The following is a 69,008-nucleotide window of genomic DNA, read 5'->3' on the forward strand; positions in this document are numbered from 1 at the left end:
CTGACCCTAAACAGAGAGTACACAGTGACAGAATACCTGACCACTGTGACTGACCCAAATTTAAGGAAAGCTTTGACTATGTACAGACACAAGAGAAGAGAAGACAGGCTATGTGCTCACTGCCCACAAAATGAGGTGGAAACTGAGCTGCTCTTCCTAACCTCCTGTCAAATGTATGACCATATTAGAGACACATTTTTCCCTCAGATTACACAGATCCACAAAGATTTCGAAAACAAATCCAATTTTGATAAACTCCCATATCTACTGGGTGAAATACCGCAGTGTGACATCACAGCAGCAAGATTTGTGACCTGTTGCCACGAGAAAAGGACAAACAGTGAAGAACAAACACCATTGTAAATACAACCCATATTTATGTTTACTTATTTTCCCTTTTGTACTTTAACTATTTGCACATCATTACAACACTGTATATAGACATAATATGACATTTGAAATGTCTTTTGGAATTTTTGTGAATGTAATGTTTACTGTTCTTAAAAAAATAATAATACTTGCTTTGGCAATGAAAACATATGTTTCCCATGCCAATAAAGCCCCTTAACTTGAAATTGAGAAAATTGAGAGCAGATAGAAGAGAGAGAACAGAGAGAGAGAACAGAGAGAGAGAACATAGAGAGAGAACAGAGAGAGAGAACATAGAAAGAGAACAGAGGGAGAACAGAGAGAGAGAACAGAGAACAGAGATAACAGAGAGAGAGAACATAGAGAGAGAACAGAGAGAGAGAACAGAAAGAGAACATAGAGAGAGTACATAGAGAGAGAACAGAGAGAGAGAACATAGAGAGAGTACATAGAGAGAGAACAGAGAGAGAAAACATAGAGAGAGTACATAGAGAGAGAACAGAGAGAGAGAACATAGAGAGAGAACAGAGAGCAGTGATCGTATGTGTATACTTCTTTGATTGAAAGGTTGTCACAGTAACACAGGTCACTACGGTAACATGTGATGGGTGGAGAGGTCTCAATACACATGGTTGATGGTTGACGCAGTAGGATTACAGAGGAGAGGTCAGCATATGGACATATTTGAGGGTCTGTCTGGTGTGAATTTGAGATTGTTTAGCATGGGAGAGACGAAGACCTGCCCGATGACCCCATCCCCTCCTCCCTCCTCCACCTCCTCCATCCCCTCCTCCATCTCCTCCATCCTCTCCTCCATCCCCATCCTCTCCTCCCTCCTCCATCCCCTCCTCCCTCCTCCCTCCTCAATCCCTTCATCCCTCCTCCATCCCCTCCTCCATCCTCCATCCTCTCCTCCATCCCCTCCTCCCTCCTCCATCCTCTCCTCCCTCCTCCATCCTCTCCTCCTTCCTCCATCCAGTTTTCTCCTCCCTCATCCATCCCCTCCTCCTCCATCCCCTCCTCCCTCCTCCATCCCCTCCTCCCTCCTCCATCCTCTCCTCCCTCCTCCATCCCCTCCTCCATCCTCTCCAAGTCCTCTCATGTCACCTCACTCCTCCGCATACTCCACTGGCTTCCAGTCGAAGCTCGTATCCACTACAAGACCATGGTGCTTACCTATGGAACAGCAAGAGGAACTGTCACTCCCTACCTAGGATATGATCAAACCCTACACCCCAAGCCAAGCATTACTTTCTGCCACCTCTGGTCTTCCCATCTTCCCCCTGAATCTAGGACAGCAGAATCCCTTCCCATCTTCCCCCTGATGCTAGGACAGCAGAGTTCCTTCCCATCTTCCCCCTGAAGCTAGGACAGCAGAGTCCCTGCCCATCTTCCCCCTGAAGCTAGGACAGCAGAGTCCCTGCCCATCTTCCCCCTGAAGCTAGAACAGCAGAGTCCCTGCCCATCTTCCCCCTGAAGCTAGGACAGCAGAGTCCCTGTCCATCTTCCCCCTGATGCTAGGACAGCAGAGTCCCTGCCCATCTTCCCCCTGAAGCTAGGACAGCAGAGTTCCTTCCCATCTTCCCCCTGAAGCTAGGACAGCAGAGCCCCTTCCCAACTTCCAAAGCATCTGAAGCCATACCTCTTTGAAGAGTATCTTAAATAATCCCACTACACCCCCCACACCCCTCCTAATACCACAGCACTCGTCACACACCCTCCTAATCCCACAGAACCCCCACACCTAACTCCTAATCCCACACCACCCTAATCCCACACCCCACCCCACACCCCCTCCTAATCCCACAGCACCCCCACACCCCACTCCTAATCCCACACCACCTCCCACACCACCCTAATCCCACACCACACCCCACACCCCCTCCTAATCCCACAGCACCCCCACACCCCCGTCCTAATCCCACATCACCCCCCAAACACCCATCCTAATCCCACAGCACCCCCACACCACCCTCCTAATCCCACAGCACCCCCACACCCCACTCCTAATCCCACACCACCCTCCCACACCCCCTAATCCCACAACACCCCCACACCCCCCCTAATCCCACAGCACCCCCACACCCCGTCCTAATCCCACAGCACCCACCACACCCTCCTCCTAATCCCACACCACCACCCCACAACCCCTCCTAATCCAACAACACCCCCACACCCCCTCCTAATCCCACAGCACCCCACACCTCCTCCTAATCCCACACCACCCCCACACCCCTCCTAATCCCACAGCACCCACCACACCCTCCTCCTAATCCCACACCACCACCCCCACAACCCCTCCTAATCCAACAACACCCCCACACCCCCTCCTAATCCCACAGCACCCCACACCTCCTCCTAATCCCACACCACCCCCACACCCCCTCCTAATCCCACAGCACCCCCCACACCACCCTCCTAATCCCACAGCACCTCCACACCCACTCCTAATCCCACAATACCCCCACCCCCTCCTAATCCCACAGCACCCCCACACCCCACTCCTAATCCCACACCACCTCCCACACCCCCTAATCCCACAACACCCCCACACCCTCCCCTAATCCCACAGCACCCCCACACCCCCTCCCTAATCCCACAGCACCCACCACACCCTCCTCCTAATCCCACACCACCACCCCACAACCCCTCCCTAATCCAACAACACCCCCACACCCCCTCCTAATCCCACAGCACCCCCACCTCCTCCTAATCCCACACCAGGTTGAACACCCCCTCCTAATCCCACACCACCCCCACAACCCCTCCCTAATCCCACAGCACCCCCACACCACCCTCCTAATCCCACAGCACCTCCACACCCACTCCTAATCCCACAATACCCCCACCCCCTCCTAATCCCACAGCACCCCCACACCCCACTCCTAATCCCACACCACCTCCCACACCCCTAATCCCACAACACCCCATGTGAATGACAGAGCCACACGAGAATAGGAGAGGGCCTAGAACAGAGCCCTGGGGGACCTCCCCCTAATCCCACCAGCACCCCCACACCCCCTCCTAATCCCACAGCACCCACCACACCCTCCTCCTAATCCCACACCACCACCCCACAACCCCTCCTAATCCAACAACACCCCCCTTGAAGACACCCCGGTCTCCTAATCCCACAGCACCCCACACCTCCTCCTAATCCCACACCACCCCCCACACCCCCTCCTAATCCCACACCACCCCCACAACCCCTCCTAATCCCACAGCACCCCCCACCACCCTCCTAATCCCACAGTCACCTCCACACCCACTCCTAATCCCAGAAAGGGAAGACAAGGGTTGAGGACCCCCCACCCCCTCCTAATCCCACAGCACCCCCACACCATTGCCCCACACCCCCATCCTAATCCCACAGCACCCCCCACACCACCCTCCTAATCCCACACCGAGGGAACCCCACACCCTCCTCCTAATCCCACAGCACCCCCCACACTCCCTCCTCACGCCCGTCCCCCCCAAAAAACTTTTGTGAACCAACACTCAAACTTCACCCCCCCCCCCCCCAACTGGCTGACTCTGCTGATAGGTAGAAGAGCACCTTCTAAATGACTAAAATGTCAAATATAAAAAATGAAGACCACACAGCATAGCACGCTGGATCCAGTCAGTGATTTTTCACAAGGTAATGTGACAACCTTAAGCAAACAAAAATAAAACAAAAGATGTAAAGCGAGGTTCTGATTCAAAATGATCTGAGACTGTAACTTTTTTTTTTAATTATATTTATTTCACCTTTATTTAACTAGGTAGGCTAGTTGAGAACAAGTTCTCATTTACAACTGCGACCTGGCCAAGATAAAGCAAAGCAGTGTGACAAAAACAACAACACATAGTTACACATAAACAAACATACAGTCAATATCACAATAGAAAATCTGTATACAGTGTGTGCAAATGAAGTAAGGAGGTAAGGCAATAAATAGGCCAATAGTGGTGAAGTAATTACAATTTAACAATTTACACTGGAGTGATCGATGTGCAGATGAGGATGTGCAAGTAGAAATACTGGTGTGCAAAAGAGCAGAAAAACAAAAACGAGTATGGGAATGAGGTTGGAGTTTGGTTGGATGGGCTATTTACAGATGGGCTGTGTACAGCTGCAGCGATCGGTAAACTGCTCCGACAGCCGACACTTGAAGTTGGTGAGAGAGATATAAGATATACGTCCCTCTTCTCAACCTGTGGGATGTTTACATGATGAATGGAAAAGTGTGTCTGTTCAAATCATTGGTGTAAATGTGTATCTCAGTCAGTGGCACTGTTTGTGTTCGATTGTAGGGGAGATACTTGGCGGTGCTAACACACATCCATAAATGACAGATCAGTCAGAAGTGTAACACAGTGGAATCAGATTGTATGGAGAAATCCTGGCCCGTCACTGGGACTCCTCGTGTGTTGAGCCTCTGTTGCTGAGTCCTCCTTCATGGTGTTAAAGGTTAAAAAAAAAACATGTTTTAAATGGCTCCACTCTGACTCCTGGTCTGTAGGGGAACGGTGGGGGTGTGGGGGTAGGGGGGTCTCAACATATTGTCTGTGAGTCTGTCTGTGAGAGGGAGCCCAATGCAACATGTGTTACTGATCTTAAATGAACGTGGGCTCAACGACCCGGAACGAAGGGGACAATTAAAGCTTCCCGTCCACCTGTCCTCCTCCTCCTCCTCCTCTTCCTCTTCCTCTTCCTCCAGTGGTCCGCTGAGGCCTAATGGCCAATAAAAACATCTCAGACTATTAGAACCATTAAGGGACAACAAGGACCTGCTGTTAGGAGTGCTGATTCCTCTCCTCTCCCTCTCTCACCATCCACTGGGCAGATTCAAAGTCTATTCCACATTGGTTCAACTTAATTTTATTGAAAGGACTTGGAAAAAATGTTGATTCAACCAGTGTGTGGCCAGCGGGAACTCTCTTAGTAATTCCCTTTTGCCTTCTCTCTCTCTCTCTCTCTCTCTCTCTCTCTTTTTCCCTCTCTCTCTCTCTCTCTCTCTCTCTCTCTCTCTCTCTCTCTCCTTGTAGTTACATTTCTCTACCTTTTTATACCTCGTTAATCTATACCTCATTAATCTATACCTCATTAATCTATACCTCGTTAATCTATACCTCGTTAATATACCTCGTTAATCTATACCTCATGAATCTATACCTCATTAATCTATACCTCATTAATCTATTCTATACCTCATTAATCTATACCTCGTTAATCTATACATCATTAGCTAATCTATACATCTGTTATTTAATCTATATCCCATAATCTATACCTAAGTTAATCTATACATCTAGCCATTAAATCTTTATACCTCATTAATCTATACCTGTGTTTCTTAATATACACCTTTAAAGACTGTGTTTCAATCTATACCTCATTCATCTATACCTCATTAATCTATACCTCATTAATCTATACCTATACCTCATTAATCTATACCTCGTTAATCTATACATCATTAGCTCATTATGGCTTTCAAACATCTGTTATTTAATTATTGTCCACATAACCACTCAGTAAGATGTCTAAGAAACATCTGTTCACCCCATCTAGCCATTAAAGTCTCTTTCTGAACTCTACGTTCCACCCAGCCTTTAAAGACTGTGTTTCTGACCTCTATGTTCCACCCAGCCTTTAAAGACAGTGTTTCTGACCTCTACGTTCCACCCAGCCTTTAAAGACAGTGTTTCTGACCTCTACGTTCCACCCAGCCTTTAAAGACAGTTTTTCTGACCTCTACATTCCACCCAGCCTTTAAAGACAGTGTTTCTGACCTCTACATTCCACCCAGCCTTTAAAGACAGTGTTTCTGACCTCTTCATTAGAGCTACAACCTGAGGTAAACGTCTAAAGCCGTTACCATGTCTCTAAAGTGATACAGCAGGTAAGGTTGGTGCTTTCCCCATGAAAGAGGCCATTTTGAAAACATTCCCAAGGATGTAAAACTCAGGTGTTGACTTTATGGCCCTTTATGATGCAAATGGAGAAACATATCCATATCCAGGAAGTGCTGAGAGAGGAATTTGGGCTCTCTCCCACAACACCCTCTCCGGCCCTCCAACCAGCCAATGAGATTAGGTTGTTTTACTTTCAGTCAAATGAATAAATCGTTCACATACACATGGTTAACAGATGTTAATGCGAGTGTAGCGAAATGCTTGTGCTTCTAGTTCCCGACAGTACAGTAATATCTAACAAGTAATCTAACAATTCCACAACAACCACCTAATACACACAAATCTAAGTAAAAGAATGGAATAAGAATATATACATATAAATATATGGATGAGTGATGACCGAGCGGCATAGGCAAGATGCAATAGATGGTATAAAATTCAATACATACATATGAGATGAGTAATGCAAGATATGTAAACATAACAGGTTTGTTTAGTTTGTGTGTTTGCAATGCCTTAGCCATGTCCTACCTACTTATTATTGTGTAAACCTCTGGTGTTGGTGACCTTAGCTGGGCTGTTCCTCGGAGGCAGACGTATACACTCATTGTTAAGGGGAATCATGGTGAGAAATAGAGCTTGTCTGGATAAACAGACCACTCTGTAGACAATCAGTGTGACATCCCATGAGGTTTATTAATGCTGTGTGTCTTGAACTTAAGAGGAAAAACAAGTGAATGCTTCAATGTACTATTTTTTAATATTAGATGTTTACAACTGATATTTTTCTGATTTCTCCAAAGTGTATGCTTATTTTGTAACATCAAACGACCTGAAAATAATATTCACGAAAATAAAATAAAATTCCCGTTTCACAACAAGGAATTTGGAGAAGAGAGCTGTTTTCTTTCACAAGCATAAAAGCATTGCCTTTACAAGTGGGGTTTACTACAAAATAAAGTAATCTACACCTTATTGCAACACTGTCTCAACTGTCTCCCTGCTGATGACCGTAGACCAAAATACCCTAGACTTGGTTTTCTACCTCAATGACCTCAGCCTCCCCAGAAAGTGTTTTGTATTTCACCACAACCCATTGTTGGCCCTTGGTATCATCACAGGACAAGCCTTGAGTGCATTACAAGGCTCAGCCTGCTATAACACCAGAAATCTCAGTCTTGGCCCTCGAAAACAGACCAGAAGAGACGGTTCTCTTTCACTGTCTTTGGTCCAGCCTTTACTCTGGGAGGCTATAAAAACTGACATGAATGTGTGTTTGGAGGCCGACTCTCAGTTCATCCAACCCAGAGAGAGGGTCTGTATGTCTGCTCACAAGGGGGGTTTCAGGTGATGAAAACAAATACCCAGTGTCTCCTTGGAGATGTAGATAATGTAAATTAGGAGTTGTATTCTCTTCAGAGATGTCTTTGTTCATAAAAACTGGAAGATGTCCATCCACATGAGTTGAGCTTTGTAACATGGTCTGAATTCATCACTAGAATAAGAGACTGGTTTTAGAGATTTGTAATATGGTCTGAATTCATCATTAGAATAAGAGACTGGTTTTTAGAGATTTGTAATATGGTCTGAATTTATCACTAGTATGAGACTGGTTTTTAGAGCTTTGTAACATGGTCTGAATTCATCATTAGAATAAGAGACTGGTTTTTAGAGCTTTGTAACATGGTCTGAATTCATTATTTTTTTTAGAGTGTCTGGTTCTTTGGTTTCACTGTTGGAAAGCTGTCACAAACACAACGCTGCTCCAAGCATGACATGATAACAAAGCCAGGAGCAGCTGGGGAGAGTGTCTATATTTCCACAACCTCCAGCTCCAGAGGACAGAGCCTCTATTTTACTAACTATTGTGAAATAGATCTGAGAGTGATTTATGGATGATGGAAAGTGATGGCGATATGCTTGACCATCAACATCTATATTACAGTGGAAAACTAAACTAAACAAAATCCCCCAGATGTGTCTATAAAGGAGACTGTAAAGGGGAATGTAAAGGAGATGCTAAAGGGGGATGTAAAGGGGACCGTAAAGGAGACTGGAAAGGGGACTATAAATTAGACTGTAAATGAGCCTGTAAAGGGTATGTAAAGGAGATTGTAAAGGAGATGCTAAAGGGGGATGTATAGGAGACTCTAAAGGGGTTATCTGTAAAGGAGAATCTAAAGGAGGCTGTTAAGGGGTTATCTGTAAAGGAGTTATCTGTAAAGGAGTTATCTGTAAAGGAGTTATCTGTTAAGGGGTTATCTGTAAAGGAGTTATCTGTAAAGGAGTTATCTGTAAAGGAGTTATCTGTAAAGGAGTTATCTGTTAAGGGGTTATCTGTAAAGGAGTTATCTGTTAAGGAGTTATCTGTAAAGGAGTTATCTGTTAAGGGGTTATCTGTAAAGGAGTTATCTGTTAAGGGGTTATCTGTAAAGGAGTTATCTGTAAAGGAGTTATCTGTTAAGGGGTTATCTGTAAAGGAGTTATCTGTAAAGGAGTTATCTGTAAAGGAGTTATCTGTTAAGGGGTTATCTGTAAAGGAGTTATCTGTAAAGGAGTTATCTGTAAAGGAGTTATCTGTTAAGGGGTTATCTGTAAAGGAGTTATCTGTAAAGGAGTTATCTGTAAAGGAGTTATCTGTTAAGGGGTTATCTGTAAAGGAGTTATCTGTAAAGGAGTTATCTGTAAAGGAGTTATCTGTAAAGGAGTTATCTGTAAAGGGGTTATCTGTAAAGGAGTTATCTGTAAAGGGACTGTTATCTGTACTGTAAAGGAGTTATCTGTTAAGGGGTTATCTGTAAAGGAGTTATCTGTAAAGGAGTTATCTATAAAGGGTTATCTGTAAAGGGTTATCTGTTGAGTTATCTGTAAAGGAGTTATCTGTAAAGGAGTTATCTGTAAAGGAGTTATCTGTAAAGGAGTTATCTGTTAAGGGGTTATCTGTAAAGGAGTTATCTGTAAAGGAGTTATCTATAAAGGAGTTATCTGTAAAGGAGTTATCTGTTAAGGGGTTATCTGTTAAGGGGTTATCTATAAAGGAGTTATCTGTAAAGGAGTTATCTGTAAAGGAGTTATCTCTAAAGGGTTATCTGTAAAGGGGGTTATCTGTAAAGGAGTTATCTGTTAAGGAGTTATCTGTAAAGGAGTTATCTGTAAAGGAGTTATCTGTTAATGGGTTGTTATCTGTAAAGGAGTTATCTGTTAAGGGGTTATCTGTAAAGGAGTTATCTGTAAAGGGGTTATCTGTAAAGGAGTTATCTGTAAAGGAGTTATCTGTTAAGGGGTTATCTGTAAAGGAGTTATCTGTAAAGGAGTTATCTGTAAAGGGAGTTATCTGTAAAGGGGTTATCTGTAAAGGGGTTATCTGTAAAGGATTATCTGTAAAGGGGTTATCTGTAAAGGAGTTATCTGTTAAGGGGTTATCTGTAAAGGAGTTATCTGTTAAGGGGTTATCTGTAAAGGAGTTATCTGTAAAGGAGTTATCTGTAAGGGTTATCTGTAAAGGGGTTATCTGTAAAGGAGTTATCTGTAAAGGAGTTATCTGTAAAGGAGTTATCTGTAAAGGAGTTATTATCTGTAAAGGGGTTATCTGTAAAGGAGTTATCTGTAAAGGAGTTATCTGTAAAGGAGTTATCTGTAAAGGAGTTATCTGTAAAGGGTTATCTGTAAAGGAGTTATCTGTAAAGGAGTTATCTGTAAAGGGGTTATCTGTTAAAATCTGTAAAGGAGTTATCTGTAAAGGAGTTATCTGTAAAGGGGTTATCTGTAAAGGAGTGTGTAAAGGGGTTATCTGTAAAGGAGTTATCTGTAAAGGAGTTATCTGTAAAGGGGTTATCTGTAAAGGAGTTATCTGTAAAGGAGTTATCTGTAAAAGAGTTATCTGTAAAGGGGTTATCTGTAAAAGAGTTATCTGTAAAGGAGTTATCTGTAAAGGAGTTATCTGTAAAGGAGTTATCTGTAAAGGCGTTATCTGTAAAGGAGTTATCTGTAAAGGGACTGTACATGAGACTGGGTTATCTGTAAAGGAGTTATCTGTAAAGGAGACTGTAAAGGGGTTATCTGTAAAGGAGTTATCTGTAAAGGAGACTGTAAAGGGGTTATCTGTAAAGGAGACTGTAAAGGGGTTATCTATCTGTAAAGGAGACTGTAAAGGGGTTATCTATCTGTAAAGGAGACTGTAAAGGGGTTATTTATCTGTAAAGGAGTTACTGTAAAGGGGTTATCTGTAAAGGAGTTATCTGTAAAGGAGTTATCTGTAAAGGGGTTATCTGTAAAGGAGTTACTGTAAAGGAGTTATCTGTAAAGGAGACTGTAAAGGGGTTATCTATAAACGAGACTGTAAAGGAGTTATCTGTAAAGGAGTTATCTGTAAAGGAGTTATCTGTAAAGGAGTTATCTGTAAAGGCGTTATCTGTAAAGGAGTTATCTGTAAAGGCGTTATCTGTAAAGGAGTTATCTGTAAAGGCGACTGTAAAGGGGTTATCTGTAAAGGAGACTGTAAAGGAGACTGTAAAGGGGTTATCTATCTGTAAAGGAGACTGTAAAGGGGTTATCTATCTGTAAAGGAGACTGTAAAGGGGTTATCTATCTGTAAAGGAGACTGTAAAGGGGTTATCTGTAAAGGAGACTGTAAAGGGGATATCTGTAAAGGAGACTGTAAAGGGGTTATCTGTAAAGGAGACTGTAAAGGGGTTATCTGTAAAGGAGACTGTAAAGGGGTTATCTGTAAAGGAGACTGTAAAGGGGTTATCTGTAAAGGAGACTGTACATGAGACTGTAAAGGGGTTATCTGTAAAGGAGACTGTAAAGGGGTTATCTGTAAAGGAGACTGTAAAGGGGTTATCTGTAAAGGAGACTGTAAATGGGTTATCTGTAAAGGAGACTGTAAAGGGGTTATCTGTAAAGGAGACTGTAAAGGGGTTATCTGTAAAGGAGACTGTAAAGGGGTTATCTGTAAAGTGGACTGTAAAGGGGTTATCTGTAAAGGAGACTGTAAAGGGGTTATCTGTAAAGGAGACTGTAAAGGGGTTATCTGTAAAGGAGACTGTAAAGGGGTTATCTGTAAAGGAGACTGTAAAGGGGTTATCTATAAAGGAGACTGTAAAGGGGTTATCTATAAAGGAGACTGTAAAGGGGTTATCTATAAAGGAGACTGTAAAGGGGTTATCTGTAAAGGAGACTGTAAAGGGGTTATCTGTAAAGGAGACTGTAAAGGCGTTATCTATAAAGGAGACTGTAAAGGGGTTATCTATAAACGAGACTGTAAATGGGTTATCTGTAAAGGAGACTGTAAAGGGGTTATCTATAAAGGAGACTGTAAAGGGGTTATCTATAAAGGAGACTGTAAAGGGTTATCTATAAAGGAGACTGTAAAGGGGTTATCTATAAAGGAGACTGTAAAGGGGTTATCTGTAAAGGGGTTATCTGTAAAGAAGACTGTAAAGGGGACTGTACATGAGACTGTAAAGGGGTTATCTGTAAAGGAGACTGTAAAGGGGTTATCTATAAAGGAGACTGTAAAGGGGTTATCTATAAAGGAGACTGTAAAGGGGTTATCTGTAAAGGGGTTATCTATAAAGGGGTTATCTATAAAGGGGACTGTACATGAGACTGTAAAGGGTTATTTGTAAAGGAGACTGTAAAGGGGTTATCTGTAAAGGAGACTGTAAAGGGGTTATCTATAAAGGAGACTGTAAAGGGGTTATCTATAAAGGGGACTGTACATGAGACTGTAAAGGGTTATTTGTAAAGGAGACTGTAAAGGGGTTATCTGTAAAGGAGACTGTAAATGGGTTATCTGTAAAGGAGCTGTAAAGGGGACTGTACATGAGACTGTAAAGGGGTTATCTATAAAGGAGACTGTAAAGGGGTTATCTATAAAGGAGACTGTAAAGGGGTTATTTGTAAAGGGGACTGTAAAGGGGACTGTACATGAGACTGTAAAGGAGATGTAGGGGTTATCATAAGGGGTCACCAGGGGTCATCAGACCTTCTTCGATGGCCTCTCTAGAACCCCCCCGGCCTGCTGTAAGGTTTATGTTCCATCGTGTAATGGAGATAGATTTCCCTGCTGGCTCTGTTGTGCGGGAGACATGCTGCTGTGGAGTTCAGAGTTGAGACTCCATCTGTAGGAATACAAGACACTGGTGGAATTGACTCAATGAACTAAAACAAATAATCTTCCCTCAATTGTTCTTTTTGAAAGCCGAACATGGATATTATTCCATTGTTTAAGATTGTTTTTTAATACTAGCCAAAGGGAGGGTAAGTTTCAACGTAATCCACAACAAACATGTTGGGAATCACTTTCTGCGTGTTCTGATGGAAGAGTCATTCACACATGTTAACCATCGAAGGGAGTCAAATGGAAACAGGAATGATGAACGACGGTTTCATGCCTGTCACTTGATAGAAATCTCATATCACATCGGCCCAAGCTCATACCAACACATGATCCCATCATCCAAAATGGTCTCATGGACTAGACGTAACATAGTAAAAGCATGAAAATCAAAACTTGTACGATATGTTACCCTTGGTATGGTTACATAAGACAGATGGTTACTTAAGGAAAAAATGAAAGTCGGGTGGTGGATGGGTCCTGAGGAGTATTCATCCTGCACCCTGCCAATACTCCAAGTAAGTCCTATCTGTCAATGTGATGACTCAGAGGAGATGATATCATCCTGCACCCTGCCAAGGTGAATCTCCAATGTGATTAATCAGACTGGACACGTGATGATATCAATGTGATTAATCAGACTGGACACGTGATGATATCAATGTGATTAATCGAACTGGACACGTGATGATATCAATGTGATGACTCAGACTGGACACGTGATGATATCAATGTGATTAATCAGACTGGACACGTGATGATATCAATGTGATGACTCAGACTGGACACGTGATGATATCAATGTGATTAATCAGACTGGACACGTGATGATATCAATGTGATGACTCAGACTGGACACTGGACACGTGATGATATCAATGTGATGGTATCTGATTAATCACTGGATATCAATGTGATTAATCAGACTGGACACGTGATGATATCAATGTGATTAATCAGACTGGACACGTGATGATATCAATGTGATTAATCAGACTGGACACGTGATGATATCAATGTGATTAATCAGACTGGACACGTGATGATATCAATGTGATTAATCAGACTGGACACATGATGATATCAATGTGATGACTCAGACTGGACACGTGATGATATCAATGTGATTAATCAGACTGGACACGTGATGATATCAATGTGATTAATCAACTGGTGATGATATCAATGTGATGACTCAGACTGGACACGTGATGATATCAATGTGATGACTCAGACTGGACACGTGATGATATCAATGTGATGACTCAGACTGGACACGTGATGATATCAATTCACAGTAGTCATAAAGTTAAAGAGCACTGTACAGTAATGTCATTATTGATGTCGCCATAAAGAAAACATTCCTTACTATATATATGTGCGTCCTGAACCAAACTGTTGACAGTGAATGAACTTCAACACAACAACGACAACATTGTGGTTGAAACATGCTGTAGCAGTAGTAGTAGCCGTGTGTTTTACAGAGTTGATATGATATGTGCGGTGACTCTGTTGAATGTGTTCTGATTGGTTAGAGCTCTCAAAGTACCACGATTCCCTCTGGTTTTTCCCGTTGACGTTAGTCATTCCGAAACCTCAGCATGAGTAGCTGACTGTGGTCAAGCGAAAAGAGAATGTTTAGCCGTGTGAGTGGGGAAGCATGGATGTAAGGAGAGAGGGAAACACCTGTTTATTAGTGTTACTCCTGGTTTCTTAAATCGCTGTTTCTCAGTGTTGGTTCAATGGTGGTGTGAGCCTTCTCCTTTAAATGGACCGCGCCACATCTGTTTTCCACAGGGAGGTTTATTAAAAGGTTTAAATCGGGACCGATTCATGATGAGCTTCTTATGGGTTTATTTTGTCTCAGATGTGTCCTGTCGTGTCCCTGCCGACTCCCCTCTTCTCTCAGGAGGAGTGCTCCTAAAAGTCCTGAGGTAATATGGACTACAGTAAAGAAGCCTAACCCGTCTCAAGCTCCTCTTTTTGGGTGGTAAATCTGCTTTATGTCTGTGGAAATTAATTGAACATGGCCATAAAGGGCTTGTTCTATTGTGAATTAGTTTGGATGGTAAAAAAGTGCAAACATGTCCTGGACTATTTTTGGCATGACAGCTTTAGTCAAGTGGAAGATGACTCAGCTTTCGTCAAGTGGAACATGACTCGGCTTTAGTCAAGTGGAACATGACTCAGCTTTAGTCAAGTGGAACATGGCTCAGCTTTAATCAAGTGGAACATGGCTCAGCTTTAGTCAAGTGGAACTTCACTCAGCTTTAGTCAAGTGGAACATGTTTTAGAATGATTCAGTTTTAGTTAAGTGGAACATGGCTCAGCTTTAGTCAAGTGGAACATGGCTCAGCTTTAGTCAAGTGGAATATGTTTTAGATATGACTCAGTTTTAGACAAGTGGAATATGTTTTAGATATGCCTCAGCTTTAGTCAAGTGGAACGTGTTTTAGATTACTATGTGTGCTTTATGTTACGTCATTCATCAATGTCAATCTGTTGGAAAATATGTTTTACTTCTCTCACTGAAGCTTTAGAGTCTTTCAGAATCATTTTAGGAGAGTCTTTTAGAGTCCTTTTAGCAGTCTTTTAGAGTCTTTTTGGGGAGTTCTTTAGAGTCCTTTAGGGAGAGTTCTTCAGAGTCCTTTAGGGAGAGTTCTTTAAAGTCCTTTAGGGAGAGTTCTTTAGAATCCTTTAGGGATAGTTCTAGAGTCCTTTAGGGAGTGTTCTTTAAAGTCCTTTAGGGGGAGTTCTTTAGAGTGCTTTAGGGAGAGTTCTTTAGAGTCCTTTAGGGAGAGTTCTTTAGAGTCCTTTAGGGAGAGTTCTTTAAAGTCCTTTAGGGAGAGTTCTTTAAAGTCCTTTTTTTTGCACAAAATGTGCTTTATTGAGAGGTTCTCCCATGAGGGGCAAGGAGTGTTATTAGTATCAGGTGACATAAAAAAATAATACAAATCTCATACTCCAAAATTATCTTGTCATACTCTCTTGTGGGTTGGGGAATACCTCAGAGATGTTAACTCAATGTGTCAGTCTTGTTAAGCGTTTCAGTATGGTGAGAAGGAAACTAGACAGTACGTCTCCCAAAGCATCGCCCTACACCATTAAACAGAAACATGCTCCACACAGGGAGTCAGTATTTGTACACGATGCCATTTTCCGTCATGGCTACAGTTATTTTTTCCTCTGTAAATGAGTTCTCGGACGTCCATTATCTTTTGCGAGACCAACTACACTTCTTGGCCCCTGTAATATATAATATGTTCTCTACCCCCTATCAGTCTCCAAACCAGGTTGACTGTGCTCCACGGGACAACAGATTCTCACAATGTATTCAGAAAGAGAGAGATAAAAAGAGGATTATAAAGAAAGAGAGATTCCCTGGTTTTGACCCTGATGTATTCCATGTAAAGGGGCATGGGTAGGCAGTCAAATCCAAGAGGTGACCTCTCACCTCTCACCGTTTTGAGGGTCAGGAAGAGGTTGCAGGAATTAGGGGTCAGATGTGACATCCAGGTTGTGTTCATACAAAGATAAGTGTCTGTGATCTCAACTCTCATCTTATGACTACAGACAGTTGAATTAAACTGTGTTTAATAAATGTCAACTGTAATAATAAAATAATAATAAATAACAACAATAATAATAAATAATAATAATAAATAATAATAATAATAATAATAATAATAATAAATAATAATAATATTAATAATATATAATAAATAATAATAATAATATAATAATGATAAATAATAATAATAATAATAATATAATAAATAATGATAATAATAATAATAAATAATAATAATATAATAAATAATAATAATAATAATAATATAATAATAATAATAATGATAATAATAATACTAATAAATCATAATAATAATAATAATAATATAAGTATAATTATAATAATAATATAATAATAAATAATAATAAGAATAATATAAGAATAAATAAGAATAATATAACAATAAATAATAATAATAATAATAATAATATAATAATAATATAATAATAATGATAATAATAAATAATAATAATAATACATGCACTTTAGCAGACACATTTATCAAAAACATAACAGTCATGTGTACATGTACATTGTACATATGGGTGGCTCTGGGAATCGAACCCACAACCCTGGTGTTGCAGCGCCATGCTCTACCAACTGAGCTTTACATAGACTCAGGCTGTTGTCAGACTGTTGTCAGGCTGTTGTCATACTGTTGTCAGGCTGTTGTCAGACTGTTGTCAGGCTGTTGTCAGGCTGTTGTCAGGCTGTTGTCAGGCTGTTGTCAGGCTGTTGTCATACTGTTGTCAGGCTGTTGTCATACTGTTGTCAGGCTGTTGTCAGACTGTTGTCAGGCTGTTGTCAGGCTGTTGTCAGGCTGTTGTCAGGCTGTTGTCAGACTGTTGTCAGGCTGTTGTCAGACTGTTGTCAGACTGTTGTCAGGCTGTTGTCAGACTGTTGTCAGGCTGTTGTCAGGCTGTTGTCAGACTGTTGTCAGGCTGTTGTCAGACTGTTGTCAGACTGTTGTCAGGCTGTTGTCAGGCTGTTGTCAGGCTGTTGTCACTGTTGTCACTGTTGTCAGGCTGTTGTCAGACTGTTGTCAGGCTGTTGTCAGGCTGTTGTCAGGCTGTTGTCAGGCTGTTGTCAGGCTGTTGTCAGACTGTTGTCAGACTGTTGTCAGACTGTTGTCAGGCTGTTGTCAGGCTGTTGTCAGACTGTTGTCAGGCTGTTGTCAGGCTGTTGTCAGGCTGTTGTCAGGCTGTTGTCAGACTGTTGTCAGGCTGTTGTCAGGCTGTTGTCAGGCTGTTGGTAGACTGTTGTCAGGCTGTTGTCAGGCTGTTGTCAGGCTGTTGTCAGGCTGTTGTCAGGCTGTTGTCAGACTGTTGTCAGACTGTTGTCAGTCAGACTGTTGTCAGGCTGTTGGCTGTTGTCAGACTGTTGTCAGACTGTTGTCAGACTGTTGTCAGACTGTTGTCAGGCTGTTGTCAGGCTGTTGTCAGACTGTTGTCAGGCTGTTGTCAGTCTGTTGTCAGGCTGTTGTCAGACTGTTGTCAGGCTGTTGTCAGACTGTTGTCAGGCTGTTGTCAGGCTGTTGTCAGGCTGTTGTCAGGCTGTTGTCAGGCTGTTGTCAGACTGTTGTCAGGCTGTTGTCAGGCTGTTGTCAGGCTGTTGTCAGGCTGTTGTCAGACTGTTGTCAGGCTGTTGTCAGACTGTTGTCAGACTGTTGTCAGGCTGTTGTCAGGCTGTTGTCAGGCTGTTGTCAGGCTGTTGTCAGGCTGTTGTCAGACTGTTCCAGCAAAATAAAACACTTAATAAACAGGTTTCTCCATACAGAAATGCAGTCTTGAATCTCAATCATGGCTCGTTTCTAGTGAAAAGGGGGCATTCCTACACATTGACAACGAGAGGGATGAAGCTAAATTGCAATAATGCTTCACACTGCATTCTTCAATATTTTCATAGACTTTGTATGAGTAGAAATGATTGCATGAGTTGTCTTAGATTATAGCCCCATCTGCTGGCAATATAGGATACTTGTTTGAGGAGATGTGTAGAGCTAACCCCATACACCGACAGATCGAACGCTATTGACTGAAAAATACACCTGTTCAGGTATCAAGGCGATGTCGTTTGTGTTCTTTCTGTCAGATCAATCACTCACTGATCAATTGAGATGCAGTAAATGAGCTTTGTCTTCAATGGTAAAATGTGTAACTGTGTGTGAAGGCTCGTGGGTAATAAATGCCCAGTCCTCTGACCCTGAATCAACGTCAAGATAGACAACATGTTCAGTGTTGCTCAGGAGGAGTTACAGTGTAAAGGTAGAGTCTAGATTGGGTTGTTCAGGAGGAGTTACAATGTAAAGGCAATGTCTAGATTGGGTTGTTCAGGAGGAGTTACCGTGTAAAGGTAGTGTCTAGAATGGCTTGAAGACTTAATCCACTTCAATATTAAACTCATCCACAGTACTGCAGTAGCTTGTGGTTGTTCATTACTTTAAGAAAGAACTGCAGTGGCCTGTAGATGTTCATTACTTTAAGAAAGAACTGCATTGGCCTGTAGATGTTCATTACTTTAAGAAAGAACTGCAGTGGCCTGTAGATGTTCATTACTGTAAGAAAGAACTGCAGAGTGGTGGGTTGGCTGCTGTAAGCTACATGCCTTTATGAAGGCTGATTGAAGTTGTTACATACTGGCCTGGCAGTCAACCCGAGGCGTTCTCCTGCTGTTTCCCTAATGATATGCTGCAGCTATGAAAATCCCAGACTTTTCAACTAAATCAACTGTTTTGTGAGAGTGGATAGTCCCCCTCCCCCCATCTCTCCACCCCTGGAATTAAGACTTCAGAGAAGTGCTGCCCTGTGGTGATTATTTTCTCTGGAGGAGAGATGTGTGAGAAGAGAGATGTCTGGGGGAGAGATGTCTGCTGTCTGGGGGAGAGATATCTGGGGGAGAGATGTCTGGGAGAGAGATGTCTGGGGGAGAGATGTCTGGGGGAGAGATGTCTGGGAGAGAGATAACTGGTAGAGAGATGTCTGGGGGAGAGAGATATCTGGGAGAGAGATGTCTGGGGGAGAGATGTCTGGGAGAGAGATAACTGGTAGAGAGATGTCTGGGAGAGAGATATCTGGGAGAGAGATGTCTGGGGGAGAGATGTCTGGGAGAGAGATAACTGGTAGAGAGATGTCTGGGGGAGAGAGATATCTGGGAGAGAGATGTCTGGGGGAGAGATGTCTGGGAGAGAGATATCTGGGAGAGAGATGTCTGGGAGAGAGATGTCTGGGGAGAGATGTCTGGGGGAGAGATGTCTGGGAGAGATGTCTGGGAGAGATGTCTGGGGGAGAGATGTCTGGGGAGAGATGTCTGGGGAGAGATGTCTGGGGGGAGAGATGTCTGGGGAGAGATGTCTGGGAGAGATGTCTGGGAGAGATGTCTGGGGGAGAGATGTCTGGGAGAGAGATGTCTGGGGAGAGAGATGTCTGGGGGAGAGATGTCTGGGAGAGAGATGTCTGGGGAGAGATGTCTGGGAGAGATGTCTGGGAGAGATGTCTGGGAGAGATGTCTGGGAGAGATGTCTGGGAGAGATGTCTGGGGAGAGATGTCTGGGGAGAGATGTCTGGGGGAGAGATGTCTGGGGAGAGAGATGTCTGATGTCTGGGGGAGAGATGTCTGGGGAGAGATGTCTGGGGGAGAGATGTCTGGGAGAGAGATGTCTGGGAGAGAGATGTCTGGGGGAGAGATGTCTGGGAGAGAGATGTCTGGGGAGAGATGTCTGGGAGAGATGTCTGGGAGAGATGTCTGGGAGAGATGTCTGGGGGAGAGATGTCTGGGGGAGAGATGTCTGGGGAGAGATGTCTGGGGAGAGATGTCTGGGAGAGATATGTCTGGGGAGAGAGATGTCTGGGGAGAGAGATGTCTGGGGGAGAGATGTCTGGGAGAGAGATGTCTGGGAGAGAGATGTCTGGGGAGAGATGTCTGGGGGAGAGATGTCTGGGGAGAGATGTCTGGGGGAGAGATGTCTGGGGAGAGATGTCTGGGGGAGAGATGTCTGGGGAGAGAGATGTCTGGGGGGATGTCTGGGGAGAGAGATGTCTGGGGGAGAGATGTCTGGGGAGAGATGTCTGGGATGTCTGGGAGATGTCTGGGGAGAGATGTCTGGGGAGAGATGTCTGGGGGAGAGATGTCTGCTGTCTGGGGAGAGATGTCTGGGGAGAGATGTCTGGGGGAGAGATGTCTGGGGGAGAGATGTCTGGGGGAGAGATGTCTGGGGGAGAGATGTCTGGGGTAGAGATGTCTGGGAGAGAGATGTCTGGGGAGAGATGTCTGGGGGAGAGATGTCTGGGAGAGATGTCTGGGGGAGAGATGTCTGGGGAGAGAGATGTCTGGGGGAGAGATGTCTGGGGGAGAGATGTCTGGGAGAGAGATGTCTGGGGGAGAGATGTCTGGGGGAGAGATGTCTGGGGGAGAGATGTCTGGGGAGAGAGATGTCTGGGGGAGAGATGTCTGGGGGAGAGATGTCTGGGGAGAGATGGGGAGAGAGATGTCTGGGGGGAGATGTCTGGGGGAGATGTCTGGGGGGGATGTCTGGGGAGAGAGATGTCTGGGGGAGAGATGTCTGGGGGAGAGATGTCTGGGGGAGAGATGTCTGGGGAGAGATGTCTGGGGGAGAGATGTCTGGGGGAGAGATGTCTGGGGGAGAGATGTCTGGGGGAGAGATGTCTGGGGGAGAGATGTCTGGGGAGAGATGTCTGGGGGAGAGATGTCTGGGGGAGAGATGTCTGGGGAGAGATGTCTGGGGGAGAGATGTCTGGGGGAGAGATGTCTGGGGGAGAGATGTCTGGGTGAGAGATGTCTGGGTGAGAGATGTCTGGGAGAGAGATGTCTGGGAGAGAGATGTCTGGGGGAGAGATGTCTGGGGAGAGATGTCTGGGGGAGAGATGTCTGGGGAGAGAGATGTCTGGGGGAGAGATGTCTGGGGAGAGATGTCTGGGGGAGAGATGTCTGGGAGAGAGATGTCTGGGAGAGAGATGTCTGGGAGAGAGATGTCTGGGAGAGAGATGTCTGGGGGAGGAGAGAGATGTCTGGGGGAGAGATGTCTGGGAGAGAGATGTCTGGGAGAGAGATGTCTGGGGAGAGAGATGTCTGGGAGGAGAGATGTCTGGGGAGAGATGTGTGAGAGAGATGTCTGGGGGAGAGATGTCTGGGGGAGAGATGTCTGGGAGAGAGATATCTGGGAGAGAGATATCTGGGTGAGAGATGTCTGGGAGAGAGATATCTGGGAGAGAGATATCTGGGAGAGAGATATCTGGGGGAGAGATGTCTGGGGGAGAGATGTCTGGGGTCTGGGAGAGATGTCTGGGGGAGAGATGTCTGGGGGAGAGATGTCTGGGGAGAGATGTCTGGGGGAGAGATGTCTGGGGAGAGATGTCTGGGGAGAGAGATGTCTGGGGGAGAGATGTCTGGGAGAGAGATGTCTGGGGGAGAGATGTCTGGGGGAGAGATGTCTGGGGGAGAGATGTCTGGGGGAGAGATGTCTGGGAGAGAGATGTCTGGGGAGAGATGTCTGGGGAGAGATGTCTGGGAGAGATGTCTGGGGGAGAGATGTCTGGGGGAGAGATGTCTGGGAGAGAGATGTCTGGGGAGAGATGTCTGGGGAGAGATGTCTGGGGGAGAGATGTCTGTCTGGGGAGAGATGTCTGGGGGAGAGATGTCTGGGGAGAGATGTCTGGGGGAGAGATGTCTGGGAGAGAGATGTCTGGGGGTGAGAGATGTCTGGGGGAGAGATGTCTGGGGGAGAGATGTCTGGGGAGAGATGTCTGGGGGAGAGATGTCTGGGGAGAGATGTCTGGGGGAGAGATGTCTGGGGGAGAGATGTCTGGGGAGAGATGTCTGGGGGAGAGATGTCTGGGGGAGAGATGTCTGGGGAGAGATGTCTGGGAGATGTCTGGGGGAGAGATGTCTGGGGGAGAGATGTCTGGGGGAGAGATGTCTGGGGGAGAGATGTCTGGGAGAGATGTCTGGGAGAGAGATGTCTGGGGGAGAGATGTCTGGGGAGAGATGTCTGGGGAGGGGAGAGATGTCTGGGGGGAGAGATGTCTGGGGAGAGATGTCTGGGGGGAGATGTCTGGGGGAGAGATGTCTGGGGGAGAGATGTCTGGGGGAGAGATGTCTGGGGAGAGAGATGTCTGGGGGAGAGAGATGTCTGGGGGAGAGATGTCTGGGAGAGAGATGTCTGGGGAGAGAGATGTCTGGGAGAGAGATGTCTGGGGAGAGAGATGTCTGGGAGAGAGATGTCTGGGGGAGAGAGATGTCTGGGGAGAGAGATGTCTGGGGGAGAGATGTCTGGGAGAGAGATGTCTGGGGAGAGATGTCTGGGGAGAGAGATGTCTGGGGGAGAGATGTCTGGGGGAGAGATGTCTGGGGGGAGAGATGTCCGTCATCTGGGGGAGTTTATTAATGACAGCAGAAGACACATTTCTGTTGTTCTGTAACATGGACAATAAAGTTGTAAGGAAAACGTTGTTCGCTGTAACATGGTATTCATAAGTATTCATACCCCTGAGTCAATACTTTGTAGAAGCACCTTTGGCAGTGATTAGAGCTGTGAGTCTTTCTGGGTAAATCTCCCAAAACTTTCCACATCTGGCTTGTGCAACACTTGCCTATTACTCTTTTCAAAATGTAAAAAACAAAAATGTTCAAGTCTTTCCAAAGATTTTAAAGTAGATTTAAGTCAAAACTGTATCTCGGCCACTCAGGAACATTCACTGCCTTCTTGGTAGGCAACGCCAGTATAGATTTGGCCTGGTGTTTTGGGTTATTGTCCTGCTGAAAGGTGATTTAATTTCCAAGTGTATGCTTGAAAGCAGACTGACTCCATTCCATAAATGTTTTATTCTGCAAAAAAGCTCCCCAGTTCTTAAAGATTACAAGCACACCCATAACATGATGCAGACACCACTATGCTTAAAAATATGTAGATTTTATACTCATTAATGTGTTGTTGTTTTTTAAAATCAGATTTGCCCTAAACATAACACTTTGTATGCAGGACCAAAAGTAAATTGCTTCGCCACATTTTTTGAAATATTACTTCAGTGCGTTCTTGCAAACAGGATGCATGTTTTGAAATATGTTTTATTCTGTACAGGTTTCCTTCATTTCACTCTGTCAATTAGGTTCGTATTGTGGAGTCACTACAATGTTGCTGATCCATCCTCAGTTTTCTCCTATCACAGACATTAAACTCTGTAACTGTTTTAAAGTCACTATTGGCCTCATGGTGAAATCCCTGAGCAGTTTCCTTCCTCTCCGGCAACTGAGTTTGGAGGGATCCATGTATCTTTGTAGTGACTGGGTGTATTGATACACCATCCAAAGTTTAATTTATAACTTCACAATGCTCAAAGGGGTATTCATGTGACAACTTGAACAATAACGTTGTTCTGTAAGATGGGAGTGTGCAAAGCTGTCATTAAGGCAAAGGATGGTTGCTTTGAAAAATCTAAAATCTAAAATATATTTAGATTTTTTTTAACACATTATTGGTTACTACATGATTCCATATGTGTCATTACATAGTTTTCATGTCTTCATCATTATTCTACAATGTAGAACATAGTAAAAATAAAGCAAAACCCTGGAATGAGTGGATGTGTCTTAAATTATTGCCTGATACAGTATATGTATAATTAACGTCCCCACTGCAGTTCCGGTTCCACAAATTTGAATTCCACAGGTATAGATCCTTTGATGAACATTCCACCTCATTCTATGTGATGACTGACGAGTACAATTCCAGAACAGAACATTGAGATGACTGTTACAGAAGAGTATAATGAATGCCCAGTACAGTGTGACAAGCTTTGACTTGGCAGGCAGCATGTTGTACTGGATGGATGTGATTAACACAGATTAACATTCCTGCTCCAGACCCCAGGTCCTGGCTACATGTGACCACTTCCTGCTCCAGACCCCAGGCTTCCAGACCCCAGGCTACATGTGACCACTTCCTGCTCCAGACCCCAGGCTTCCAGACCCCAGGCTACATGTGACCACTTCCTGCTCCAGACCCCAGGCCCTGGCTACATGTGACCACTTCCTGCTCCAGACCCCAGGCTTCCAGACCCCAGGCTACATGTGACCACTTCCTGCTCCAGACCCCAGGCCCTGGCTACATGTGACCACTTCCTGCTCCAGACCCCAGGCTTCCAGACCCCAGGCTACATGTGACCACTTCCTGCTCCAGACCCCAGGCTTCCAGACCCCAGGGCCTGGCTAAATGTGACCACTTCCTGCTCCAGACCCCAGGCCCTGGCTACATGTGACCACTTCCTGCTCCAGACCCCAGGCTTCCAGACCCCAGGCTACATGTGACCACTTCCTGCTCCAGACCCCAGGCTTCCAGACCCCAGGCTACATGTGACCACTTCCTGCTCCAGACCCCAGGCCCTGGCTACATGTGACCACTTCCTGCTCCAGACCCCAGGCTTCCAGACCCCAGGCTACATGTGACCACTTCCTGCTCCAGACCCCAGGCTTCCAGACCCCAGGCTACATGTGACCACTTCCTGCTCCAGACCCCAGGCTTCCAGACCCCAGGCCCTGGCTACATGTGACCACTTCCTGCTCCAGACCCCAGGCTTCCAGACCCCAGGCCCTGGCTACATGTGACCACTTCCTGCTCCAGACCCCAGGCCCTGGCTACATGTGACCACTTCCTGCTCCAGAACCCAGGCCCTGGCTACATGTGACCACTTCCTGCTCCAGAACCCAGGCCCTGGCTAAGTGACCACTTCCTGCTCCAGACCTGGCTAAGTGACCACTTCCTGCTCCAGACTCCAGGCCCTGGCTACATGTGACCACTTCCTGCTCCAGACCCCAGGCCCTGGCTACATGTGACCACTTCCTGCTCCAGACCCCAGGCCCTGGCGAAGTGACAACTTCCTGCCCCTGATCCCTGACCCTGGCTACATGTGACCACGTCCTTCTGAGGGACTGAGGGACCCCCCCCCACACACACACACTCATGATTCATTAAGTATCCGCTCCCACTGGAGATGCCAGGAACGCTAGCCTGCCAGGGGAATACGGAGAAATCAGCGGGATCCCGGAATGTTAAAGTCAACGTGTGCGTGCGTGCGTGCGTGTGTATATATATGTGTGTGTGCGTGTGTGCGTGCGTGCGTGTGTGCGTGTGTGCGTGTGTGTGTGTGTGTGTGTGAGGAGAGAAGCCAAGGAACAGTGGGGTACAGAGTGGATATTAGACAGACAGAGAGGGGGAAAGGGGATTTTTCAGCATAAAATTAATAGTTTCATGGATGTTCTTTATTATGAATCTTGGACCAGTAGTAGCAAACATTCTGAATGTTAAGAAAATGCATCACAGAGTGGTGAGCTGCACTAAGTCTCTCCACTAATACTGTATGGTGTTGAGCTGCACTAAGTCTCTCCACTAATACTGTATGGTGGTGAGCTGCACTAAGTCTCTTCACTAATACTGTATGGTGGTGAGCTGCACTAAGTCTCTTCACTAATACTGTATGGTGGTGAGCTGCACTAAGTCTCTCCACTAATACTGTATGGTGGTGAGCTGCACTAAGTCTCCTCACTAATACTGTATGGTGGTGAGCTGCACTAAGTCTCTCCACTAATACTGTATGGTGGTGAGCTGCACTAAGTCTCTCCACTAATACTGTAGGGTGGTGAGCTGCACTAAGTCTCCTCACTAATACTGTATGGTGGTGAGCTGCACTAAGTCTCCTCACTAATACTGTATGGTGGTGAGCTGCACTAAGTCTCCTCACTAATACTGTATGGTGGTGAGCTGCACTAAGTCTCCTCACTAATACTGTATGGTGGTGAGCTGCACTAAGTCTCCTCACTAATACTGTATGGTGGTCCTCACTGTGGTGGTGAGCTCTCTCTCACTAATACTGTATGGTGGTGAGCTGCACTAAGTCTCTCCACTAATACTGTAGGGTGGTGAGCTGCACTAAGTCTCTCCACTAATACTGTATGGTGGTGAGCTGCACTAAGTCTCTCCACTAATACTGTAGGGTGGTGAGCTGCACTAAGTCTCTCCACTAATACTGTATGGTGGTGAGCTCACAGTCTCTCCACTAATACTGTATGGTGGTGAGCTGCACTAAGTCTCTCCACTAATACTGTATGGTGGTGAGCTGCACTAAGTCTCTCACTAATACTGTATGGTGGTGAGCTGCACTAAGTCTCTCCACTAATACTGTATGGTGGTGAATAAGTCTCTCCACTAATACTGTATGGTGGTGAGCTGCACTAAGTCTCTCCACTAATACTGTAGGGTGGTGAGCTGCACTAAGTCTCTCCACTAATACTGTATGGTGGTGAGCTGCACTGTGAGCTGCACTAAGTCTCTCCACTAATACTGTATGGTGGTGAGCTGCACTAAGTCTCTCCACTAATACTGTAGGGTGGTGAGCTGCACTAAGTCTCTCCACTAATACTGTATGGTGGTGAGCTGCACTAAGTCTCTCCACTAATACTGTATGGTGGTGAGCTGCACTAAGTCTGAGCTGCACCACTCCAATACTGTATGGTGGTGAGCTGCACTAAGTCTCTCCACTAATACTGTATGGTGGTGAGCTGCACTAAGTCTCTCCACTAATACTGTATGGTGGTGAGCTGCACTAAGTCTCTCCACTAATACTGTATGGTGGTGAGCTGCACTAAGCTGCACTAAGTCTCTCCACTAATACTGACTGTCTCTCCACTAAGTCTCTTCTGTAATACTGTATGGTGGTGAGCTGCACTAAGTCTCTCCACTAATACTGTATGGTGGTGAGCTGCACTAAGTCTCTCCACTAATACTGTATGGTGGTGAGCTGCACTAAGTCTCTCCACTAATACTGTATGGTGGTGAGCTGTATGGTGGTGAGCTGCACTAAGTCTCTCCACTAATACTGTATGGTGGTGAGCACTAAGCAGCTGCACTAAGTCTCTCCACTAATACTGTATGGTGGTGAGCTGCACTAAGTCTCTCCACTAATACTGTATGGTGGTGAGCTGCACTAAGTCTCTCCACTAATACTGTATGGTGGTGAGCTGCACTAAGTCTCTCCACTAATACTGTATGGTGGTGAGCTGCACTAAGTCTCTCCACTAATACTGTATGGTGGTGAGCTGCACTAAGTCTCCTCACTAATACTGTATGGTGGTGAGCTGCACTAAGTCTCTCCACTAATACTGTAGGGTGGTGAGCTGCACTAAGTCCATCCACTAATACTGTATGGTGGTGAGCTGCACTAAGTCTCTTCTGTAATACTGTATGGTGGTGAGCTGCACTAAGTCTCTCCACTAATACTGTATGGTGGTGAGCTGCACTAAGTCTCTCCACTAATACTGTATGGTGGTGAGCTGCACTAAGTCTCTCCTAGTCTCTCCTGTAATACTGTATGGTGGTGAGCACTAAGTCTCTCCACTAATACTGTAAGTCTCTCCACTAATACTGTATGGTGGTGAGTGAGCTGCACTAAGTCTCTCCACTAATACTGTATGGTGGTGAGCTGCACTAATCTCTCCACTAATACTGTATGGTGGTGAGCTGCACTAAGTCTCTCCACTAATACTGTATGGTGGTGAGCTGCACTAAGTCTCTCCACTAATACTGTATGGTGGTGAGCTGCACTAAGTCTCTCCACTAATACTGTATGGTGGTGAGCTGCACTAAGTCTCTCCACTAATACTGTATGGTGGTGAGCTGCACTAATTCTCTTAGTGCTAAATACGGCTGCTAGAATCCTGACTTGAACCCAAAAATGTGATCATATTACTCCAGTTCTTCCCTACACTGGCTTCCTGTTAAGGCGGGGCTGATTTGTTTTACTGCGAACCTACAGAGCATTACATGGGCTTGCTCCTACCTATCTCTCTGATTTGGTCCTGCCGTACATACCTACACATACGCTACGGTCACAAGACGCAGGCCTCCTAATTGTCCCTAGAATTCCTAAGCAAACTGCTGGAGGCAGGGCTTTCTCCTATAGAGCTCAATTTTTAATGGAATGGTCTGCCTACTCATGTGAGAGACGCAGACTCGGTCTCAACCTTTAACTCTTTACTGAAGACTCATCTTTCAGTGGGTCATATGATTGAGTGTAGTCTGGCCCAGGAGTGGGAAGGTGAAAGGGAAAGGCTCTGGAGCAATGAACCGCCCTTGCTGTCTCTGCCTGGCCGGTTCCCCTCTTTCCACTCGGATTCTCTGCCTCTAACCCTATTACAAGGGCTGAGTCACTGGCTTACTGGTGCTCTTCCATGCCATCCCTAGGAGGGGTGCGCCACTTGAGTGGGTTGAGTCAGTGATATGATCTTCCTGTCTGGCTTGGTGCCTCCCCTTGGGTTGTGCCGTGGCGGAGATCTTTGTGGCCTATACTCGGCCTTGTCTCAGGATGGTAAGTCGGTGGTTGAAGATATCCCTCTAGTGGTGTGGGGGCTGTGCTTTGGCAAAGTGGGTGGGGTTATATCCTGCCTGTTTGGCCCTGTCCGGGGTTTCATCGGATGGAGCCACAGTGTCTCCTGACCCCTCCTGTCTCAGCCTCCAGTATTTATGCAGTAGTTTATGTGTCGGGGGGCTAGAGTCAGTCTGTTATATCTGGAGTATTTCTCCTGTCTTATCCGGTGTCCTGTGTGAATTTAAGTATGCTCTCTCTAATTCTCTCTTTCTTTCTTTCTCCCTCTTGGAGGACCTGAGCCCTAGGACCATGCCTCAGGACTACCTGGCATGATGACTCCTTGCTGTCCCCAGTCCACCTGGCCGTGCTGTTGCTCCAGTTTCAACTGTTCTGCCTGCAGCTATGGAACCCTAACCTGTTCACGGGACGTCCTACCTGTCCCAGACCTGCTGTTTTCAACTCTCTAGAGACAGCAGAAGCGGTAGAGATACTCTCAATGATCGGCTATGAAAAGCCAACTGACATTTACTCCTGAGGGGCTGACTTGCTGCACCCTCGACAACTACTGTGATTATTATTATTTGACCATGCTGGTCATTTATGAACATTTGAACATCTTGGCCATGATCTGTTAGAATCTCCACCCGGCACAGCCAGATGAGGACTGGCCACCACTCTGGCCTTTCTAGGGAGTTTTTCCTAGCCACCGTGGTTCTACACCTGCATTGCTTGCTGTTTGGGGTTTTAGGCTGGGTTTCTGTACAGCACTTTGATATATCAGCTGATGTAAGAAGGGCTATATAAATCAATTTTATTTGAAATTTGATTAATACTGTATGGTGGTGAGCTGCACTGTCTCTTCATTAATACTGCTGCACGGCAAGTGTTATTTCATTATGACTACATCTCCCAGGGGATTGCAGATATCATAGCTAAATATGGCATTATGACTACATCTCCCAGGGGACTGCAGATATCAAAGCTAAATATGGCATTATGACTACATCTCCCAGGGGATTGCAGATATCATAGCTAAATATGGCATTATGACATTATGACTACATCTCCCAGGGGATTGCAGATATCAAAGCTAAATATGGCATTATGACTACATCTCCCAGGGGATTGCAGATATCATAGCTAAATATGGCATTATGACATTAAGTCGCTCTGGATAAGAGCGTCTGCTAAATGACTTAAATGTAAATGTAAATTATGACTACATCTCCCAGGGGATTGCAGATATCATAGCTAAATATGGCATTATGACTACATCTCCCAGGGATTGCAGATATCATAGCTAAATATTGCATTATGACTACATCTCCCAGGGATTGCAGATATCATAGCTAAATATGGCATTATGACTACATCTCCCAGGGGATTGCAGATATCATAGCTAAATATGGCATTATGACTACATCTCCCAGGGGATTGCAGATATCATATGGCATTATGACTACATCTCCCAGGGGATTGCAGATATCATATGGCATTATGACATTATGACTACATCTCCCAGGGGACTGCAGCTATAATAACTAAATCTGGTATTATGAAACTCACATTAGCTGTTCCTCCCACTGTATCTGTACCTCCCACTATAGCTGTACCTCCCACTATAGCTGTACCTCCCACTATAGCTGTACCTCCCACTATAGCTGTACCTCCCACTGTACCTGTACCTCCCACTGTAGCTGTACCTATACCTCCCATTATAGCTGTACCTCCCACTGTACCTGTACCTCCCACTGTACCTGTACCTCCCACTATAGCTGTACCTCCCACTATAGCTGTACCTCCCACTGTACCTGTACCTCCCACTGTAGCTGTACCTGCACCTCCCACTATAGCTGTACCTCCCACTATAGCTGTACCTCCCACTATAGCTGTACCTCCCACTATAGCTGTAACTAGGCATTTCCAAACTCTCTGTAGGAGTCTTTTACACTCAGCAGGAGAGTCTCTCTCTCTCTCTCACTCTTTGTGTGTGTGGGAGTCAGAAAGTCAAGAGAATATTTTTCTCATCTTGCCAAACATTCAGATATTTCTATGCCGGTACCTCCTTTCTTCTCCCTGAGTCATCCATCCGTGTTACGTACACACACCCAAAATAAACACAGGGTGTTGAGCCTCGTGTCGCAGCCTAAATAAAGTTACCAGCCTGGCAGTCTCACACATTGACAGGTCCCCTGCTGACAAGTCGATGAGGAGAAGAGACGCAGAGAAGATACATAAAGGAGGGGGAGGTGTTGTAAGATATACTGGTGCTGAGAAACACACACCAGAGAACCAACCCCGGTCTCCCCTACCTGGTTTACAGATGATAGACGAGTCAGATGGGCAATGAATATTATTACCCAAATATATATATATAAAACAGTTTGGAGACTAACACATTTTAACATTGGATGTACTGTATGTGTGAAGACAAACACACACAAACAGTAGACACACACATGCACACACATGGGCACTAAAATGTTGTAAAACTGGTAAAAACGCTAAGAATAACTGATTTGCGAACATTTTGTGACATTGTAATTACGGTTGCAAATGTAAATGTCTTAGTGTGTTCCAAAGTGGATTAGTAATTAGCATACTACTTGACTGCATGGATTTATCAGGCCCCACAGCTATGTTACAATACTGGGATGTACTTGTGGACAGAGGGAGAGGGACTATACTGTCACATTCGTCGTAACGAGGAGACCAAGGTGCAGCGGGATTAGAATACATTCTTATTTATTTACACGAAGGACACTAAACAAACTAACAAAACAGCAGTGAAGCTATAGAAACCGAGTGCAGACAGGCAACTGCACATAGACAATAACCCACAAAAACAAAATGGAAAATGGAAACCTAAATGGGATCCCCAATCAGAGACAATGATAAACAGCTGCCTCTGATTGGGAACCAATTCAGGCCACCATAGACCTACATTTAACTAGAAAATGTATTTTTTATTTATTTTACCTTTATTTAACTAGGCAAGTCAGTTAAGAACAAATTCTTATTTTCAATGACGGCCTAAGAACAGTGGGTTAACTGCCTGTTCAGGGGCAAAGGGATGTTACAGCGGGGTTACTACTGTATGGGTCAAGCCTACAGGGTTACTACTGTATGGGTCAAGCCTACAGGGTTACTACAGTATGGGTCAAGCCTACAGGGTGACTAATGTATGGGTCAAGCCTACAGGGTTACTACTGTATGGGTCAAGCCTACAGGGTGACTACTGTATGGGTCAAGCCTACAGGGTTACTACTGTATGGGTCAAGCCTACAGGGTGACTACTGTATGGGTCAAGCAGGGTGACTACTGTAGGGTTACTACTGTATGGGTCAAGCCTACAGGGTTACTACTGTATGGGTCAAGCCTACAGGGTTACTACTGTATGGGTCAAGCCTACAGGGTTACTACTGTATGGGTCAAGCCTACAGGGTTACTACTGTATGGGTCAAGCCTACAGGGTTACTACTGTATGGGTCAAGCCTACAGGGTTACTACTGTATGGGTCAAGCCTACAGGGTTACTACTGTATGGGTCAAGCCTACAGGGTTACTACTGTATGGGTCAAGCCTACAGGGTTACTACTGTATGGGTCAAGCCTACTGTATGGGTCAGGGTTACTACTGTATGGGTCAAGCCCACAGGGGATGTATGGGTCAAGCCTACACTGTATGGGTCAAGCCCACAGGGTTACTACTGTATGGGTCAAGCCTACAGGGTTACTACTGTATGGGTCAAGCTACAGGGTTACTACTGTATGGGTTACTACTGTATGGGTCAAGCCTACAGGGCCTACAGGGTGACTACTGTATGGGTCAAGCCTACAGGGACTACTGTATGGGTCAAGCCTACAGGGTTACTACTGTATGGGTCAAGCCTACAGGGTAACTACTGTATGGGTCAAGCCTACAGGGTGACTACTGTATGGGTCAAGCCTACAGGGTTACTACTGTATGGGTCAAGCCTACAGGGTTACTACTGTATGGGGTACAGGGTTACTACTGTATGGGTCAAGCCTACAGGGTTACTACTGTATGGGTCAAGCCTACAGGGTTACTACTGTATGGGTCAAGCCTACAGGGTTACTACTGTATGGGTCAAGCCTACAGGGTTACTACTGTATGGGTCAAGCCTACAGGGTTACTACTGTATGGGTCAAGCCCACAGGGATGCTACAGCGGGGTTACTACTGTATGGGTCAAGCCTACAGGGTTACTACTGTATGGGTCAAGCCTACAGGGTTACTACTGTATGGGTCAAGCCTACAGGGTTACTACTGTATGGGTCAAGCCTACAGGGTGACTACTGTATGGGTCAAGCCTACAGGGTTACTACTGTATGGGTCAAGCCTACAGGGTTACTACTGTATGGGTCAAGCCTACAGGGTTACTACTGTATGGGTCAAGCCTACAGGGTGACTACTGTATGGGTCAGGGTTACTACAGGGTTACTACTGTATGGGTCAAGCCTACAGGGTTACTACTGTATGGGTCAAGCCTACAGGGTTACTACTGTATGGATGGGTCAAGCCTACAGGGTTACTACTGTATGGGTCAAGCCTACAGGGTTACTACTGTATGGGTCAAGCCTACAGGGTTACTACTGTATGGGTCAAGCCTACAGGGTTACTACTGTATGGGTCAAGCCTACAGGGTTACTACTGTATGGGTCAAGCCTACAGGGTTACTACTGTATGGGTCAAGCCTACAGGGTTACTACTGTATGGGTCAAGCCTACAGGGTTACTACTGTATGGGTCAAGCCTACAGGGTTACTACTGTATGGGTCAAGCCTACAGGGTTACTACTGTATGGGTCAAGCCTACAGGGTTACTACTGTATGGGTCAAGCCTACAGGGTTACTACTGTATGGGTCTCTGACATAGATCCCAATGTCTCCATCCTGCCTTTGAACAATAAATAGGTAGCTGGGTTAGCACACAAACTAACTAACATTGTACTGTTAACTAGCAGGCATGAAATAGATAGCAAAGTTTGTTTCCGTAACATAACGATGACGGCATGCATCTATATCACAAGTTCCTGGGCTGACAGTTGGCATGAGTCAGAAAAGGGCGACGTCTTCATTATGACATGAATAACAAACTAGGTACAACATCCTCTTGGCTAAAGTTAGTCAGTATAAAAGACAGCTAACCAGCTAACTTAGCTAGCTAATATACAATGGTATGTGAAGCTTATAGCACAACATGCTAGCGGACTTTCAGAAGACAAATACCGTGATGGAATGTATAAATACATATCTAGAATCTGGAAATAATACTGATTGGTAATGTTAGAGAAGGAACTCCTCTTTCGATGTTTTTCCCATCTTAAGTTTACTTGAAGAATCAAATCAGTGGGCTTCTATATAAACATTTGTTTTTCTAAATATATTAGTCTTTACGAAAAGCTTTATGGCTTTTGGACAGAGAAAATCAACTATACCATTTTCCTACTTTAAAAACTTCACAGAAGTCATTTGCATTTTATGCAAACACAACAGGTGAAAAAAAGTGTAAACAAATAATTAATTTCAAAACGTGTGAAATGAAGAAAGACAGGCACTTTATTCACCTGTTCATGGTAGAAAAGACACGCTGAAAAATCACGTGTAAAAATGTACACCAAGCGATTAGAAGTTTTGACTGTTGGGACTTTATTTAAGACCCATGAAACTGTGCCGCCGTTCTGAACGCATGCGTAGTAAGGGACACATTTACTGCGTCTGAACTGACCACGCTGTCGCCCCTCCCACCTCAATATCCGGAACTCTGACTTTGACTTCCGGCCTTTTCGAGATGAGGCGCTTATTCAGGAAGGGAGGAGATGTTTCTTAATATGGATCAAAGTGTTAAAATTAGTCAATTACATTAACCAAATGCAAATGCTACAGCAAGGCGTTTGTGAGATAAATGGATGAAGAAATTTAAAACAACTTTTTCCACATTGCATTACAACTACAAAGCTGACGCAGGATTGCTAAATGAGCTTATTTTCATTGAAATAGCATGGCTGGTTAGCTAGCTAACCATAGTCTTCTGTCTAGACTCTAGCTTGTAACTAATGGTTGTTACGTTGTGGAACAGAGCAATAGTTATTTGTACTTGTCATTTGGTTGAAACTAACGTTAGTTAGAAAATCATTGTTTACTTTGTGTATATTTGTTGTGTAATTGGTTGGCTTTGCTAGTTAGCAAGCTGAGATTGATTTGCTCAAATTGGCTAACTTAGCTATTGGCTAATGTTTTAAGAGAACAGGCTAGCTCCCTGTAGAATCTAGGGTAGAGAATGTGGAATAAAATATGTCTGGTGCAGTGCCCAGATGAGGTGAGAGCAAACTGCTACAGAGATGAAGAGGTAAGATCTCTATCTTGAGTAGTTATATTTCAAAGTTGAACCAATGCAATAAGTATTTTATTGGCTTGCTAAATGAGCTGCTTTTCCTGAAAATGTCTATTTGATAAAGTTGTTAGTTTAAATTATTGTTCTTCTTTTGCAACATTACAGCCACAACATCTTAGAAGACAATGTATAGAACTATCTAGACATTTTTTTTGGCTTTTAGCTGCTTTTCCTGAAAAAGATTATTCTTAGAAGACAATGTCTATCTAGATTTAGAAAGATAAGCTGTCCCTTTTTGAAGAACTCTTGTTGGTTCCAAATAGAACCCTTTTGGTTCCAAGTAGAATCATTTTGGGTTCCATGTAGAACCCTTTCCACAGATGGTTCTACATTTTTATTTTTCATTTTTATTTCAGCTTTATTTAACCAGGTAGACAAGTTGAGAACAAGTTCTCATTTACAATTGCGACCTGGAATGAAACCCAAAATGGTTCCACCTGGATCCAAAAAGGGTTATACTATGGGGACAGCTGAAGAACCCTTTTTTTTCTAAGTGTATCTAGTTGTTGTTCTATTGCAATGTCCATGTTACAGCCACAAGTTGATGATCAGGTAGTCAAGCACCTGAAGATCAGCGGGGAGGAGAAAAGCCTGCTATGGATGAGCAAGCTAGAACAATAACAGCTAGCTATATCAGATAAACATGTTCAGGACAAGCAGGGCGGGAGCGAGCTAGTAGTAGTAACATTATTATTATTTGAAACCTCACATGCTCATAATCTATCTGTGTTATATTTAAGCAATAAGGCGCCTCTGGTTTGTGGTATATGGACAATATACCACAGCTGAGGGCTGTTCGTAGTCACGATGCAATGCGGAGTGCCTGGACACAGCCCTTAGCCCTGCTATATTGGCCATATACCACAGCTAAGGGCTGTTTGTAGTCACAATGCAACGCAGAGTGCCTGGACACAGCCCTTAGTCCCTGGCTATATTGGCGATGCAACGCAGAGTGCCTATAGCCCAGCCCTGCTATGAGCTAAGGGCTGTTCGTAGTCACGATGCAACGCAGAGTGCCTGGACTCAGCCCTTAGTCCTGCTATATTGGCCATATACCACAGCTAAGGGCTGTTCGTAGTCACGATGCAATGCGGAGTGCCTGGACTCAGCCCTTAGTCCTGCTATATTGGCCATATACCACAATCCCCTGAGGAGCCTTATTGCTATTAAAAACAGTTTACAAACGTAATTACAACAGTAAACAATAATATTGACCCATACCTGTGATATACGGTCTGATATGTATATATATATATATATATATATATATATACACCATGGCTTGATACAGTATCTGTCTTATGTTGTACCGATCATCAACACGAACAAGACCTGAATTCTGTTGAATTGTGAACTGGCCTAAATTCTTATTAGGAAGATGTTGCTGTTCAGAATGATGTGTGTCTGACTGTTGGATGTTCACAGGAATCTCCAAATGCCACGTTGAACGAGCACCACGAATGGAGGAGGCAGAAAACAGGAACACAGCTTCTTTCTCCCACATCTTCGCCATACAATGTTTACTTCATGAACAACTGTTACATCAGAAATAAATACATTCTTTTAGTTTATTCTGAGGTTTTTTTAAATGCTGGAAGTGAGTAAATTAGCAGGTCTATAGTGTAATGTATTGTTTTGGAACATTTATTATGTATCTATTCAGTCAAAACTCACTTATTTTATCTTTGTTAAAATGTTTTGTACTGTTACTTTTTTACATGCTGAAACAGACTATGATTGGGGAAATGTCTACTGTAAATGTCTACTACCTTTTTAAAAATGTGGTTGATGAATGAAAATAGCATGTTTTTTAATAGTTTTGTTGCGACTGTCTGGTGAGGAAGTGAGCAATATGGAATACGTTGGAGGAGGAAGGGAGAATTAATGAGCTATTTTTGAAACTATGGTAACCAACTTGAGTGGTGCCGTCTCAGATTACATCACATTTTCACATGGACATATATATATATATATATATATATATACACTGAACAAAAATATAAATGCAACCTGTAAAGTGTTGGACACATGTTTCAAGAGCTGAAATAAAAGATCCCAGACATTTTCCACACGCACGAGAATGTCACCTTTATTTAACCAGGTGGCCTCATTGAGAACACATTCTCATTTGCAACTGCAACCTGGCCAAGATAAAGCGTAGAAATTTGACACACAACAACACAGAGTTACACACGGAGTAAAAACAAACATACATTCAATAATACAGTGGAAGTAATTACAATATAGCAATTTAACACTGTAATGGTAGATGTGCAGAAAATTAATGGGCAAGTACAGATACTGGGGTGCAAAGGAGCAAGATAAATGAATAAACACTGTATGGGGATGAGGTAGATCGATGGGCTGTTCACAGGTGGGTTATGTACAGGTGCAGTGAAGAAGCTTATTTATCTGAAATGCTGTGAACCCTGGTCCTTCCACCCCTGCCTCAATAACAGTTTATATATTCCCTTTTAGAAAACATTTGAATTCAGCCTTTGTGGTTTGGAACGTATAGTGACTATTATTGATTTAATTTATTTATCAAACAAATGGGCGTTTGGAAAAGTTGGTACTTTTCGCAAAACTATCCCCTCTAGTGGATGTATAGTGTCATAACTTTTTTTTCTTTTTTTAAATATCCTTGATATTTAGCTTGAAAAATTATGGATAGCTAATTAAAATGTTAAAAAATACCTCTATGAATTATGAATACTTTTCTTTTTTTTCAATACATAAATGCTTAAAAAAAATCACAAAATGCGACGTTAGCTACCAAATATAAAATGTTAAGCAATTATCCAAAAACAACTACAAAAACGCAATTCCTTACCCAATAGGCTGTACAGGTGTAATGAACGAGTGTAAAAATGACCATAACAAGTGTTCAAATCACCTGTAAACACACATTGAACAGATTGAATGAACCAGTGTAAAAATGACCATTACAAGTGTTCAAATCACCTGTAAACACACACTGAACGGGTGAAAAAAAATCACGTGTACAGAAAATGACATTTGATACTTGAAAAAAGCAAGTGTAAAAATGATAATCACAAGACGTGTTCCGGGTAGGACGTTTTGAACCTCTTGGCCTTCCATACGTCATGCTCGCTTATAAAGATCAGATAACTCTTAACACGTGTTTTCATATCTGGCTGGCTCAGTTCCAGAATGAATCCACTATTACGCTCTGCTCGGATTGAAGTGACTTGTTAACAAGCAAAACTGACACAGTTTCTTTCTGCTTTCTTCCATCAATAGCTGGGGACTCGTAAAATGCGGTTGAAAGGTATATTTTTACTCCTATCTTTAGGAGCGTTCACCTCTTATTATGTTTACCAGCCCATTCCAGACGAGATAGAGGAGAGATGGAAACTCATGTTGACCGACTGCTTCTTCAGAAGTCTCAGCCACCTGGTAAAAAATACTTTGAGTTGATTAACAATGACCTATTATATTCGTTTTTGATTCAGAAAATATTAGGCTGGTTTATTCTGTTGTGCATTTAATATTGTGATTTTACTATCAAGGGGGAATCATACTTAAAGTTACGCTTCTCCGATGTGCGTGGGAGTCATGCGTAAAACTCAGTACTGTTTTTATGATGTTTGACTGGAAGGAAATTGTTATTGGCCAGTCCTTTGGCACGGTACACAGCCTAGTTAGTAGCGTAGTAAATGGATTCCGCTGAGGTTGTTGGGTACATGCAGACATGCTGAATGACAGTCACACCAGATTATATTAGACGGTAATCCAGCTATTGTAGTCCTGCTCACCTGTTCTAATTATAGACCCGAATAAAGAAAATCGATGCTTTATGAACGGAGGAACCAGATTAGACGACTGTTTATATCCCAGCATGACACCAGATATGTTTATCGATTATAGATAATATATAATTCGACATTATTCAACGTATGTATTTCAAATTATAATATATATATATATTAATTATACAGAGAAATGTTTAAATTAGACTGAATTCCCCCCTGACTAGATGTCTTATTATTATTTGGAGAAAAAAATGCTCTATCTCCATTGAACCGCGTCCAGATAAAAGTGTTGTCCAGAAGAATCAATTGAAATATACTCTGCAAATTAACATACAGTATAAATCGGTTATTAAACAGACAATCATTCACTCTGTTCCAGTTGAGTGAAACAAATACATTTTGATTGAGGGCCAAGGGGTGAACTTCTCCTGGTATTCAGTCAAGGAAGGAGCCTTGACTGACATGTTTAGCCGGTGCATGGCACGCATAGACATTACATAACAGGACTGTAGATCCCCTCTGGTGGACAGCTTGGGCCCATCTGGTGGACAGCTTGGGCCCATCTGGTGGACAGCTTGGGCCCATCTGGTGGACAGCTTGGGCCCATCTGGTGGACAGCTTGGGCCCATCTGGTGGACAGCTTGGGCCCATTTGGTGGACAGCTTGGGCCTCTGGTGGACAGCTTGGGCCTCTGGTGGACAGCTGGGGCCTTGACTGTCGATCCCCTCTGAAGCTCACACGAATCAGGGGAAAGCCCTTTGCTCCCAAACTTGTTCCTCTCTTGTTTAATTGCAGTTAATGAACGTCTAATTACCTCAGATTTGAAACTAAGATTTATTTATATTTATCCATATTTCTCTCCTTCCTTCTCTTCCTCCCCCTCTTTCTCTCTCCCTATGTTTTTGTCCTCCCTCACAACATCCATTCTATATGCCTTTATTCATTCTCTTCCTCCTGGCCTCTTCCTCCTGGCCTCTTCCTCCTGGCCTCTTCCTCCTGGCCTCTTCCTCCTGGCCTCTTCCTCCTGGCCTCTTCCTCCTGGCCTCTTCCTCCTGGCCTCTTCCTCCTGGCCTCTTCCTCCTGGCCTCTTCCTCCTGGTCTCTTCCTCCTGGTCTCTTCCTCTCTGCTTTTCATCCCTCTTCCCTTCTATCCCTGCCTCTCTCTCTTCCTCTCTGCTTTTCATCCCTCTTCCCTTCTATCCCTGCCTCTCTCTCTTCCTCTCTGCTTTTCATCCCTCTTCCCTTCTATCCCTGCCTCTCTCTCTACCGCTCTGCTCCAACATGCCTCTTCATCTCTCTCTGCAGGCAGACTTCAGTGAGCTGCTGGGGTTGAGGGACTACATGGAGGTGATGATGTTCATCACGTTCGCTGAGCGGGTTGTGCCCGTGTCAGACCAACGTGTGCACGTCACAGAGGAGCTGTTTGATGGGGTGGAGGTGGTGGTGTACCAGCCCAAACTGCAGGGCGGCGACACTGAGCTGAGGAGAGCAGTCATATACCTGCACGGAGGAGGATGGTGCCTGGGCAGCGCCAGTGAGTAGCGGATTTACACGTGTATTTGTGTCGATCAAGGGAGGAAATGAAAGGTGCATTGAATGGCAAAAGGATTTTGGTATCCAGCCAGCATAATGTAATGTCGTAGAGGTTCAGTGGGCTGAATGTCGGCACTGGGAATCGAGCCAAGAAAGAACCAGAGGCCCCAGCGATATGGGGGAGGGGAATGGGCAGGGTATATGCCAATGAAATACTGTAGTTTTTACTATAGTCAAAAAAAGTAGTGTTTTTAAGGACTGTGATGTTTTTGCGGATATTACTGTAGTATTCTACTGTATACTACAACATTATATAGTAAGTACTAGACATGATTGAGCTATACAACAGTGTGTAGTGTGGTGTACAACAGTGTGTAGTGTGGTGTACAACAGTGTGTAGTGTGGTGTACAACAGTGTGTAGTGTGGTGTACAACAGTGTGTGGTGTACAACAGTGTGTGGTGTACAACAGTGTGTAGTGTACAACAGTGTGTAGTGTGGTGTACAACAGTGTGTAGTGTACAACAGTGTGTAGTGTAGTGTACAACAGTGTGTAGTGTAGTGTACAACAGTGTGTAGTGTAGTGTACAACAGTGTGTAGTGTAGTGTACAACAGTGTGTAGTGTGGTGTACAACAGTGTGTAGTGTGGTGTACAACAGTGTGTAGTGTGGTGTACAACAGTGTGTGGTGTACAACAGTGTGTAGTGTACAACAGTGTGTGGTGTACAACAGTGTGTAGTGTGGTGTACAACAGTGTGTAGTGTGGTGTACAACAGTGTGTAGTGTGGTGTACAACAGTGTGTAGTGTGGTGTACAACAGTGTGTAGTGTGGTGTACAACAGTGTTGTGTGGTGTGGTGTACAACAGTGTGTAGTGTGGTGTGGTGTATAACAGTGTAGTGTATAACAGTGTAGTGTTGTGTAGTGTACAACAGTGTTTTGTAGAGGTCGGCGGATTATGATTTTAACGCCGATACGGATTATTGGAGGACCCCAAAAAAAGTCTATGCGGATTAATCTACTGCATTTAATTTTTTTATATTTATAATAATGACAATTACAACAATACTGAATGCACAATGAACACTATTTTACCTTAATATAATACATAAATAAAATCTATTTAGTCTCGAATAAATAATGAAACGTTCAATTTGGTTTAAATAATGCAAAAACAAAGTGTTGGAGAACGAAGTAAAAGTGTAATATGTGCCATTTTTAAAGAAGAACGCTAACGTTTAAGTTCCTTGCTCGGAACATGATAACATATGAACACTGGATCTTCAATATTCCCAGTTAAGAAGTTTTAGGTTGTAGTTATTATAGGAATTATGACGCGTCGGCCATTTCTCTCTATACCATTTGTATTTCATATACAGTTAAACTCATATACAGTTAAAGTTTACATACACCTTAGCCAAATACATTTAACAGTTTCTGACATTTAATCCTAGTATAAATTCCCTGTTTTAGGTCAGTTAGGATCACCACTTTATTTTAAGAATGTGAAATGTCAGAATAAAATGTCAGAGTAATAGTAGAGAATGATTTATTTCAACGTTAATTTCTTTAATCACATTCCCAGTGGGTCAGAACTTTACATACACTCAATTAGTATTTGGTAACATTGCCTTTAAATTGTTTAACTTGTGTGGAATGTTTCGGGTAGCCTTCCACAAGCTTCCCACAATAAGTTGAGTGAATTTTGACCTCTAGTGTATGGTATTCTACAGTTTACTCTAGAATTAATTTACACTCTGTTCACCCTCCACGTCTCCTCCTGAGGAACAAATAGCTCCGTTTAAAGCTGTTCAGCACAGAGACCGTGGTGACCACCTGGTAACCAAAGGAAGTCATTTGACAAGTGTCATGCTGTGCCTGGAATCTGCTGTGCGCTTGTTACTTTCCAGGACTACGAGAGTATTGAGAATGAGATGCTCAACATACTATTGAGTGCGTTGCAGCTGTTGATGATATAATATGATATTGGATCCAGTCTCTGATGGCTCTCTGCTCTCCCCTCTGTGTGCAGGAATGGGACCATATGACCTCCTGGCTAGGCAGATGGTCATGGATCTTAACTCTGTGGTCGTGTCTGTCGAGTGAGTATATCTTTGCTGTGTATCTGACATACAGACGGTGTTATGATATACATCTTATCTTACAGGCTGCTGTGAAAGCTCAGATAGGCCCAAGATAAACATCTGCTTGTTTATACTTGGTAAAATTGTGAAAAGGCAGCTCTCGTTTGATTTGGAAGACATAAATAAACACACTCTACCTTTCACCATCTCTCTACTTCTCTCTTTCATGCCCTCTCCGCTGTGTTTCGCTCTCCTCTCTCAGCTTCGCTCGCGCGCGCCCTTCTACGGGCTCGCGCTCCGCTCCCCTCGCCTCCTCTCGCACCCCGCTCCTCTCCCCTCGCACCCCTCGCCCCGCTCCGCCCCGCTCCTCTCGCACCCCTCGCCCCGCTCCCCTCGCACCCCTCGCCCCGCTCCTCTCGCACCCCTCCCCGCTCCTCTCGCACCCCTCGCCCCGCTCCTCTCGCACCCCTCGCCCCGCTCCTCTCGCACCCCTCGCCCCGCTCCTCTCGCACCCCTCGCCCCGCTCCTCTCGCACCCCTCGCCCCGCTCCTCTCGCACTCGCCCCGCTCCTCTCGCACCCCTCGCCCCGCTCCTCTCGCACCCTCGCCCCGCTCCTCTCGCACCCCTCGCCCCGCTCCTCTCGCACCCCTCGCCCCGCTCCTCTCGCACTCGCCCCGCTCCTCTCGCACCCGCCCCGCTCCTCTCGCACCCCTCGCCCCGCTCCTCTCGCACCCCTCGCCCCGCTCCTCTCGCACCCCTCGCCCCGCTCTCTCGCACCCCTCGCCTCGCCCCGCCCTCCCTCGCACCCCTCGCCCCGCTCCTCTCGCACCCCTCGCCCCGCTCCTCTCGCACCCCTCGCCCCGCTCCTCTCAAAGCCCTCGTTCGGCTCCCCCTCGTTCGGCTCGCTCTGTCTTGTTACCAGTACTAGTAATAAGCAGCTGGTTGAGAGAGTAATTGGCTCTCCTTTGAATTCCCTTAATCACAAAATTGGATTCCTTCCCGCTAAATTCCTGTGGGTGTGTACAGTAGTACTAAGGGTGAGAGCGAGATAGTGTGTGTGTGTGCAGTCTGCCAGCCACATTCCTGTCAACATTCCAATGCTAAAAGGTTTTATTCTCTAAACTGCGTCATGTGTTCATGTGCTGAATTATGACTTTATTATATAGTATCATTATGACTTGTCTTTTATCTCCACACCATCTAATGAAAAGCAATGCTCTTGCATCAGCTAGCCTTTGGTCCTACACAGTAGATAGATTATACAGGATGAGGAGGTTGTGCTAATGTCCATTGCTCGTGTTTCTTGTCCCAAGCACGTGTCTTTTTAGTAGTGGTTTCTTTGCAGCAATTTTACAATGAAGGCCTGATTCACACAGTCTCCTCTGTGAACAGTTGATGTATCTGTTACTTGAACTCTGAAGCATTTATTTGGGCTGCAATTTCTGAGGCTGGTAACTGTAATAGACTTACCTCTGAGGAAAAGTTTGTCTTCCTTTCCTGTGGTGGTCCTCATGAGAGCCAGTTTATTAGAGTTGACTCTGGGTCTTTCTTTCCTGTGGCGGTCCTCATGAGAGTCAGGTAACTCTGGGTCTTCCTTTACTGTGGCGGTCCTCATGAGAGCCAGTTTCATCATAATGCTTGATGGTTTATGCGACTGCACTTGAAGAAACTTTCAAAGTTCTTGGAAGTTTTCCAAATTGTCTGACCTTCCTGTCTTAAAGTAATGATGGACTATCATTTATCTGCGTATTTGAGTTGTTCTTGCCATAATATGGACTATTTGGTAAAAGACCATCTTCTGTATACCAACCCTACCTAGTCACAACACAACTGATTGGCTCAAACACATTAAGAAGGAAAGAAATTCACAATTTCCCTTTCAACATGGCACACCTGTTAATTTAGATGCATTCCAAGTGACTACCTCATGAAGCTGGTTGAGAGAATGCCAAGAGTGTGCAAAGCTGTCATCAAAGCAAAGGGTGGCTACTTTGAAGAATCTCAAATCTAAAATATATTTTGATTTAACATTTTATTTTGGTGACGACATAATTCCATTTGTGTTATTTTGTAGTTTGAAGACATCAACTATTATTCTACAATGTAGAAATAAACCCCTGAATGAGCAGGTGTTCTACACTACTTTTGACCGGTAGTGTACATCAGCTGGTACACACACGTGTTTCCCATTTGCGATGAACTCTAACCCCTGTTTCTTCCCAGGTACCGCCTGGCCCCCGAGCACCATTTCCCCGTCCCCTATGAGGACGTGTACCGGGTGGTGAAGCACTTCCTCCAGAGGGGGGTTCTGGCCCAGTACTCTGTAGACCCAGGACGCATCGCTGTATCTGGGGACAGCGCCGGGGGAAACCTGGCTGCGGCCGTGTCCCAGCAGGTTAGCTGTGTGTGTTTTTAAACAGCAGTATTGTCTATTCACTGTTTTCGTCTATAATTAGCTGAGATTAGGAGGAACCATCCAAGGCTGCAGTACAGTACAGACCACTAGTTGTAATGGTCCTGTGTGTGTCTCCAGCTGCAGCAGGATCCAGAACAGCAGTTGCAGCTGAAGGTCCAGGCGCTGCTCTACCCTGTGCTTCAGGCTCTGGACCTCAATACCCCGTCCTACCAGCAGAACCAGAACATGCCTATCCTGCCCCGTACCCTAATGGTGCGCTTCTGGAGCGAGTACTTCACCAGCGACAAGACCTTCTTCAGGGCCATGATGACCAACACTCACAACAGCCCAGAGTCCGCTGCTCTGCTCAAATTTGTCAACTGGAGTGCCTTCCTGCCAGAGTCCTACCTGGGCAAGTACAACTACAGCGCTCCGGTCGTGGCGTTGTCGGCGGGGTCGGACGGGCCATCGCGCTCCATTGTTGACCCCCGGGCCTCGCCCCTGCTGGTCCCGGATGCCGTTCTACGCTCGCTACCCAAGGCCTACGTTCTGACGTGTGAGTACGACGTGCTGAGGGACGACGGGGTGATGTACGCCGCGCGCCTGCGTCGCGCCGGAGTCGAGGTGACTCACGAACACTACGCCGGAGGTTTCCACGGCGCCCTCATGTTCACCATGTGGCCAACCGACTTCCTGATTGGACGCACGATGACGGAAAACTTAATCAGATGGCTGCAGCATAACTTGTAGAAAACAGAAAAAAATGTTATGGTGTTTCAATGTTCATTCCTGTTTCCATAGCAACACTGCACCTGTTATGTGCTACTGTACTTTACATTTTGTCTGTTTGTTTTTACTCATCTTTTTTTCTTATTTTTTTTAAAACAAACTAAAGCACTGTCTGTTTAAATCAAAAGGGCACATACTAAGGGTTTTTGTACTCTGATACTACATCCCCACAACAATACCAGATGCCAGTCAAAAGCCTGGATTTTCTAATCGCCAAGGAAACCAATGAGGCAGATACAACTGATGCCAGATACAAGACGTTTGATGAAGCCAAGTGTTGTACATTTCATGTTGCTCTTGCAGCTGAATTCACTATAATAGCCTGAGTGTTCTATTAGCAGAGTCCCTACGGTCACAGGGAGAAAGACGAGGACGAATGGTAGTTTGGTGTTGTCTTTTTAGAATTGAGTGGGTATGGATATATTGTTTGTCGAGGACCAGTCCAGATTACTAGGGAGGAACATTGTTGTCTTCTCGAGTTCTTCTCATCCCCTAAAGGCCTGTTAGGCTCAGTGATCATGTGAGGTGTACTGAGCCTGTTGTCTTCCCACCTTTCTGTCTCGCTGTCACTCACACTGTCTCAAACTGCCTGCCCTGTGACATGGAAGGACCAACACGAGGGAAAAGGGGAAGGACAAGGGGTTAAGGAAACCCCTCTACAGCATGTCAGGCTTGAGGTATTTTTGTAGTCTGAGCATGTAGCTGTTATTGAGGTTGAACAGAGCTGCAGTCAATTGAAAGTAGTAGCTTAGAGCTAATGGTCTCCCTATCGGTTCCCCAGCTGACACACAATCTTGTTGGGGGAAACGAAGCTCCGTGTTCTTTATCATGGGATCAGACGTGATGACTTGCACACATAATATAGACATCTAATCTGCGATACTATTTTGTTTTGCTTCAGTATTCACCTTACAAATCCTTGTAAATATCATGACTGTCATGTGTAGTGTTTTTGTTTTTCATGTGAAATACAGAGAATTGAATACGTGCATAATAAAATGACCTGATGGTCTGCTTCCCATTTCTATCTCCGTAGACCAATATTGGCAGTAGAATGGCCTCTACTGAAGAGCTCGGTGACTTTCAATGTGGCACCTTTCTGAATTAGTTAACCCCAAAAAGTATTTAGTCAGCCACCAATTGTGCAAGTTCTCCCACTTAGATGAGAGGCCTGTAATGTTCATCATAGGTACACTTCAACTATGACAGACAAAATGAGAAGATAAACATCCAGAAAATCACATTGTAGGATTTTATGAATTTATTTGCAAATTATGGTGGAAAATAAGTATTTGGTCAATAACAAAGGTTTATCTCAATACTTTGTTATATACCCTTTGTTGGCAATGACAGAGGTCAAATGTTTACTGTAAGTCTTCACAAGATTTTCACACACTGTTGCTGGTATTTTGGCCCATTCCTCCATGCAGATCTCCTCTAGAGCAGTGATGTTTTGGGGCTGTTGCTGGGCAACACAGACTTTCAACTCCCTCCAAAGATGTTCTATGGGGTTGAGATCTGGAGCCTGGCTAGGCCACTCCAGGACCTTGAAATGTTTCTTATGAAGCCACTCCTTCGTTGCCCGGGCGGTGTGTTTGGGATCATTGTCATGCTGAAAGACCCAGCCACGGTTCATCTTCAATTCCCTTGGTGATGGAGGTTTCACTCGCTCTCACGATACATGGCCCCATTCATTCTTTCCTTTACACGGCTCAGTCGTCCTGGTCTTTTTTGCCCCACTGTATATCAACCGGGACTGTTGCTTTTTCAATAGGAGAGGGAGAGACAATGGCTGCCCCACTCTGTTGCGCAAGCAAAACTCTGTGAACACCCAGCTCTCCACTGACGCGATGTTAACTTTCTCTCTCATTTTTCAAAATAAAAGCCTGAAACTATGTCTAAAGATTGTTGACCCCATGTGGAAGCCATAGAAAAATGAATCTGGTTGATATCCCTTTAATTGGAGGCAAGGCATCCAATGGAACAGAGAGCTTTCAGGAAAAACAGCACTTCCTGGTTTGATTTTCCTCATGTTATCGCCTGCAATATCAGTTCTGTTATACTCAGACAATATTTTGACAGTTTTGGAAACTTTAAGTGTGTTTTCTTTCCTAATCTGACATATTCTAGTTTCTGGGCCTGAGAAATAGGCAGTTTCAAATGGGTACGTTTTTTTTTTAGCCAAAAACGAAAATCCTGCCCCCTACACTCAAGAAGTTAAATTAACGCGGGGTGGAAACTCAGGATACTTGACAATGAGGAATCTGAGTCAGCTAATATACATCTCTATAAATCTGGAACAGTAAAGGTACAGGGTAACCCCAAACAGTTTCAGCTGGACTTTCACCTCGCAAAAATTTAGCCCAGCAGGAGAAGCTCTCCCTTGAGAAAGATACCCCCACCCCGAGCGGGTCAGACCAGACCTCTTCATTATACAACCCCACAGACGAGCCACCCCCAGCGGAGAGTCAACCTCACAGCACAGAGTACTACCCTCTCATTGAAATTAAGGATAAATTAACCAGATGGTGGTAAGGCATGTGGAGCTGGAACAGCAGGTGATTACACTCCAGTCAACACAGACCCAGACAACAGTCCAGCACAACAACACCCCCTTAACCAGACCCAGAGAGCTGGAGGTGGAGAGAGACATATCTACACTCTGGACAGTGGTGAGACAACTTCAACGGGAGCAGGAGAACAGAGCACTAGAGGAGAGGATCAGATTGCTGGAGGAGAGGTTGAGGGGGATGGCGTGTGACGGAGAACAACCCACTAGAGAGGTGGCCACCCCCGCAGAGAAGCCAGCAGAACAGCTCACCTCAGCACCCGACAAATGAAGCATGTTTGAACAAATCAAACATTTTATTGTGGAACTGGGATTCCTGGGACTGCATTCTGATGAAGATCATCAACGGTAAGTGAATATTTATGTTATTTCTGCCTTCTGTTGACTCCACAACATGGCAGATATCTGTATGGCTTGATTTGTTGTCTGAGCGCAGTACTCAGATTATTGCATGGTGTGCTTTTTCGGTAAAGCTTTTTTGAAATCTGACACACTTCTCCTTAATGCAACCGCTGTATCTATAATTTCATACATAATAGTTGTATCTTTTATCCATGTTTATTATGAGTATTTCTGTAATTTGATGTGGCTCTCTGTAATATCACCAGATGTTTTAGAACTACTGAACGTAACGCGCCAATGTAAACTCAGGTATAAATATGAACTTTATTGAACAAAACATACATGTATTGTGTAACATGAAGTCCTATGAGTGTCATCTGATGAAGATCATCAAAGGATAGTGATTAATTTTCTCTATTTCTGATTTTTGTGAGTCATCTCTTTGGCTGGAAAAATAGCTGTGTTTTTCTGTGACTAGGTGCAGACCTAACATAATCGTTTGGTGTGCTTTCGTCGTAAAACCTTTTTGAAATCCGATACTGTGGTGGGATTACCAACAAGTTTATCTTTGAAATGGTGTAAAATACTTGTATGCTTGAGGAATTTTAATTATGAGATTTATGTTGCGCCCTGCACTTTCACTGGCTGTTGTCATATCGATCCCGTTAGCGGGATTCTAGCCATAAGAAGTTTTAAAGAAGCATGGACAGGTTGTTTAAAGAAGCTTGGGCAGGTTGTTTAACTTGTTATGGCTGCAACTCCGATATCGGCATAAGTGTCATCAACAACCGCTGAATAGCATAGCGCTACATACAATAAATATTACTATAAATATTTATATTCATGAAATCACATGTGCAATATAGGAAAACACAGTTTAGCCTTTTGTTAATCCACCTGTCGTGACAGATTTTGAAATTATGTTTTACAGCGAAAGCAATCCAAGCGTTTGTGTAAGTTTATCGATCGCACGATAAAACATTAATGAAGCTGCCAGTTGAGTACTTGCGAGGTGTCTGTTTCTCAAAGTAAACGGTCTAATATACTTGTCCTCTTTCTCAGTTGTGCACCGGGGCCTCCCTCTCCTCTTTATATTCTGGTTAGAGCCAGTTTGCAGCTACAATAGTCATTTACAACAATAACAATGTCTACACTGTATTTCTGATCAATTTGATGTTATTTTAATGGACAAAACACATTTTTCTTTAAAAAACAGGGACATTTCTAAGTGACCCCATTCTGTATATACTAGGTGTGTCAGAGGAAGGCCCGAAAAATTGTCAAAGACTCCAGTCACCCTAGTCAGACTTTTTTTAGCAAGCGGTATGGGAGCGTCAAGTCTAGGACCAAAAGGCTCCTTAACAGTAGGAAAACACAACTGTTAGTTCCCTTCCCCTTTTTCTTTTATTGTTGATGTTGTGACCAGAGTGAACCATGACCTGATGGTGAACTATGACCTTGAAGAGGAGTTGACCAAGAAGATGGTGGAAGGTCCACTGAGACCACCTTCAGGGCCAAGGAGACTTGTGATATACAGCAGACAGTGTGGGATAGGCCAACGGTTTTCAAATCTCTCCTCGGGGACCCCCAGATGTTTCACAGTTTTGTTGTATCCCTGGACTGGCTCACCTGATTACTAGTATCCCTGGACTGGCTCACCTGATTACTAGTATCCCTGGACTGGCTCACCTGATTACTAGTATCCCTGGACTAGCTCACCTGATTACTAGTATCCCTGGACTGGCTCACCTGATTACTAGTATCCCTGGACTGGCTCACCTGATTACTCATATCCCTGGACTGGCTCACCTGATTACTAGTATCCCTGGACTGGCTCACCTGATTACTAGTATCCCTGGACTGGCTCACCTGATTACTCGTATCCCTGGACTGGCTCACCTGATTACTAGTATCCCTGGACTGGCTCACCTGATTACTAGTATCCCTGGACTGGCTCACCTGATTACTAGTATCCCTGGACTGGCTCACCTGATTACTAGTATCCCTGGACTGGCTCACCTGATTACTAGTATCCCTGGACTGGCTCACCTGATTACTCATATCCCTGGACTGGCTCACCTGATTACTAGTATCCCTGGACTGGCTCACCTGATTACTCATATCCCTGGACTGGCTCACCTGATTACTCATATCCCTGGACTGGCTCACCTGATTACTAGTATCCCTGGACTGGCTCACCTGATTACTAGTATCCCTGGACTGGCTCACCTGATTACTAGTATCCCTGGACTGGCTCACCTGATTACTAATCAAGGTCGTGATAATTAGTTGACAAGTTGAATCAGGTGTGGTACAGTAGCTCAGGAATAGTTAAAATGCATGGAACGATCGAGTGTCCCCGAGGAGAGGTTTTGAAAAGCCCCCACTGGGTTAGGATATGAAGTCCACGTCAGGGCCCATAATTCTAACATGATAGAGAGGGTACCTGGTGGGTTGCGTCTCACTCTCCATTCATAGTTCTAACATGATAGAGAGGATACCTGGTGGGTTGCGTCTCACTCTCCATTCATAGTTCTAACATGATAGAGAGGATACCTGGTGGGTTGCGTCTCACTCTCCATTCATAGTTCTAACATGATAGAGAGGATACCTGGTGGGTTGCGTTTCACTCTCCATTCATAGTTCTAACATGATAGAGAGGATACCTGGTGGGTTGCGTCTCACTCTCCATTCATAGTTCTAACATGATAGAGAGGATACCTGGTGGGTTGCGTTTCACTCTCCATTCATAGTTCTAACATGATAGAGAGGATACCTGGTGGGTTGCGTCTCACTCTCCATTCATAGTTCTAACATGATAGAGAGGATACCTGGTGGGTTGCTTCTCACTCTCCATTCATAGTTCTAACATGATAGAGAGGATACCTGGTGGGTTGCGTTTCACTCTCCATTCATAGTTCTAACATGATAGAGAGGATACCTGGTGGGTTGCGTCTCACTCTCCATTCATAGTTCTAACATGATAGAGAGGATACCTGGTGGGTTGCGTCTCACTCTCCATTCATAGTTCTAACATGATAGAGAGGATACCTGGTGGGTTGCGTCTCACTCTCCATTCATAGTTCTAACATGATAGAGAGGATACCTGGTGGGTTGCGTCTCACTCTCCATTCATAGTTCTAACATGATAGAGAGGATACCTGGTGGGTTGCGTCTCACTCTCCATTCATAGTTCTAACATGATAGAGAGGATACCTGGTGGGTTGCGTCTCACTCTCCATTCATAGTTCTAACATGATAGAGAGGATACCTGGTGGGTTGCGTCTCACTCTCCATTCATAGTTCTAACATGATAGAGAGGATACCTGGTGGGTTGCGTCTCACTCTCCATTCATAGTTCTAACATGATAGAGAGGATACCTGGTGGGTTGCGTCTCACTCTCCATTCATAGTTCTAACATGATAGAGAGGATACCTGGTGGGTTGCGTCTCACTCTCCATTCATAGTTCTAACATGATAGAGAGGATACCTGGTGGGTTGCGTCTCACTCTCCATTCATAGTTCTAACATGATAGAGAGGATACCTGGTGGGTTGCGTCTCACTCTCCATTCATAATTCTAACATGATATAGAGGATACCTGGTGGGTTGCGTCTCACTCTCCATTCATAGTTCTAACATGATAGAGAGGATACCTGGTGGGTTGCGTTTCACTCTCCATTCATAGTTCTAACATGATAGAGAGGATACCTGGTGGGTTGCGTCTCACTCTCCATTCATAGTTCTAACATGATAGAGAGGATACCTGGTGGGTTGCGTCTCACTCTCCATTCATAGTTCTAACATGATAGAGAGGATACCTGGTGGGTTGCGTCTCACTCTCCATTCATAGTTCTAACATGATAGAGAGGATACCTGGTGGGTTGCGTCTCACTCTCCATTCATAGTTCTAACATGATAGAGAGGATACCTGGTGGGTTGCGTCTCACTCTCCATTCATAGTTCTAACATGATAGAGAGGATACCTGGTGGGTTGCGTCTCACTCTCCATTCATAGTTCTAACATGATAGAGAGGATACCTGGTGGGTTGCGTCTCACTCTCCATTCATAGTTCTAACATGATAGAGAGGATACCTGGTGGGTTGCGTCTCACTCTCCATTCATAGTTCTAACATGATAGAGAGGATACCTGGTGGGTTGCGTCTCACTCTCCATTCATAGTTCTAACATGATAGAGAGGATACCTGGTGGGTTGCGTCTCACTCTCCATTCATAGTTCTAACATGATAGAGAGGATACCTGGTGGGTTGCGTCTCACTCTCCATTCATAGTTCTAACATGATAGAGAGGATACCTGGTGGGTTGCGTCTCACTCTCCATTCATAGTTCTAACATGATAGAGAGGATACCTGGTGGGTTGCGTCTCACTCTCCATTCATAATTCTAACATGATATAGAGGATACCTGGTGGGTTGCGTCTCACTCTCCATTCATAGTTCTAACATGATAGAGAGGATACCTGGTGGGTTGCGTTTCACTCTCCATTCATAGTTCTAACATGATAGAGAGGATACCTGGTGGGTTGCGTCTCACTCTCCATTCATAGTTCTAACATGATAGAGAGGATACCTGGTGGGTTGCGTCTCACTCTCCATTCATAGTTCTAACATGATAGAGAGGATACCTGGTGGGTTGCGTCTCACTCTCCATTCATAGTTCTAACATGATAGAGAGGATACCTGGTGGGTTGCGTCTCACTCTCCATTCAATGGCTTTGATCATAGATCTGCACTGCTAGACCATCGCAGCCACAACCGACACACGAACTGAACTCAACACCACAGGTGTCCATCCTTCCAACCTTCTGTAGATGGAAAATGATTATTATTGTGAGCAAAATTATGATCAGACACGTTGTGAATAAAGATTATACATTTATTTATTCATTTATTTATTCGCGGCACTGAGGGGGTATATTGGTACGGTTCTGTAACAGGCGGTTGTGTTGTTGGCAGGGCTGAGTGTGAATGTGTCAAGGGGTCAGCACACATTCACAGAACATCATGATGCATTGAGATGGGCCAAGTGGTGAAGGATCAAACCCGGAGGGTGTGTCAGTTTTTTTTCATGCATCTAGAATTTATTTTAATTAAAAAATTAACCACAGCATAAATTCAAATCAATCCAAAACTCTATTATAACAGTAACAACGACGAGCCAAAAGAATGTTTCTCAATCTTCTAAACTGAAGCTTTTATTTTATTGTTGTTTGTTAAGAGCATTTGCTTTCCAGCAACACTGTGAAAGTATTAACAAAATTGAATTGCATTGAAAAGTCATCATCTCAGTGAATGATGTGTTTCACTGCACCGTCATTTAGGCTACATTGTCTCTGATGGGGAAATAGGAGCTGGAAATAAGGAGCTGGAAACAAGGAGCTGGAAACAAGGAGCTGGACATAAGGAGTTGGAAACAAGGAGCTGGACATAAGGAGCTGGAAATAAGGAGCTGGAAACAAGGAGCTGGAAACAAGGAGCTGGAAACAAGGAGCTGGAAACAAGGAGCTGGAAACAAGGAGCTGGAAACAAGGAGCTGGAAATAAGGAGCTGGACATAAGGAGCTGGACATAAGGAGCTGGAAACAAGGAGCTGGAAACAAGGAGCTGGAAACAAGGAGCTGGAAACAAGGAGCTGGAAACAAGGAGCTGGAAACAAGGAGCTGGAAACAAGGAGCTGGACACAAGGAGCTGGACACAAGGAGCTGGACACAAGGAGCTCGAAATAAGGAGCTGGACATAAGGAGCTGGACATAAGGAGCTGGACATAAGGAGCTGGAAACAAGGAGCTGGAAACAAGGAGCTGGACACAAGGAGCTCGAAATAAGGAGCTGGACATAAGGAGCTGGACATAAGGAGCTGGAAACAAGGAGCTGGACATAAGGACCTGGACATAAGGAGCTGGAAATAAGGAGCTGGAAACAAGGAGCTGGAAACAAGGAGCTGGACACAAGGAGCTGGAAATAAGGAGCTGGAAATAAGGAGCTGGAAATAAGGAGCTGGACACAAGGAGCTGGACATAAGGAGCTGGAAATAAGGAGCTGGACACAAGGAGCTGGACACAAGGAGCTGGACACAAGGAGCTGGACACAAGGAGCTGGAAACAAGGAGCTGGAAACAAGGAGCTGGAAACAAGGAGCTGGACACAAGGAGCTGGACACAAGGAGCTGGAAATAAGGAGCTGAAGCTGGAAAGCTGGTAGATTTATATTACTGCTGTGGGAGAGAGAGATGGTTTATATTTATGCTGTGGGAGAGAGAGATGGTTTATATTACTGCTGTGGGAGAGAGAGAGAGATGGTTTATATTTCTGCTGTGGGAGAGAGAGATGGTTTATATTACTGCTGTGGGAGAGAGAGATGGTTTATATTACTGCTGTGGGAGAGAGAGAGATGGTTTATATTACTGCTGTGAGAGAGAGAGAGATGGTTTATATTACTGCTGTGGGAGAGAGAGAGAGAGAGATGGTTTATTTTACTGCTGGGAGAGAGAGATGGTTTATATTACTGCTGTGGGAGAGAGAGATGGTTTATATTACTGCTGTGGGAGAGAGAGATGGTTTATATTACTGCTGTGGGAGAGAGAGATGGTTTATTTTACTGCTGGGAGAGAGAGATGGTTTATATTACTGCTGTGGGAGAGAGAGATGGTTTATATTACTGCTGTGAGAGTGAGAGAGAGATGGTTTATATTACTGCTGTGGGAGAGAGAGATGGTTTATTTTACTGCTGGGAGAGAGAGATGGTTTATATTACTGCTGTGGGAGAGAGAGATGGTTTATATTACTGCTGTAGGAGAGAGAGATGGTTTATATTACTGCTGTGGGAGAGAGAGATGGTTTATATTACTGCTGTGGGAGAGAGAGATGGTTTATATTACTGCTGTGGGAGAGAGAGATGGTTTATATTACTGCTGTGAGAGAGAGATGGTTTATATTACTGCTGTGGGAGAGAGAGAGAGATGGTTTATATTACTGCTGTGGGAGAGAGAGATGGTTTATTTTACTGCTGTGGGAGAGAGAGATGGTTTATATTACTGCTGTGGGAGAGAGAGATGGTTTATATTACTGCTGTGAGAGAGAGATGGTTTATATTACTGCTGTGAGAGAGAGATGGTTTATATTACTGCTGTGAGAGAGAGAGCGATGGTTTATATTACTGCTGTGGGAGAGAGATGGTTTATATTACTGCTGTGGGAGAGAGAGATGGTTTATATTACTGCTGTAGGAGAGAGAGAGATGGTTTATATTACTGCTGTAGGAGAGAGAGATGGTTTATATTACTGCTGTGAGAGAGAGATGGTTTATATTACTGCTGTGAGAGAGAGATGGTTTATATTACTGCTGTGAGAGAGAGAGCGATGGTTTATATTACTGCTGTGGGAGAGAGAGAGAGAGATGGTTTATATTACTGCTGTGGGAGAGAGAGATGGTTTATATTACTGCTGTGGGAGAGAGAGATGGTTTATATTACTGCTGTGGGAGAGAGAGATGGTTTATATTACTGCTGTGAGAGAGAGAGATGGTTTATATTACTGCTGTGGGAGAGAGAGATGGTTTATATTACTGCTGTGGGAGAGAGAGATGGTTTATATTACTGCTGTGAGAGAGAGAGATGGTTTATATTACTGCTGTGGGAGAGAGAGAGAGAGATGGTTGATATTACTGCTGTGAGAGAGAGAGAGATGGTTTATATTACTGCTGTGGGAGAGAGAGAGAGATGGTTTATATTACTGCTGTGAGAGAGAGAGATGGTTTAAATTACTGCTGTGAGAGAGAGAGAGAGAGAGATGGTTGATATTACTGCTGTGAGAGAGAGAGAGAGAGATGGTTTATATTACTGCTGTGGGAGAGAGAGAGAGAGATGGTTTATATTACTGCTGTGGGAGAGAGAGAGAGATGGTTTATATTACTGCTGTGAGAGAGAGAGATGGTTTAAATTACTGCTGTGAGAGAGAGAGAGAGAGAGATGGTTGATATTACTGCTGTGAGAGAGAGAGAGAGAGATGGTTTATATTACTGCTGTGAGAGAGAGAGATGGTTTAAATTACTGCTGTGAGAGATAGAGAGAGAGAGATGGTTTATATTACTGCTGTGAGAGAGAGAGAGAGAGATGGTTTATATTACTGCTGTGGGAGAGAGAGTTGGTTTATATTACTGCTGTGGGAGAGAGATGGTTTATATTACTGCTGTGGGAGAGAGAGAGAGAGATGGTTTATATTACTGCTGTGGGAGAGAGAGAGAGATGGTTTATATTACTGCTGTGGGAGAGAGAGAGAGATGGTTTATATTACTGCTGTGAGAGAGAGAGATGGTTTAAATTACTGCTGTGAGAGAGAGAGAGAGAGAGAGATGGTTGATATTACTGCTGTGAGAGAGAGAGAGAGAGATGGTTTATATTACTGCTGTGAGAGAGAGAGATGGTTTAAATTACTGCTGTGAGAGAGAGAGAGAGAGAGATGGTTTATATTACTGCTGTGAGAGAGAGAGAGAGAGATGGTTTATATTACTGCTGTGAGAGAGAGAGTTGGTTTATATTACTGCTGTGGGAGAGAGAGAGAGAGAGATGGTTTATATTACTGCTGTGGGAGAGAGAGATGGTTTATATTACTGCTGTGGGAGAGAGAGATGGTTTATATTATTGCTGTGGGAGAGAGAGAGATGGTTTATATTACTGCTGTAGGAGAGAGAGATGGTTTATATTACTGCTGTGGGGAGAGAGAGAGAGATGGTTTATATTACTGCTGTAGGAGAGAGAGATGGTTTATATTACTGCTGTGGGAGAGAGAGATGGTTTATATTACTGCTGTGGGAGAGAGAGATGGTTTATATTACTGCTGTGGGAGAGAGAGATGGTTTATATTACTGCTGTGGGAGAGAGAGATGGTTTATTTTACTGCTGTGGGAGAGAGAGATGGTTTATATTACTGCTGTAGGAGAGAGAGAAATGGTTTATATTTCTGCTGTGGGAGAGAGAGATGGTTTATATTACTGCTGTGGGAGAGAGAGAGAGATGGTTTATATTACTGCTGTGGGAGAGAGAGAGAGATGGTTTATATTACTGCTGTGGAAGAGAGATGGTTTATATTACTGCTGTGGGAGAGAGAGATGGTTTATATTACTGCTGTGGGAGAGAGAGAGAGAAATGGTTTATATTACTGCTGTGGGAGAGAGAGAGAGAGAGAGATGGTTTATATTACTGCTGTGGGAGAGAGAGATGGTTTATATTACGGCTGTGGGAGAGAGAGATGGTTTATATTACGGCTGTGGGAGAGAGAGAGATGGTTTTATTAGCTTTCCAGAGATGATATGCCCCTCAAAACAGACAGAAGTGGAGAGATGAAAGACTCAATAAGAGAGTGTGTGTGTTTCTGTACACACACACACACACACACAAACAGACGTTCTTAACGTTGCACTTGTAAACACTCGTAATCTAAAGCCTGTCTCGGACCACTGTTAGAACCATAATTGACCATAATTCTATCCTACTTAAAAGCAGAAATTAAAGCAGGAAGCTCCAGTGATGAGATCAATAAAAAAAAGTGGTCAGATGAAGCAGATGCTAAGCTACAGGACTGTTTTACACAGACTGGAATATGTTCCGAGATTCCTCCGATGGTATTGAGGAGTACACCACATCAGTCATTGGCTTCATCAATAAGTGCATCGATGACGTCGTCCCCACAGTGGAGTGGGACTCTAACTCGGAAGCTTATAAGAAATCCCTCTATGCCCTCCTACGAACCATCAAAAAGGCATAACGTCAATACAAGACAAAGATCTAATCGTACTACACTGGCTCTGACGCTCGTCGGATGTGGCAGGGCTTGCAAACCATTACAGACTACAAAGGGGAGCACAGCAGGGAGCTGCCTAGTGACACGAGCCTACCAGACGAGCTAAACTACTTCTGTGCTCGCTTCGAGGCAAATAACACTGAAGCATGCATAAGAGCACCAGCTGTTCTGGACGACTGTGTGATCACGCTCTCCGCAGCCGATGTGAGTAAGACATTTAAACAGGTCAACATTCTCAAGGCCGCAGGGCCAGACGGATTACCAGGACGTGCGCTGCGAGCATGCGCTGACCAACTGGCAAGTGTCTTCACTGACATTTTCAACCTCTCCCTGTCCGAGTCTGTAATACCAACATGAATTAAGCAGACCACCATAGTGCTTGTGCCCAAGAACACTAAGGTAACCTGCCTAAACAACTACCGACCCATAGCACTCTGGTCTGTAGCCATGAAGTGCTTCGTAAGGCTGGTCATGGCTCACATCAACACCATTATCCCAGACACCCTAGACCCACTCCAATGTGTATACTGCCCGAACAGGTCCACAGATGATCAGTCTCTATTGCACTCTACACTGCCCTTTCCCACCTGGACAAAAGGAACACCTATGTAGGACCCTGGAACTAAACACCTCCCTCTGTAATTGGATCCTGGACTTCCTGATGGGCTGCCCCCAGATGATAAGGGTAGGTAACAACGCATCTGCCACGCTGATCCTCAACACAAGGGCCCCTCAGGGATGCATGCTCAGTCCACTCCTGTACTCACTCATGACTGCACGGCCAGGCACGACTCCAACACCATCATTAAGTTTGCCGGTGAAACAACTGTGGTTGGCCTGATCAACGACGAGACAGCCTATTGGGAGGAGGTCAGAGACCTGGCCGTGTGGCGCCAGGACAACAACCTCTCCTTCAACGTGATCAAGACAAAGGAGATGATTGTAGACGACAGGAAAAAGAGGACCGAGGACGCCCCCATTCTCATTGACGGGGCTGCAGTGGAGCAGGTTGAGAGCTTCAAGTTCCTTGGTGTCCACATCACCAATGAACTAACATAGTCCAAGCACACCAAGACAGTCGTGAGGAGGGCAAGACAAAACCTATTCCCCCTCAGGAGACTGAAAAGATTTGGCATGGATCCTCAGATCCTCAAAAGGTTCTACAGCTGCACCATCGAGATCATCCTGACCGGTTGCATCACTTCCTGGTATAGCAATTGCTCAGCCTTTGACCGCAAGGCACTACAGAGGGTAGTGCGAACAGCCCAGAACATCACTGGGGCCAAGCTTCCTGCCATCCAGGACCTCTATACCAGGCGGTGTCAGAGGAAGGCCCTAAAAATGATACTCTCGCTATTGTTATTTTACTGCTGCTCTTTAATTACTTGTTACTTTCATTTATTTTTCTTATCCGTATTGTGTTTTTTTAAAACTGCATAGTTGGTTTGCGGCTCGTAAGTAAGCATTTCACTTTGCCTGTTGTATTCGACGCATGTGACTAATGCAATTTGAACAGCGAAGTGCTTTGTTAGAAGGTTTTCTGCCCTTCCGAGTACTTGTTATTCACAGGAGATCTCTCCTAAACGTAGAATCACGTTGTTTATCCGGATCTACGTGAACCGCCGACAACTCCGGAATTGTTACAAACAAGAAAAAGGCTAAAAATAGGCTTTAAATGAAAATAGCCTACCTACAATATAGGCCTATATAATGCATTTTATTTTGCTATTTGGCTACTGTGTAATGTTTTGCATCGCTATATGTTGTAATGTGTAGCCTAGCATGTCACCATTATTTTATTATTTATTTAGCCTAGTGGTTAGAGTGTAGAGGAGGCAGGTAGCCTAGTGGTTAGAGTGTAGAGGAGGCAGGTAGCCTAGTGGTTAGAGTGTAGAGGTGGCAGGTAGCCTAGTGGTTAGAGTGTAGAGGTGGCAGGTAGCCTAGTGGTTAGAGTGTAGAGGTGGCAGGTAGCCTAGTGGTTAGAGTGTAGAGGTGGCAGGTAGCCTAGTGGTTAGAGTGTAGAGGTGGCAGGTAGCCTAGTGGTTAGAGTGTAGAGGTGGCAGGTAGCCTAGTGGTTAGAGTGTAGAGGAGGCAGGTAGCCTAGTGGTTAGAGTGTAGAGGAGGCAGGTAGCCTAGTGGTTAGAGTGTAGAGGTGGCAGGTACCCTAGTGGTTAGAGTGTAGAGGTGGTAGGTACCATAGTGGTGTAGAGGCAGTAACTGAAAGGTTGTTGCATCGAACCCCCGAGCTGACAAGGTACAAATCTGTCGTTCTGCCCCTGACCAGGCAGTTAACCCACTGTTCCTAGGCCGTCATTGTAAAATAAGAATTTGTTCTTAACTGACTTGCCTAGTTAAATAAAGGTCGTATAAAAAACTATTGAGCATTAGAATAAACTGCCTCAATGTTGGCAGCCGTAGGTGGTAGTATCTCTCTAGGAGCTAATCTGTCATATATATTCTCAAATAATACTTTAGCGAACGTTCTCTCTTGGTGGCATGTTTATGAAATGCGTTGTCACATCTTTGGCCTGTTTTTAAGGAAAGATGATAAAAACACTCGTAAGACTAAATTCTATCGCTATCGGTCAAACCAGGAAATCAACTTTTCTTGGTCTGCTGTTCAATAGCCCACGTTATGAAAAACTTTTTGCTATGGGTTCAGTGCAACAGATCATGTGGTTCCTTAAGAGCATGTCGAGCAAGCTGTGATCTCCACAAGTTGTGGGGTTTTAGTCTTCACAATGTCCAACGTGGGATGGATGTTCTGTTGAGTTACTTAGAAAAGCAAACAGGGTGTGCATTTCTCCTGAGAAGTTTTTGAGTTCCGTCTTATCTGATCAAAACCCCAAACGCACACACACACACACACACACGCAGCACACACACACACACACACACACACACACACACACACACACACACTCACGCAGACGCACACACACACACACACACACACACACTCACACACACTCACACTCACGCAGACACACACACAGACACACAGACACACAAAGAGAGACACACAAACACACACAGAGACACACACTCACGCAGACACACACACAGACACACACAGACACACACAGAGAGACACACAAACACACACAGAGACACACACACACACTCACACTCACGCAGACACACACACAGACACACAGACACACAAAGAGAGACACACAAACACACACAGAGACACACACACACACACTCACACTCACGCAGACACACAGACACACAAAGAGAGACACACAGAGACACACACACACACTCACACTCACGCAGACACACACACAGACACACAGACACACAAAGAGAGACACACAGAGACACACACACACACTCACACTCACGCAGACACACACACAGACACACAGACACACAAAGAGAGACACACAGAGACACACACACACACACACACTCACGCAGACACACACACAGACACACAGACACACAAAGAGAGACACACAGAGACACACACACACACTCACACTCACGCAGACACACACACAGACACACAGACACACAAAGAGAGACACACAGAGACACACACACACACTCACACTCACGCAGACACACACACAGACACACAGACACACAAAGAGAGACACACAAACACACACAGAGACACACACACACACACCACTACCACCTACCTCCCTTCCATCTGTACACGACTGTGGGAGAGAAGCCTTCTGGTGGAAAGTCATGTAACAGTGGATTTGCACCGTCTAACCATTACGAGGCAGCGTTGGGCAACAGATTGTCAGCTACAATGTGCTATGGACAAAACAACAACATTCTCAGAAGACATCTTGCATTATTGATGGAGATATTAAACACGGCAAGGACTCTCACTGCATGAGTCTTTGTCACTGCATGGACTCTCATTCTCAAGCCATGTGTTTTATATCGTCCCAAACTGACAGTTTAAATAAAAACAGATGAAGAGAGAAAGAGAGAGAGAGAGAGAGAGAACGAGAGAACGAGCCTTTTGTTTTTCAGTTTGGGCTCCAAAATGTAGCCTGCTCTCTTCAGCTGTGTCTTCATAGGATCTGGGTTATCGTGCTCTTGCCTCGAGACAAGACCACTGTGAGGTTATCGTGCTCTTGCCTCGAGACTAAACCACTGTGAGGTTATCGTGCTCTTGCCTCGAGACAAGACCACTGTGAGGTTATCGTGCTCTTGCCTCGAGACTAGACCACTGTGAGGTTATCGTGCTCTTGCCTCGAGACTAGACCACTGTGAGGTTATCGTGCTCTTGCCTCGAGACTAAACCACTGTGAGGTTATCGTGCTCTTGCCTCGAGACTAGACCACTGTGAGGTTATCTTGCCTCGAGACTAGACCACTGTGAGGTTATCGTGCTCTTGCCTCGAGACTACACCACTGTGAGGTTATCGTGCTCTTGCCTCGAGACAAGACCACTGTGAGGTTATCGTGCTCTTGCCTCGAGACTAGACCACTGTGAGGTTATCGTGCTCTTGCCTCGAGACTAGACCACTGTGAGGTTATCGTGCTCTTGCCTCAAGACTACACCACTGTGAGGTTATCGTGCTCTTGCCCCGAGACAAGACCACTGTGAGGTTATCGTGCTCTTGCCTCGAGACTAGACCACTGTGAGGTTATCGTGCTCTTGCCTCGAGACTAGACCACTGTGAGGTTATCGTGCTCTTGCCTCGAGACGAGACCACTGTGAGTTTGATACAGTTACCCTCCTATTTTATTGTATTGACGTGGACAAATGCTTATGATGACTGAAAATAATTTGTGAGATGCCTGCCTGCCTGCCTGCCTGCCTGCCTGCCTGCCTGCCTGCCTGTTATAAAGACCCATCCTATCAGCAGTAAGGTCATATTTCTCAATATCTCTGCACTTCTGGTTGTTGTGCTTCTCTCCATTTTCCCTTTCTTTTTGCATTTTTGTTTGTGTGCCTGTTTTGTGTGTGTGTGTGTGAGAGAGAGATTGTTTGTTTGTGTGTGAGTTTGTTTGTGTGTCCAACAGGATCTCACATTGCGGACCTTCTCCTCCTCTATCCTTCTCACCAGGCTTCTGATCTTGGTCAATAGGAGTGAACGCCACCTGCCTGGTCAGGATGTATACACTTCTGTGTACACCCTGGGGAACACAGACAGCCCTGCCCAGGGATGCCGCGATGCTATCCTCACATTTCTCATCACATGATAGGGCAGGTACCAGAAACATGGCCAACTACAGCAGAGACCACCCAGCAAAATGATGTCCCTGTACCTCTTCCTTTTACGCACGGAGGAGCCTGGCGATGTGGTAGGAGAGGAGGCCCATCAGAGGCAGCTGGTAGCCAGTCACTGTCAGGCTCAGGCTCTATCCCAGTTTGTAGGGGAGGAGAGGAGAGGAGAGGAGAGGAGAGGAGAGGAGAGGAGAGGAGAGGAGAGGAGAGGAGAGGAGGCCCATCAGAGGCAGCTGGTAGCCAGTCACTGTCAGGCTCAGGCTCTATCCCAGTTTGTAGGAGAGGAGAGGAGAGGAGAGGAGAGGAGAGGGGAGGGGAGGCCCACCAGAGGCAGCTGGTAGCCAGTCACTGTCAGGTTCAGGCTCTATCCCAGTTTGTAGGAGAGGAGAGGAGAGGAGGGAGGAGGGGAGGGGAGGGGGAGGGGAGAGGAGAGGAGAGGAGAGGGAGGAGGGAGGGGAGAGGAGAGGAGAGGAGAGGAGAGGAGGGGGAGGGGAGAGGAGGGGAGGGAGAGGAGAGAGGAGAGGAGGGAGAGAGGAGAGGAGAGGAGGGGAGGGGAGGGGAGGGGGAGAGGAGGGGAGGGGAGGGGAGAGGGAGGAGGAGGAGGAGAGGAGGGGAGGGGAGGGAGAGGGAGAGGAGAGGGGAGGGGAGGGGGAGGGGAGAGGAGAGGAGAGGAGAGGAGGGGGAGGGGAGGGGAGAGGAGGGGAGAGAGGAGAGGAGAGGAGAGGAGGAGAGGGAGAGGAGAGGAGAGGAGAGGAGGGGAGAGGAGGCCCATCAGAGGCAGCTGGTAGCCAGTCACTGTCAGGCTCAGGCTGTATCCCAGTTTGTAGGAGAGGAGAGGAGAGGAGAGGAGAGGAGAGGAGAGGAGAGGAGAGGATGGGAGGGGAGAGGAGAGGAGAGGAGAGGAGAGGAGAGGAGAGGAGAGGATGGGAGGGGAGAGGAGAGGATGGGAGGGGAGAGGAGAGGATGGGAGGGGAGAGGAGAGGAGAGGAGAGGAGAGGATGGGAGGGGAGAGGAGAGGAGGGGAGGGGAGGGGAGAGGAGAGGAGAGGAGAGGAGGAGAGGAGGGGATGGGAGGGGAGAGGAGGAGAGGAGAGGATGGGAGGGGAGAGGAGAGGAGAGGATGGGAGGGGAGAGGAGAGGATGGGAGGGGAGGAGGAGAGGAGAGGAGGGGGAGAGGAGAGGAGAGGAGGGGAGGGGAGAGGAGAGGATGGGAGGGGAGAGGAGGGGAGAGGAGAGGAGAGGAAGAGAGGAGAGGAGAGGATGGGAGGGGAGAGGGAGGAGAGGAGAGGAGAGGAGGGGGAGGGAGAGGGAGAGGAGAGGAGAGGAGAGGAGAGGAGGAGAGGAGAGGGGAGGGGGAGGGGAGGAGGCCCATCAGAGGCAGCTGGTAGCCAGTCACTGTCAGGCTCAGGCTGTATCCCAGTTTGTAGGAGAGGAGAGGAGAGGAGAGGGAGAGGAGAGGAGAGGAGAGGAGAGGAGAGGAGGCCCATCAGAGGCAGCTGGTAGCCAGTCACTGTCAGGCTCAGGCTGTATCCCAGTTTGTAGGAGAGGAGAGGAGAGGAGAGGAGAGGAGGGGAGGAGAGGGAGGAGAGGAGAGGAATTGAAAGGAGTGGTGAAGAGAGGAGAGGAGAGGAATTGAAAGGAGTGGTGAAGAGAGGAGAGGAATTGAAAGGAGTGGTGAAGAGAGGAGAGGAGAGGAGGGGAGAGGAGAGGAGAGGAGGAGAGGAGAGGAGAGGAGAGGAGAGGAGAGGAGAGGGGAGGAGAGGAGAGGAATTGAAAGGAGTGGTGAAGAGAGGAGAGGAATTGAAAGGAGTGGTGAAGAGAGGAGAGGAGAGGAATTGAAAGGAGTGGTGAAGAGAGGAGAGGAGAGGAATTGAAAGGAGTGGTGAAGAGAGGAGAGGAGAGGAATTGAAAGGAGTGGTGAAGAGAGGAGAGGAGAGGAATTGAAAGGAGTGGTGAAGAGAGGAGAGGAAAGGAATTGAAAGGAGTGGTGAAGAGAGGAGAGGAGAGGAATTGAAAGGAGTGGTGAAGAGAGGAGAGGAGAGGAATTGAAAGGAGTGGTGAAGAGAGGACCTTGGTCTGTTATCACTTTCTGTCTAGTTGACTGTGGTGATTTTTACTTGGCTTCCTTAATCAACTTTTTCTTGAAATGGACCAATCGAGCTTCCCAAGAATTGAGCTTGAGCTTTACTTGAGCTTCCCAGGAAAATGTTGACCAAGGTAGCAACAGTAACCAAGGGGTGTGTGGCATAGCAAAGGATGAATTGCAGAACATACATGTATTAGCTTGTCCGATGCAACAGTGTCTAATTACATCGTCTCTCTGTCTGCAATGAACTCCTGTTGGCCAATTCGGAGAAATGAGCAACAAAGTGAAGTAGCTGTTTGGTGCAGAGGCTATTCTGGCGTTGCACAACAGTGCTCTCTGGTGGCAGAACACAGAAGATACCATGAAGATGTACACTGAGTATACAAAACATTAAGAACACCTTCCTAATATTGAGTTGCCCTCAGAACAGCCTCGGTTCGTCTGGGCGTGGACTCTACAAGGTGTCTAAAGCATTTCACAGGGACGCTGGCTAATGTTGACTCCAATGCTTCCCACAGACGTGTCAAGTTGGCTGGATGTCCAGTTGGCTGGATGTCCTTTGGGTGGTGGACCATTCTAGATACACACGGGAAACTGTTGAGTGTGACAGACCCAGCAGCGTTGCAGTTCTTGACACACTCAAACCGGTGCACCAACAACCATGCTCCGTTCAATTGTCTAAAAGGCTTAAAAATGATTATTTAATCAGTCTCCTCCCCTTCATCTACACTACTACTTATACTGCATTATACTGTAACTTGTGTATCTCATAGGAAGGTGGAGAACGATGAGGTCATGTAAGCAGACCAGACACTAGTAAACAGTAAGGTTTGTTAAAGCTTGTGGTCAACTCTAAAAAGCAATGCAATTTAGCTTTTTGATTTTTGAACTTTAGCACCTCTTTAGGTATAAAAAAAATAGTTATTTAAAAATGATTGAAAAAAGTATTGAATTTGGCCCTTGAATTTGCACAAATATGATAACATCTTAATAGGTAACTTTCAATTTTTAGCCTATAGCTATTCCAAAAATAGATCAGAAGGAATAAGGTTTTGAAGTGTCTGTCCTGAGGAAATCTTTTTGTTTTTCCCCAACACCTATTTAACCCCTCCCCCTTCGATTAGTTTGCACAAAACTACCTCCGTACATCCATCCGTTTGTTTACCATCAGACGAGTCTCGTGGGTTCGTAGAGGAAAACGGAGAACAGCCAAATCGTTACAGACGTTTTCGTGAGACCAATTTTTGTAATGTCTGACAAACACCTCTGGTAGCTCTGCCACCTTCCACCACAGATGACTGGCTCTGCCACCCTCCACCACAGATGACTGGCTCTGCCACCTTCCACCACAGATGACTGGCTCTGCCACATTCCAAAACAGATGACTGGCTCGGCCAACTTCCCCCACAGATGACTGGCTCTGCCACCTTCCAACTGGCTCTGCCACCTTCCGACTGGCTCTGCCACCTTCCGACTGGCTCTGCCACCTTCCAACTGGCTCTGCCACCTTCCAACTGGCTCTGCCACCTTCCAACTGGCTCTGCCACCTTCCACCACAGATGACTGGCTCTGCCACCTTCCACCACAGATGACTGGCTCTGCCACCTTCCAAAACAGATGACTGGCTCGGCCAACTTCCCCCACAGATGACTGGCTCTGCCACCTTCCAACTGGCTCTGCCACCTTCCACCACAGATGACTGGCTCTGCCACCTTCCACCACAGATGACTGGCTCTGCCACCTTCCACCACAGATGACTGGCTCTGCTACCTTCCACCACAGATGACTGGCTCTGCCACCTTCCAACTGGCTCTGCCACCTTCCGACTGGCTCTGCCACCTTCCACCACAGATGACTGGCTCTGCCACCTTCCGCCACAGATGACTGGCTCGGCCAACTTCCACCACAGATGACTGGCTCGGCCAACTTCCCCCACAGATGACTGGCTCTGCCACCTTCCAACTGGCTCTGCCACCTTCCGACTGGCTCTGCCACCTTCCACCACAGATGACTGGCTCTGCCACCTTCCACAGCAGATGACTGGCTCTGCTACCTTCCACCACAGATGACTGGCTCTGCCACCTTCCGCCACCTTCTGACTGGCTCTGCCACCTTCCACCACAGATGACTGGCTCTGCTACCTTCCAAAACAGATGACTGGCTCTGCCACCTTCCGCCACCTTCCGACTGGCTCTGCCACCTTCCGCCACCTTCCGACTGGCTCTGCCACCTTCCACCACAGATGACTGGCTCTGCTACCTTCCAAAACAGATGACTGGCTCTGCCACCTTCCGCCACCTTCCGACTGGCTCTGCCACCTTCCACCACAGATGACTGGCTCTGCTACCTTCCAAAACAGATGACTGGCTCTGCCACCTTCCGACTGGCTCTGCCACCTTCCACCACAGATGACTGGCTCTGCTACCTTCCAAAACAGATGACTGGCTCTGCCACCTTCCGCCACCTTCCGACTGGCTCTGCCACCTTCCACCACAGATGACTGGCTCTGCTACCTTCCAAAACAGATGACTGGCTCTGCCACCTTCCACCACAGATGACTGGCTCTGCCACCTTCCGACTGCCTCTGACACCTTCCGACTGGCTCTGACACCTTCCGACTGGCTCTGACACCTTCCAACTGGCTCTGACACCTTCCGACTGGCTCTGACACCTTCCAACTGGCTCTGCCACCTTCCGACTGGCTCTGCCACCTTCCACCACAGGTGGCTGACAGGGATGTTACTTAGATTGATGGACGGGTGCGTCAATAGATTTAAGGATTATTCATTTTCAGAAGGTTATGTTTTTACTCCATTATGATTAACGACAGCATTACTCATGTAGATAATTGTATCCTCAGATCAGGTGAGTAGGCAGCGCTTTAACGCTCACATCAGAAACATCTCTCTTTCTATTAGATAGACACAATACATGACTTTATTTCTCTCTCTCTCTTTTCCTCTGTCTCTGTCTCTGTCTCTCTCTCTCTCTCTCTCTCTCTCTCTCTCTCTCTCTCTCTCTCTCTCTCTCTCTCTCTATAGATAGATAGATAGATAGATAGATAGATAGATAGATATATATATATATTTTTTTTTTTTTTCTCTATCTCTCTCGATGTTAGGATGAAGCAATTAGAGGTCAACAAGCGCAACATAGTTTCAGAGTGTAAATCAGCTAGGAAGATGTGTCGGCCCCTCCCAAGAGATAGAATTTGTAGATAATTGTCCCTCTTTCTGGGACTCACCCACAAACAGGACCAAGCCTGACCTGCTGAGGAGTGACGGATCTCGTCCTAGCTGGATGGGTGCTCTCATCTTATCTATGAACATTGTTATGATTTTTATGAATAATGACGAAACGATGTATACATTTAACGTAGAACTATAACTAACAGAATTCTACCATGTCTTTCTATAATGATAAATAATGTTTGTTCATGAGAAAGGAATGTATGTGTGAGTCAAAAGAGAACGAAGAGGGGCATTAACCTATGTTTGAATCGGCCTGGCTGTAACTCTGGGGCGATAAGACAGGGAGATCCCCTCCAGAGCTCTTGTATCTGGGGGAGACTGGAACTGTCAGCTGAGTGGTGATAAACTGTGGTGAGACTTCATGAGAATATCCAAAGGTTGGTGTGTATGTATGTGTGTAGGGTAGGAGAAAGTTATAAA

General features: G+C 45.3%; 1 protein-coding gene across 1 annotated transcript; it reads left to right on the forward strand.

Annotated features, from left to right (window-relative positions):
- Window positions 1-34,125: 34,125 nt before the first annotated feature.
- On the forward strand, window positions 34,126-46,343 carry LOC135546702 (arylacetamide deacetylase-like). Its single transcript, XM_064975327.1, has 6 exons — window positions 34,126-34,702; window positions 36,173-38,167; window positions 39,828-40,056; window positions 42,087-42,156; window positions 44,362-44,533; window positions 44,672-46,343. The coding sequence occupies exons 2-6, from the start codon at window positions 38,027-38,029 to the stop codon at window positions 45,281-45,283; spliced, it is 1,224 nt and encodes a 407-aa protein (XP_064831399.1). The 5' UTR covers window positions 34,126-34,702; window positions 36,173-38,026; the 3' UTR covers window positions 45,284-46,343.
- The last annotated feature ends 22,665 nt before the right edge of the window (window positions 46,344-69,008 follow it).

Source organism: Oncorhynchus masou, chromosome 9, assembly GCF_036934945.1.
Source record: "Oncorhynchus masou masou isolate Uvic2021 chromosome 9, UVic_Omas_1.1, whole genome shotgun sequence".
Taxonomy (NCBI): domain Eukaryota; kingdom Metazoa; phylum Chordata; class Actinopteri; order Salmoniformes; family Salmonidae; genus Oncorhynchus; species Oncorhynchus masou.

Bases quoted from the DNA above. Each gene is read 5' to 3' on its own strand.
- LOC135546702 (XM_064975327.1), top strand. From the start codon at position 38,027: ATGCGGTTGAAAGGTATATTTTTACTCCTATCTTTAGGAGCGTTCACC. The intron at 40,057-42,086 runs GTGAGTAGCGGA...CTCTGTGTGCAG, and splicing joins ATGGTGCCTGGGCAGCGCCA to GAATGGGACCATATGACCTC. The intron at 42,157-44,361 runs GTGAGTATATCT...GTTTCTTCCCAG, and splicing joins TCTGTGGTCGTGTCTGTCGA to GTACCGCCTGGCCCCCGAGC.